This window comes from Molossus molossus, unplaced genomic scaffold, assembly GCF_014108415.1.
Source record: "Molossus molossus isolate mMolMol1 unplaced genomic scaffold, mMolMol1.p scaffold_m16_p_5, whole genome shotgun sequence".
NCBI lineage: Eukaryota > Metazoa > Chordata > Mammalia > Chiroptera > Molossidae > Molossus > Molossus molossus.
The window spans coordinates 98,152,453-98,224,541 of NW_023425388.1; the positions used below are offsets into that span (position 1 = coordinate 98,152,453).

General features: G+C 36.2%; 1 pseudogene; it reads right to left on the reverse strand.

Annotated features, from left to right (window-relative positions):
• Positions 1-21,448: 21,448 nt before the first annotated feature.
• On the reverse strand, positions 21,449-34,755 carry LOC118617023 (annotated as a pseudogene).
• Between the last annotated feature and the right edge of the window lie 37,334 nt (positions 34,756-72,089).

Consider the following 72,089-nt stretch of genomic DNA (forward strand, 5'->3'; position numbering starts at 1 on the left):
CCATCATAGGTTTTATTTTCTTTTCACAATTTAAACTTGAGATCAGAAATAAATTTACCTAGAGTTTTTCTTTCAATCCCCATTTCTCCAATTCTCCTCCTCTCCCTTTTATCTTCCTCCTCTTCTTTCTCTTTTCTCTTCTTCTCCTCCTTCCCCTCCTCCTCCCCACCCCCTCCTGCATATTCTCCTCCTCCTTATTTCCCTTTATCTCTTTCCTTCCTAGTCAATTTGCTAAACTTCTTCCTGATCCTTTGGATTTCTAGCTCATTTTTCTCTTTTTTATGCTGACATGCCTTTACTTATTTTATTAAATATATGTTTTTACAGTCCTGCGTTTGTCTTGGAGTTCCCCACAAATCCTGAGTTGGCTGAGTATCCAGTGGATATATATGTGAACATGTGTTCAAACTTTGGTTGTTTTTACTTCATACTGAAATGTTTGCTGTAAAATAGCATTATAAACTGATTATTTTTAATATGTAAATTTACTGAATTCTGTGTTTATATATGTATGTATATTCACAGAGATAAAGTCATATTGATATGCACATACATGTACACATGCTAGAAGCAATAACACTCGAGTATAAATCAGAATATCTAATGTTCTATTTTGCTTTCTAAACATGACTCTCTTATAAAAGGAACCGTGACCCTTAGATAAGTGAATGACATCAAGACAGAGGAGATACAGTAAGAGTTGGAACATCTTATGTTTTCAGAAGGTAAAAAACAAAACAAACAAAAAAGGAGCTTGTAGAAAGAACACCGAAGCCAGTTAGTCTGAAGAATATTCTAATGGCAAAAGCTAGGAAAACATTTTTAAACAACAAAAGAAATAATAATATTGTACTTTAATCCATAAAAATGTCATGTTTATATTGCTAAAAAAATTTACTAAATAAATATTGAGGGATGACAGGCTTCATTCTTACAATACAATTCATATTGATAAAGTAAGAAGAAATTAGAAAATTACCATTAGGCAAATTTCACAATAGTAAATCTTCAAGATAAGATCCATTGATAAATGCTAAAATTATTAGGCAGATGTATGAGGACACTCAGTATGTTATAATCTCAAAGTACAAGGAGAAAGATAGTAACTTTACTGAAGAGAAACTTGGAAAGACACAATCTTCAAGTGATTAAGTTTAACAACATCTTTAGTAAAATATATTAATATTATAAACCACGTGATATAATTCACTGAAAAGAAATTTTCATTCTATGGTATTCTTTCAAAACATGCCTAGATGGTGGCTCGTTGGTTGAGTATCAATCTATGCACCAAAAGGTTGTTGGTTTGATTCCCAAGCAGGGCACATGCCCAGGTTGTGAGCCAAATCCCCAGTGGAGGGCATGCAGAAGGCAGCCAATTGATGTTCTTTCTCATCGATGTTTCTATCTCTCTCCTCCCTTCTTCTCTCTCTCTAAAAATCAATTTTAAAAAAACTGTTTTTTAAATGCATAGCATCAATTGCTATGATAAAAAATCATCAGACAAACCCAAAGTAAGGGACATTCTACAAAATAACTGATAAGAACTCAAGTGTCAACAAGATGAAAGACAAAAAAAGCTAAGAAACTCGTAAACTTGGAAGATATTAGAGAGAGAAAAATAGCTATAGGTATTGTGAATCCTGGATAGAAGAAAACCTAAAACAATTGTATTAGATCTGTAATATAATTAATAATATTGTACCAATGTTAATGTCCTGATTTTGACAATTGTACTATGGTTAAATAAATTGCTAGCATAGAGAAAGCAGAATAAAGGAATAAGAAAAAACTTGGTATTATGTTGGCAACTTTTATGTATGCCTTAAAGTAATGTAAAATAAACAGCTTAAAAAAACATGTAATCTAGTAATTACTATTAGAACTATATATGCACAGGCACAAACTAATACCCAGCAGGTGTTAATAACAACGAAAATATTAAGCACATACAATTGAGACAGTAATTTTAATATTTTCACATATTACACTAATAACCACAGCATGCAGTAAGTACTATGGTAACTAATCACGTTACATTTGAGGAAACTGAGGCCAGGAGAGAGTGAATATTTTACTCAGTATTTTACTCGGAAACCAGGTGAAGTCCAGTCTTTTATCCCTTATTCTGCATGGCCTCTCTCCTGTAGCAATATATGTAAGCTTAATAAAGATTTCATTAAGCCAATATTTGGACTGAAAGTTATGCAATTTAAATTACTAAACTTTGAGAAATAGAATTAAGAAATAAGTAAGCAGCCCTGGCCAGTTTGGCTCAGCGGTTACAGCGTCGGCCTGCGGTCCGGAGAGACCTGGGTTCGGTTCCCACTAAGGGCACGTACTTCGGTTGCAGTTTGTCCCCGGCCCTGGTTGGTCGTGCGGGTGGCAGCCACTCGATGTGTCCCTTCATGTCGATGTTTCTCTCTCTCTCTCCCTTCCTCTCTCTCCCTCCCACTCTATCTGTACAAAAAATGGAAAAATATCCTTGGGTGAGGATAAAAAAAAAAGAAAAAGAAATAAGTAAGCAGAATTTCTAAACAAACAATGCATGCTAAACTTAAAATATATTTTGAATAATGTATAATAAAACGGAAGAAGTTAGTGAGAATATTTGCATGTCAGTTTTTATTTTATTCTTATTCCTTCAATTGTGGTCTTTCCTGTCTTTCTATACTTTTGTTTCCCTACATTTTCTTAAAGACTACAGATTTATGTTTTGTTTGTCACACCCCCTCATTTCCTCTAGTCCTTTTCCACCTCACATCACTGGTTCTTTCTGGCTGGGAGGACAATGTGCCTCAACACTGCACCTGTCCTCATGTCACAGCAGCTAATAGAATAAGCATTAATTTTCATGTTACGTAACAATATCTCACTTTAATATAATTCTAAAATGTTTTAGTCAAATCCGTATTATTCCAACAGGTCTCTTTCAGAGCCCTTTCTCCATGATGCATTGAGACTATGACAGACAGCAAACTGTGGAACTCGGTAGTGGCTCTCTACTCCTTCCCATTTCTTCCCTTTGTCAGCCTCTCTAGAATAAAAATGTCAAAATTTACCACTGAGAACCTTATAAAATTTACATTGCACTTTCAAATGTAGAATAATAGTCCTCGTGGATGAGGGAAAAAAGTAAGATTTGCTTTCATTTTACTAGTTCAGAGACCGTATTATGCATTGTTGAGCTGTCATACTAATGAATAGAGTTGTTACCAAGCCTGAACACCAAAAGTGCTGGCCTTGTTACAAAAACAATAGGTAAGACTACACACCACACTACTCCAATAACCCCTTCTTCACTTCTTTATTCAAGTGTTTTTATGTGAAAAACAGATTTCTCTTTAATGGGAAAACTAATTTCTTTCCTTTTTCATCTGCACAGATCAATGGCATATTTTTTTTCCAGCTTCAGTGTGGTATAATTGGCAAATAATATGGAATATATTTAAGATGTACAACTTGATGTTTTGATATAAGTATAAATTGTGAAATAATCACCACAATTAAGTTAATTAACATACCCATCACCTCTCATAGTTACCATGTTTTGTTGTGTGTGTTTTGTAGTGAGAACATTTTAAATCTATCCTTGTGGCAAATCTCATATATAAAACACAGTATTAATTATAGTCACCATGCTATACATTAGAGCTCCAGAACTTATTCATCCTGCATAACTAAAATTTTGCATACTTTGAGCAACATCTCTTATTTTCCCCACTCTAGCCCCTGGCAAACACCATTCTACTCTCTGCTTCTATGATTAGGATTATTTCAGATTCCTCACATAAGTGATATGCTATATTTTTTTATATGTTTGGTTTATTTCTCTTAGCACAATGTCCTTCAGATTTATCCATCTTGTTGCAAATGGCAAGATGTTCTTTTTTAAGGCTGAATAATGTTTCAGATCAATGAATATATTAAAAAATTCAGTGTCTTTGCTATTTCAGTCTTAAGGGCATCTCCATAGTATTCCAGCATCCTTCAATGACTCTCTTGATTGCCCAAACATTTGTAAATAAGCTTTTTATTAAAACTCCCTTAATTTGCCTCTTTTGACTATGCTCTTTGTATACTCCTGGGTCCTTCCTCAAAGCAGTGCACTTTTTTTTTTTTTTGTATAAAATTTTAATGCCTTAAACAAATTGCTAGCAATATTTTTTTTTTCCTCACCCAAGGACATTTTTCTATGTTTTGTACAGATAGAGTGGGAGGGAGAGAGAGAGAAAGAGAAACATCAACGTGAAAGGGACACATCAAGTGGCTGCCACCCGCATGACCAACCAGGACCGGGAACAAACTGCAACCAAAGTACGTGCCCCTGGCGGGAACTGAACCAGGGTCTCTGGACCGCAGGCTGATGCTCTAACCACTGAGAAAGCCGGCCAGGGCTCTAGCAATAATTCTTACCTTTTGCAACAGCATGGATAGACCTGGAAAGTATTATGCTAAGTGGCATAAGCCAGTCAGAGAAAGATGCACCATATGATTTCACTTATATGTGGAATCTAATGAACAAAATAAAGTGGCAAACTAAATAGAAAGAGACTTAGAGATACAGAGAACAAACAGCTATCAGAAAGAAAGGAGGTTGGGGGGTGGGTGAAAAAAGTGAAGGGATTAAGCAAAGAAAAAAACTTTCATAAACATAGACAACCATATGGTGACTAAAAGAGGGAAAGGGGAGTGGGGAAGTAGAAGAGGATAAAGGGGAAACAAATGGTGATGGAAGGAGACTTGACTTGGGGTGGTGAATATATGATATAATATACAAATGATATATTATAGAATTGTGCCTCTGCAATTTATATAATTGTATTACCCAGTATAATCCCAATGAATTCAATTTAAAAAACTCTATAGCTAATTTGCACTACAAAAAAGTAATTTAATTTTATTGTATGCTAATGATTTTGTTTTGATATTTATTAAACACCTTTTTTTTTTTTTTTTTTTAATCCTCACCCGAGGACATTTTTCCATTTTTTGTTCAGATAGAGTGGGAGGGAGAGAGAGGTAGAGAGAGAGAGCAACATCTATGTGAAGGGACACATCGAGTGGCTGCCACCCACACGACCAACCAGGGCCGGGGACAAACTGCATCTGAGGTATGTGCCCTTAGCGGAAACTGAACCCGGGTCTCTCTGTACTGCAGGCAGAGGCTCCAACCGCTGAGCCAAACTGGCCAGGGCTAAACAGCTTTTATTGTAACATCTGTGAATAAGAGAAAGTACAATATATATTGCTTAGGATATGTTCAATTTTCCGAAGAAGAAAAGTGCATTAAGTGGCTAATATCATATATCTTTGTAATTCAACTGATCAAGGGAAACATGGCTATTTGCATGAAGTTGAAAAACTTGTAAAATATTGATATTTATATGTGTAATTCCTTAATATTTAAAGTTTATATGAGGAGTAGTTGCCCTAAATGCACTAGATTCTCATGTGTTCCCTTCTAACTAGAAGGGTGTAGGTTCATACTGGCTTTGGGCTTTTTCTCAATAAAAAAATAAAGATTTTTCTAGGGGAGGGAAATTTAAGACATGAAAATTGGCAAGTGTCCCTACTGAAAGTAAAATGAGAACACAAGGAATATATACAGGGAGTCAAAAACATATATATCTTGGAAAGTTGCATATGAGGGTAAAAAGTATCTCATAATTGAATAATTAAAGAATGGAGAGAAATATTGCAGTCATGTTTTCTCCCTCTAGTTGTTGATTAAAAAAAGAAAAATTGGTTGGTATGTGGCCAGCAAAAGTAGGGTAAAATTTCAACAACACAGTACACATTGTTAATTCTGCCTCAACCCTTATTAGTTTTCTGAACTTAAACAAATTATATGTCTTTATATGATTTTCAATATATAAGAAAATGAAACAACTGGCTCATAAGTTCTATGTATTTGTTATTATTATTATTACTATCCTTAAACATGCATATTTTTTAAAAGTTATGATCTCCTACCTTGAATCTGACCACCAATGCTTCCTGTCAGTCTTATAGTGAATCTTATTAATTGCTTCCTCACCACAATTGCTAATTTTAAAGTTTTCTAATATTCCACCAGTTTCTCCCCACCAAACATTTCCACATTTTATCAGATGAAATTATTTTCTCAATAACAGGTTAATATAAACCATTCAACTGAAATATCTGTAAATTCTATCTATTCATTTATGCCTTGACTTTTGTTTTAACAGAGGAAGCATCTCTTATTAAAGTTCAGTATTTTCACCTATGCTTTGGATTTCATACCTCCCACCTTCTTAAGAATGTTAGATTATTGCCTTGGCTTGTGTGGCTCAGTTGGTTGGGTATTGTCCCATGCACCCAAAAATTGCTGGTTCCATTCTCAAAAAGGGCACATGTCCAGATTTTAGTCTTAATCTCCAGTAGGGGCTATGCAGGAGGCAGCCAATCAATATTTTGCTCTTACATCAATGTTTCTCTTTCTTCCCCTTTTCTAACTCTCTCTTCAAAAATTACTAAAAGAAATCTTTAAAAAAATATTAAATAATTAATTTTCTATTTTTAATCCATTTTCTTCTAAATATTACATAACATTTAACAATTATTTTTTCTTCCATCTTAAAATATTCCTGGGCTCCACATTCCTCTCATACTACCTTCTTTTTATAACAATCTTGTTGAAAGAACCACAGAATATCATCATTACCCACCTCTGCATTTTCCACTCACCCCAATCTATCATCTCTCTCCCACTTTCCACATAAAATAATATTATATCCAAAGACGCAATGACAACCATATTGCTAAACACAATGTAGATTTCCAATTTTTAGATCATTTTATCTCCCCAAAAACTGATTAGGGATGGTGTTTCCTCTTTGTTAGAAATTTCTCTCATTTTCTTGACATTATCTTCTGATACATTTTTCTCTACATGTCTATTTATTTTGGTCTCATTTATTTTTGTTTGCTTGTCTTGTTTTTAAATAATAGAATCCTTTAGCCAGCCATTAAAAGTTGGGTTTTCTTAAGTCTAGATTGTAGACTGAATCACATACTTTGATTATTACTCAATTTTCCCCCTACTCACAGGAATTTGTTTTATATTCAAATAATTCCAACTTGTATGCTTTCAGTAATGACTTACTTTCTATTCTATCTTCTATATCTATTAGTTATTTTTAATTGTGTATCCATCTGTCCACCCCTGACTCAAAATGTCCTAAACCATATTTATTACTTTCCCTCTCCTTCACTCCACACTTGGTTATCTCCAGGTGTTCCCCAAATTAATAAATTACATCAACCATCCATGCATTCATCTGTCCATCCCAGTTTCAGGAACTGTAAACCTGCAAGTTATTTTGACTCCTATCTTTCTCTTGCTTCCAAATTTAGTCTTCCATTTAATAAATATTTATTGCATATATGTTCTTGCATAGGCACTGATTGAAGTTCTAGGAACATAGCAGGGTAAAAGTAATAAAGTTGTGGCAATCATGGCACATCATTTCAAAGAGAGAGTGGGTCAAGTGGGAAAGAAAGGCAGCCGAGAAATAATGAAAGAAGCTGTCAGTTCATGATAGCTGCTATGTAGAAAAGTAAAGCAGGTTGCATTTGATAGTGAATAATGATTAGCTATATTATACTGAATATTCAAGGATGGTCATTCTGATAAGGTGAGTTTTGAACAGCTTTTTAAATTCTTTATGTTTAATTTCTCTTAAATCCATTTAACTATCTTCATCTCTATTACTGTTATCCTTATCCAAAGAATGACATTCCTTTCTTGCACTCCAGCATTAACTCACATATTTCTTTTTGTTTACTTTAAACCTCTCTTATCTTATACTTTAAACAGCAGTGAAAGTTATCTCTCTAAAAAGATCAAATGCAAACCAGCTCAGATCTCTGAGTTTTCACACACAATTTTCTCTACCAGAAACACTTTTTGTAGTTCTAATTCAAATATTTAACTTCTAATTTTTATATTAAAACTTACATGATACTTTTAATATTTTTATAATCATTATCAAAGTTGAAAATTTACTTTTGCTTTTTGATAATTTGAACATCTTTGTCTTTTTTATTAGAATATAACTTCCAAAGGTAGACCACATTTAGCTCGCTATGATATAGAATGTCCATCCTCTAATGCAATACTTTATTACATATTAGACTTGCAATAGATGTTCATTGACAAAATGACATTTATATTTTTGAGAGGGGACAAAATTTTTAATTTAAAAAATTAAGATCAATAATAATACCTACCTATAATCCTCCCCAAGATTTCTTTTGATTTACTGTGTTGCATTAACTATTGAACGTTGTTCACTTCTACAATGTTTTTTAAGATGCTAGTATGTGTATACCCTACACTATTTAAAGGACAAAGTGGAAAATGTTCATGCCCTCACCAAGCTCATATGCTACATTGGTGTAGAGAAAGCCATCTAGAACACGTGGTTAAGTTTTTGCCCGGCTAGTGTGGTTTAGTGGATTGAGTATTGTCCCATGGACTGAGAGGTCCCAGTTCAATTTCTAATCAGGGCACATGCCTGGGTTGTGGGCTCGATTTCTAGTAAGGAGTGTGCAGGAGGCAGCTGATCGATGTTTCTCTCATATTGATGTTTCTATCTCTCCCTTCCTCTCTCTCTCTAAAAAAATCAATAAAAATAAATAATAAATAAATAAATAAAATGCTAATATTAAAAATTTTAGTAGAAAAGTTATAAAGTGCAATTGAGTATGTGGGAGAGCAGTCATGGGATAAGGGAAAAACCAAACCCAGAATATCTGTTACCAAGGATGGTGTACAAAATTAGAACATTGCTGATAAGCCAAATGCAAGAAAATTAATATCCAAAAATTTGCAAGTGACAAAATTTTCTCACTGCGATAGTTAACTTTGTGCAATTGAGCTTATGACTGAGTTCCCTTAACTTCTGTTACCTTTCATCATTATAAACAGTCTGTAACCTCATTTGATTATTTGGAACTCATTCCCTGCCCATCTCTTGCCAATCTTTCTATAGAGAAGCTCATTTTTAATCTTTGTGTTGAGAGTCTCACTGTTGAGAGACAAATAATTTAGATCCCTGATGTTAAAGTAGTTTCTGAATTAGAAGATTTCCACCAGCACTGAATCCTAGATTCCTGAACACCAAATCTGTGTCTTTTAGGGCAATGCTTACATTTGCAAGGTGGTATAGAAATTATATTGGCCTTTCCTTTTAACACAAATTTCTACAAACCTCATTGATAATTCATTTTGCTAAAGAGTTCATTGATCATTCACAACAAAGCTTATTTCTTCCATTATACAGACTGGGTTTTGGGTAGATTAAATGAAAACTCTGTTTATTGCTTTAAAATTATGCACTATAGATACACTAGCCCACAATTGTAGGTTTTCTAATATATTATTTTAAGGATATGTGCTTCAGCTACTTTCTGTCATTTTTCTCCTAATAGATTTATCTTTTTAAATATATTCAAGTCAAGGAAACAGTATCATAGAAACATGTATTGTCTGAAATTGCATTGATTGGATCCGTCTCAACATCAATACATCTCAACCTTTACTTTGTAAAATGACATTTGGTTTTTCAGTGGATTAATCCTGTCAAGTAAATTAATTAACTATAATTCATGTAGATACATTTATAATCTATCAGAAAAGTATACCAAAATGGACAAATGCTACAGGATCAACAACACTGATTGACAAGTTTCTAGATAAAGAAGGTTACAGAGAATATTTAAAATGAAAGCAAGCAGAATCCAAGGTCAACATTACTTCAACATTGCTTCCTAGAAAAGTTTATTTTTAGAAAGTCATGTTTTCAAATCTCGATTATTGTTACAATTTAAAATATAATTAAATATATTATAACACAGACAAAGGACAGTGTTTACTAAAATAGAGATTTGCTTTGAAGATAATTATTTACCAAAAAAATCAATATTATCTAAGTATAATATATTATTTGAATGTCCCTCATATGTTATTGAATACTTGACCTATAACAAAACCAAAGAGCTGGAAAATATATTGGCAACTTATAATAATATATTTATTAGAAAATAGACTGATTTTAATTACATATATCTTTCAACAGAAATTGCATCATCACAGGTAAAAATAATGTAGTTGCTTAGTACAATTTTTCTGCTTGATGTGTGGGTAGTGTTTATATGATTTATAATTCAAAAGAATTATTAAAATCAAACCAAAATTAAATTATAAACCTTAGCAAAGATCACTGTGGACAAGTTCTAAAATAGGCGAAGTTGTGATTAAAATGTATTGAATTTCAATTATTTGCCATGTGCTGTGCATTTATAGCACACTGTTTCATTTCTGATTTAGTAGAGAAAAATCTACTTATAAAAATCTATTATAAAATTTCAAGGGAGGAATGATGGGAGAATTGAAGATATAGGCATGGACACTTTTGCTGGGGCAGTGGCCTTAAATAATCCGGTGACACAGAAGGAAGTTTCCTCCACCCAAGTGCCTACATTGGAAAATAATTACCAATTAGTTTCTATGTACCAGGCATGTTGCTAGGTACTGAGATGTACTGGTGAGAAAGAGAGACATGGTTCCTCTTCTCATTAATCATGCAAGAGGCAAACACAAAGTAAAGATTAAAACTCATACATTGGGAAAGTGGTTAACATGAATTTATATTCTCTGCAATATGGTAGCTTGTATACTCTGATGGTTCTTCCAATAAAACAACTAAAAGGATAGGAAGAAATGCACAAACCCAGATATGTTTATAAACAATGCTGAAGTGTACTGAAAGAAACCCACAAATGAAGTGAAAACAAGAATCCTGTTTTTTGTTTTTAAAAGTATGAGTTGAAAGTGGCTTTCACCCTGGGGTTGTTTACTGTACTCTGGGACCAAGGGCTTTAGAACTGACCTTTGAACACAGGCAGCAGGGACAAGGTACAGGAAACCGTTATAAAACAGCATTCAAAAGGGTGTTCCTCCAGGGTAAGACTCAACAAGAAATAAGATGCACTGAGCTGACACAGAAGGAAAGCTTGACTACCTCAACTTCAGCAGAATAAACAAAAATCTCTTAAAAATTCTAAATCCTAAAATGGCTCCAGCACTGACTTTTTTTTTTAAATTCAAATATCAAAGAGGGATTAAAAATTAAAGTGATCTTGAATATTATGGGTCCCAGGCAGGAAACAGCAGCAATGCAAATCTTGTCTGGAAAAACTCAAATCAAGGGATGCCTAACAATGATCAGATTAAATTGCATAAAAGCAGGTAGCTCACAGGCAAAAATCACACAAGTAAACACATGTAACAGAAGCAGCATAAAAAATACACAGCAGACAAGATACAAAAGTGTTTTAAATATTAGAACTATCAGACACAGACTTTAAAATTATACATATAATTTATTAATTGTGCTTCATACATTTAAAAGAAAAATACTAAATATACTTTTAGGAAACAGAAACAAGGAAAATATTAAAAGTGTGTTTTACATAATCAAATGGATAGTTTAGAAATAGTCATTAATATCACAACTAAATAACATCATAGTAATTAAAATGCAAAATTTAATGAGTAGGTTTAAAGATGAAGATAAGTTAGAAGAAAATTTCCAGAGCATAGCTTAGTGAGGCAATGGATATTACATCTGAAAGATAGGTTAAGACTCGTATAGAATACTTAGAAAAAAATCCTAGAGTCTCTTCATGGATGTTGTAGGAGAGGAGAAAGAGAATGGCCCAGAGAAAAAGATAATTGTGAGAATTCTCTAGAATAACAAAAGACAAGAAGCTATATTCAAGGAATTCAACAAATCCCAATAACATTAATTTATTTTTTATTTTTTAATTAATATACTTATTTTTGTTATAGATGTTTCTCCTTTTCCCCCCACTCATTCGCCCCTCCTCCCTCCACGCCCTGTCCCCACCTTTGTTGTCCATGTCCATTGTTCATGCATACATGCATATAAGTTCTGTGGTTTATTATTCTGGGGATTGTCAGTCTGTACCCCACTTTCACATTTCTGGGACTACCCCATTCCTCAGAATGTTATGTGCATTATATACCACAATTAAATGAAATAATATGATACTTGTCTCTGTCTGTTTGGCTTGTTTCATTAGGATAATACTTTTCAGGTCCCTCCATGTCGTCTCAAAGGATAAGAGATCTTTCTTTCTTACACCTGCATAGTATTCCATTGTGTATATGTAACAACAGCTTTTTTATACATTAGTCTATTGATGGACATTTGGGCTGTTTCCAGATCTTAGCAATTGTAAATAGTGCTGCTACAAATTTGGGGTACATATATTCTTTCTGGTTGCAGTTTCAGATTTCTTAGCCTATGTTCCTAAAAGTGGGATCACTGGATCAAATGGCAGTTCAATTTTTAATTTTTGGAGGTAACACCATATTGTTTTCCATAGTGGCTGCACCAGTCTGCATTCCCACCAGCAGTGTACTAGAGTCCCCTTTTCTCCACACCCTCGCCAACACTTGTTGTTTGATGATTTGTTGATGGTGGCCATTCTGACAGGTGTGAGGTTTTTAATTTGTTGTTTTAATTGCATCTCTCTGATGATTAGTGATATTGAGCATTTCTTCATATGTCTCTTAGCCATTTGTATGTCCTGTTTTGAGAAGGGTCTATTTAGTACTTCTGCCCATTTTTTATAGGGTTCTTTGTCTTCCTTATATTGAGTTGTATGAGCACTCTATATATATTGAAAATTAACTCCTTAATCTGATATATCATTGGCAATGATGCTCTCCCATACAGTGGGTTGCCTTTCCATTTTGATGATTGTGTCTTTTGCTGTGCAGAAGCTTTTACATTTGATGTAGTACCATGTGTTCATTTTCTCCTTTGTTTCTGTTGCCTTAGATGATGTATCAGTAAAAATTCTGCTGCATATGATGCCTGAAATGTTGTTGACTACATTTTCGTCTAGGATTTTTATGGATTCATGAGTCACATTTAAGTCTTTTATCCATTTTGAGTTTATTCTTGTGTATGGTGTAAGTTGATGGTCTAGTTTCATATTTTTGCATGTAGCTGTTCAATTTTCCCAACACCATTTATTAAAGAGGCTGCTTTTACTCCACTGTATGTTCTTGCCACCTTTGTCAAATATTAATTGAGCATATTGCCTTGAGTCCATTTCTGGGTTCTCTGTTCTGTTTACTGGTCTATATGCCTGTTCTTGTGCCAGTATGAAGCTGTTTTGATTACAGTGGCTTTGCAGTATAACCTGAAATCTGATAATGTAATCCCTCCAACTTTGTTCTCCTTTTTCAAGATTACTGAGGCTATTTGAGGTCTGTTTTGGTTCCATATGAACTTATGAAGTATTTGTTCTAGTTCTGTAACTATGTCATTAGTATTTTGATGGGGATTGCATTGAATCTATAGATTGATTTGGGTAGTATGGACATTTTAATGATGTTAATTCTTCCAATCCATGAACAGTGTAAGTAATTCCACTTTTTTATATCTTCCTCTTTTTTTTTTTGCCAATGACCTGTAGTTTTTTGCAAATAGGTCCTTTATTTCTTTGGTTAAGTTTATTCCTAGGTATATTATTTTTTTTTTTTTTTTTGCTGCGATGGTAATTTGGATTGTTTTTTAGTTTCTCTTTTTGAGTTCATCATTGGTGTATAAGAATGCCATGGATTTCTTGATGTTAATTTTGTATCCTGCTAATTTGCCAAATTTATTTATTATGTTTAGTAAATTTTTGAGGGAGTTTATGGGGTTTTCTACGTATAGGATTATGTAATCTGCAAATAATGACAGTTTCACTTCCTCCTTTCCAATTTGGATCTCTTTTAATTTTTCTTCCTCTCTGATTGCTGTGGCTAAGACTTTCAGGACTATGTTAAATAAGAGTGGCAAAAGCGGGCATCCTTGTCTTTTTCCTGTTCTTAAGAAAAATGCTTTTAGTTTTTGCCCATTGTGTATGATGTTGGCTATAGGTCTTCTATATATGGCCTTTATTATGTCAAGATACAATCCCTCTATTCACAGATTTCTGACCATTTGTATTAGAAATGGGTGCTGGATATTGTTAAATGCTTTTTCAGCATCTATTGATTTTTATCTTTCATTTTGTTTATGTGGTGTACCACATTTATTGATATGCAAGTACTGTACCAGCCTTGCATTCCTGGGATGAATCCCCCTTGGTCATGGTGAATGATTTTTTTGATGTATTGGTGGATCTGATTTGCTAGTATTTTGTTCAGGATTTTGGCATCTATGTTCATCAGGGATATTGGCCTGTAGTTTTCTTTCCTTGTGGTGTCTTTTTCTGTTTTTGAATTAGAATTATGCTGGCCTCATAAAACAAGTTTGGAAATCTTCCTTCTTCTTGAATTTTTTGAAATACTTTGACGAGAACGGGTATTAGTTCTTCTTTGATGGTTTCATAAAATTCCCTCGTGAAGCCATCCGGGCCTGGGCTTTTGTTTGCTGGAAGAGTCTTGATTACATCTTTAATTTCTTCTGTTGTTATTGGTCTGTTCAAGTTTTCTATACAGTTCTGGTTCAGTTTTGGGAGACTATGTGTTTCTAGACATTGGTCCATTTTGCTTAGATTGTCGAATTTGTTGCCATATAATTGTTCATAATATTTGTTAACAATCTTTTGTATTTCTGTGGTGTCAATTATTATTTCTCCTCTTTCATTTCTGATTTTGTGTATTTGGGTTCTCTCTTTTTGTTTATAGGTGAGTCTAGCTAAAAGTCCATCAATCTTGTTTATCTTTTCTAAGAACTAGGTCTTTGTTTCATTGATCCTTTGAATTGTTTTTTGTTGTTGTTGTTGGTCTCCATGTCATTTATTTCTGCTCTGATGTTTACTATTTTGTTCCTTCTACTTGCTCTGGGTTTTTTGTCGTTGTTGTTGTTGGCTTTCTAGTTCCTTAAGTTGTGAGGATAGATATCTATTAGAAACTTTTTCTCTTCTTGAGGTGGGCCTGTAGTGCTATGAATTTTCCTGTCAGAACTGCTTTTGCTGCATCCCATAGATTTTGTGTTGTGTGTTCATTTTCATTGGTTTCCAGGAAGTTTTTAATTTCTTTCTTGATCTCCATGGTAACCCATTCATTGCTCAATAACATGCTATTTAGCCTCCATGTGTTCAAATGTCTTTGCATGTTCTTATTGCAATTGATTTTTAGTTTCATGCAACAGTGATTAAAAAGATGCTTGATATGATTTTAATCATTTGGAACTTGTACAGACTTAGTTTGTGCCCTAACATGTGGTCTATCTTTGGGAATGTCCCATGTGCACTTGAGAAGAATGTGAACTCTGTAGTTTTGGGGTGTATTTCTCTGTAGATATCTATGAAATCCATTTGGTCTAGTGCTTTATTTGGAGTCTCTGTTTCCTTGCTAATGTTTTGTCTAGAAGATCTATCTAGTGATGTCAGTGGTGTATTGAAGTTTACTGATATGATGGTATTCTTTTGATTTCCCCTTGAATTCCTCAAAAAATTTTTCATGTATGTTGGTGCTCTTATATGGGTGTATATGTGTTTACCAAGGTTATATCTTCCTGTTGGTTAGATCCTTTCAATATTATTTAGTGGTCTTCATTGTCTCTAGTTATGGCCTTCATTTTGAAATCTCTTTATCAGATTTGAGTATTGATACCCCAGTTTTTTTTTTTTCTTTTTCATTTTCTTAAAATATTTTTTTACATCCCTTCACTTTCAACCTATGTGAGTCTTTTGTTGTGAGGTGGGCTCTTGTAAACAACATATATGTGAATCATGCTTTCTTATACAGTCAGCTACTCTCTGTCTTTTGATCAAAGCATTCAAATCATTCACATTTAAGGTGATAATTTATATGTACTTATTGCCATTTTTGTTTAGTGTGGTTCTATTTTTCTTTCTATTTCTTCTAATTACAGCAATCTTTTTAGCATATTATGCAGTGCTGGTTTGGTGTCAATATATTCCCTTAGCCTTTTTTTTGTCTAGAAACTCTTTATTTGACCTTCTATTTTGAATGATAACCTTGCTGGATAGAGTAGTCTTGAAGTGAGATCCTTGTTTTTCATGACCTTGATTACTTCATGCCACTCTCTTCTGTTCTGTAGTGTTTCTGTTGAGAAGTCTGCTGAGAGTCTTATGGGGTTCCTTTTGTAGGTAATCTGTTGTTTATCTCTTGCTGCCTTTGGGATTCTCTCTTTGTTTTCAATTTTTGGCATTTTAATTACTGTGTCTTGGTGTGGGCCTGGTTGGGTTCTTCTTACTTGGGGCTCTCTGTGCTTCTTGAACTTAAATGCCTTCTTCCTTCACCAAGTTAGGAAAGTTCGGTCACTATTTTTTCAAATATATTCTCTAACGTTGCCCACTTCCTTCCTCTTTGGGGACACCTGTGATGTGAATGTAATTATGTTTCCAGTTGTGCCACAGTACTCTTAAGCTATTTTACTGTTTTTTAATTTCTTTTTCTTTTGGTTTTCTGATAGGTTGATTTTTTTCTACCCTTTCATCTAATTCACTGTTCCTGAGCTTCCTCTACTCTGCTGTTTAGTCCTTCCAATGTGTTCTTAATTTCTGCTATGTCATACTTTATTTCCCCTTGGTTGCTTTTTAATGTTTCTATATCTTTGCTCATGGTGCTGATGTCCTTACTCATGTTGTTGAGCTTCCTCAAAATCATGACTCTGAAGTTTACCTCTGATAATTTGCTTAGCTGCATTTCATTTATCTCATCTTTGATAGAGTTTTTTTGTTCTTGCATTTGGGATTTGTTTCTTTGTTTCATAGTTTTGGTTATTTCGATGGGTTTTAGAGCCTGCCAAATTTTTCCTGTGGGTGTTGGTGTTCTGCTGTTTGTGACTCCCTCTATTGGGTTTGGATGTGCCTGTGTGGGCCCACGTTAAACACCACTGTGAAGTCTTATTTTTCTGGGTAGATTTCCAAGCCCAGGAAAGGTTCAATTATCCTCTAGCTTTTTTCTGGTGGCTAGTAGTCTCAGTTACTCAGTGCCTTGGAATGTAGCCCTGGTGTTCTGCATAAGAGGATTTCCAGAGGGTGGGATAGATGCTGGTTGTTAATGAGCCTCAATTTGCATTTCTTTGCCTCCCCTGGGAATGGCTGATCTCTGAGAGGGGGGCTGCTGCTTTTTTCTATAGCTTTGGGAAGGAGCACATTGGCCACCATCTTTTGTGGCCAAAACAGAGCGTTGGAAGGCAAAAACTCTGAGTGCCCTCCAGATCTAGGGTGTCTCCACAGAGTTCCAGCCCAGCCTGCCCTCCTTCTGTCGTAGCCCCCAGGTGCATGGTTGTGGCTATTTTAGCACTCTGTCCTGGTTCTCTGTGCTGTGGAGCTGGTTTGGCCTTTATTTTCCAAGGGCGTTGCTCACAGTTAAGACTGCTGCTGTCCGTGGCTCCCAGCCCACCACCCTCTTGCCCCTCTGCAGATCCTAGCAGTGTTTCTGGTTATATGGTCCTGTTTTGATGCGTTTCTGTTTCTTTTTTTCTGAGGCTTTGTCTTTATTTTACTTGTTATTCCAGTTTGGTCCTGAGAGATTGTCTGAGTAGCTTCTATTCACTTAGCCTCCATTTTCACATTCTCTATGCCTATCTTGTGCACAGCTGGATCACACAGGCCTTTTTGATGCCCCTGCAGGTCTTGCGGGTAACTGGATCACACAGTCCTTTTGAGGACCTGGCTCTATGTCTATGTTATGGGCTGCTGGGCCTCTCTGATGCTTTAGCACCCCGCAGGTCCCATGGGTAAGTAGATCGTTCAGTCTCTGCTGGGTCTCACCGGCCTCTCTGGGTCTTCAGCACACCACAGGTCCCCTGGGTAACTAGATGGCACAGTCTCTGATGGGTCCCCCAGGTTTCTCTGGTGCTTCAGCACTCTGCAGGTCCCAAGGATAACTGGATCTCACGGTCCTTGCTGGGTTGCACAGGTCTCTCTGGTGCCCCTGCACCCTGCAGGTCCCGAGGGTGTTCAGCTGGATTGCACCAGTCTCTTTTGGGCTCTGACTTCCCACTGTTCTTGTAGGCTACTGGACTGCAAAGGCATCTCTGGAGCCCCAGGTCCCGCCACTGGCGGTTGGGGAGTGCTGCTACCCTGTGGGGCTCAACTTCTGCTCAGTTTTTGCTGTAGTTTTTGGGGATGGGTCTCAGCTGCTGGTTTGTGCGTCTGTTGCCTGAGGATGGATGTGTGCTCCCCAGCCTCTGTTGCTTGGGGTATATCTCAACTCTGATCAGGCTGCTACTGTGGAGGATGGTGCTGGGCTCCGGGCTGTCTGCAGCTTCCATGACCAGCACCGTAGGAGCTCCAGTATTGTGCACCAATTTGTGTTGACACAGAGTGTCCACTGTTCCTATTGTGCCAGGTGTGCTGGTGAGCTCAGGTTACTGGGCCCTAGCCACTCCCACTGCCTCCTCCCAGGAAAGACTTGAGATCTTCCAAAATGGTTTGACCTCCCTGTGGCTCAGGGAGAAGCTCCCTGAAGTGCCACTTACCATGGTAGCCAGCTGCTCCCGTCCACAGCACAGGAATTTTCTTCTCTGTGGCTCTGAACTGCTCGGGTTTGGTCATCCACCTTCACGTCCACGCACACTCTCTCACACACTTGCTTACTCACTCATATACTCACCCTCCCTTTGATCCTGCCCGCTGCCATCTTCTCCAATAAGATTAATTTAAATTAAGTACATTTTTATGAAGAATGCTGGATCTCAACAGCAGCTTAAAATGAAAAAGAGAGTAAGCTTTAAAGTAAAAACTTTAGATTTAAAGTTCTCAATTTCAATAAGCAATGAAAATTACAGTGGAATAAGTCTGTTAATAGAATGAAAGACTATATCTGTTTACGTTAATTAGAATAAATTAGAATATGCTGTCATTTAAACAAATAAGTTACCTGCACTTTTGAGTCCCCACTTACATGTAATATAATATGGACCAGCAGGAAAAATAATTACTTCCATTCATAAGAGAGAATAATGGAAGGCATACAAAGCCACAGGTAAAATATCTGTCTTGTAATCTCCTTGCACATCCATGGCCCTCCTAAGAAACTATTACCAGGTCCTATTTCTACTTCTTGGAAAGTGAGACAGGTTAGTAAGAAACAAGAAAAATTCCTTGGCAAGTGGAATGGGGAAACTGAGACAGAGCTGAACAAACTGGCAGAGCAATTTATAGCCACAGACAGAAGGTCACCACCCTAGGGAAAACATCAAGGCCTCAGTTATATTTCAGCTCTAAGTGATGCCTTGGCACTGACCAATCAGGCGGGAACATGACCTTGAAAGAACCCTCATGGAAAGCTGATGAATATTCTACTGAGATCCTCCCCTGAGACCTCTAAAATTTCTACCCTTAAAAAACTTGGAGGGTAAGAATCTGTGCTCTCCTCATCCCAGAAGACTGTCCATGCCTTTCTCTTGCCCCATTTTTCTTTCTCCACATTGTGGCAGAAATTTGATTGGTGGGAAGAGAGACTACATGCACTCAGAGGATTAGTAAATGACTGTTTAATGCACATCAGTGCTGGCCAAACGGAGTCACCTCCAAAGGCTGAGCCCTGAGCCCGGGTTGCAGCCACCTTTTATACATGATAAGCTTCTGGATATTTGAGGGCTTTCTAGTTCTGCTGCAGTGTAAGCAGTCAGTGGAGTAATGGGATTACAAAAGCCAGGGGCGGGGCCTCTGCGCTGCTTAAGGGGCTGCACCTCACTTGCCTTCTCATTCCCCCCTCTGGATTTTCAAGATGCTCCTGGAAGACTTAGAAAACATCTTGAACAGGGAGTTCCCTTAGTGCTGCATGAAGAAGAGGGGCTACAATCTCTCTGACTGCTTCCTGCTGAAAAGGGGTGTTGAAGGGGAGGGACGCAGCAACTAGAGTTCTTCACCATCCAGAGGAGAGTAGTTGGGAGTTCTTATTAAAAACATCATTTACAGCTTTATTTTTTCTAAGTGAGAGGAAATGAAACAGATTTAGCACTTTGAGAATACAAGGGCCATACAAGAGTGCTATAAAAAGCATTAAGAGAGGACCAACTAATGGGAGTACCCAAGATGCCTAGTTGTATATGTTACTCCAGGAACTACTTTGTTTCTTTAACTGCTGGGCTATCTCTCTAACTATAGCTAATTGATTAACATAAAAGCAACATTCCTCATTTAAAAAGAGGCAATCAGTAGATCTAAACCCCTTCTATTTTGTAATACTACTGCTGCTATGGAGTCTATTTGATCCTATAAGGCTACTAATGATACAGAGTTCAGTGCTGGAATCAGTCCAGCAGGTGATGACCATCCGTTCTACTGGCAGAGTCCCCAGGTGCTTGTGGTAGACCAACAAGCAGGTTTCACTGTCCCTTTAAGGGTGATCTGCAGAGGATTTTTCTGGCTGGTGGTCACTTTCCAGGCAGGATGCTTGTCATGTGGCAGGTGAGCTGCCTTCACCTATAAGCGGTGTATCCAGGCATATAGACCTGCAACCTTGAGAGCTTTGAGAGTGGTTAGCATCACTAAGTAGGGCTCTTTTCAGGTTGGTTTGAGAGGTTGCCTTTTCCAGTCTTTTATCTAGACTTGATCCCCTGGTCTGTAGGGGTGTACAGTTATTCCCAGGGAATATTCTATCGTTACCCACTTATGTACCTCAAGAATGATTTTTCCTAGTCCTTATAGTTGTTTTTGAATTTCCAAATTTTCCAGTTTTTTTAATATCCCCTTTGAATTTGATCACTGGGGGAGGTGTCCCATATAGGATTTCAAAAGGGGAAAACCCTACCTTTGCCCGAGGGGTACAATGTACTCACAGAAGAGCTAGGGGCAGTATATCAGTCCAGGGCAGGTTGGTTTCTTAACATAGTTTTGCCATGGTCTGCTTAAGGGTCTGATGCATGTGTTTTGCTTTCCTTGAGCTCTGGGGCTGTAGGCAGTGTGTGAATTCCACTGGATGCCTAGACTTTTAGTTACATGCCATAATATTTCTGCTACGAAGGTGGAGCCATTGTCTGATCCTATAATCAGTGGCATTCCATAGCTCGAGATGATGTCTCAGTAGAGCTTCGGTTACTTTTTGTGCCTTTTCCCTACATGTGGGGTAAGCTTCAACCCAGCCCAAGAAAGTACAGGTACATTCTACTGGGACCTATTTCTGAGAAGTCTACCTCTAGATCTTCAAAAGGTGCTTGGCCATGGTGCTGGACCTTGGCAGGCCCAGGGGGGCCTTGTCTGGCACTGTTTTGAGCACAGAGGAGCAGAGTTGAAAGACCGAGGCACAGAGGGATGGAACTCGAGCAGTCAGGTAGTACCGGCTTAATAAGGCTTCCAGAGCGGTTTTTCCCAGATGGGTGAGTCATGTTATTGGAGGACTAACCAACAGGCTAATTGTTCTTGAACATAGATTCTGTGGTCTGGGAGTATATGCCACCCTTCTTCCTTATATCCTCCCTTTCCCTGTTATGCCCATTCTTCTTCCTGGGCTGGGCCATGTGCAGTCTCAGGAGGAGAAATGGACACCACCCCCACAGCTCTGAGAACAACTGCCCCAGGATTGTCAAGGAGCTCAGTCACCAGCCTGTGGGGTCTTAAAGTCCTAGAGCTGGTCCACATGGAGGCAGCGGCCACCAATGCAGGCTGTGAGGGCACATAGGGGGTGCCATCAGCCCACAGTAAATGCTTGGTCTGGCATGTGACATGACCATTGGGATGCCCAAAGCACCAGAGGGCAGCATAGGGTGGTGACAGCTGTGATCTGCATCATAGTCTTTGCCAGGGAAAGTCACAGGCAGGTGCAGGGGAGCCTCTAACTTGTACCAGGGCTCCCCGGGATCCACATAAATCATCACAGGAGCCATAACATGGCAAGAGGTGCTCCCAGGACTGTTCAGACTGACACAGGCTTTGAGTTCCAGTTCATGAGCAGCAGTGAAAGCCAATTGGAGCCCATCATCCTCCACAATAGCACAGCTCTGAGCCGGGTCACACACAGTGACCACGTCAGCCATGTCCAGGGTGTCACAGGTAGAGACCTCACACAGATCCTAATGGGTCCAGGCACAGAAGCTGTGCAGGGTCTGGGTGGTGCTGGGCCCACCTGGGATCCTTCATCTCCTGGCCCTAGAGCAACTAGCTGAGTCACCACAAAGCTGACAGAGATTCAAATACTCAGATGCTTGGAGGCCTTGGCTGTGGCCACCATGACTATGAGCAGGTAGCACTTCAGCCCTGCACCGTGAAATGCTACCATCTTGTCATCTGCCACCACAAGTGTCTCCAGGAATCTACTCAGGGAAGCAAAGTGCTTGGCTCTTCATGGGCTGGGCCTGAGGTTCCCAGGAGGAGTCTTGATGCTGCACATGGGACCCTGGCTGCTGATGTAAACCCCAGGCCCCCCTGCAGAGTTAAGGGTGCTTCCCTCCAGGGGCTGGATGTGGTGGTCCCCTGATACTGCAGCACCCCTAACAGGGCTCCCTTATCCCAATGCAGAGATGCCACCAACTCTGGATCTCTATTGTTGGTGCCAGTGAGGTAGATGCCCGGCTCCACCCCTCAGCAGCTCAAGTGTCTGGCCTAGGTACTGCACTGTCAGCCCCTCAACCCACACATCCAGGTCTTGTTCCAGCTCTAGCAGCAATGTCTCCCCAAAGGCAGGCAAATGGTACCACAGCCTAGCAAGGATGTCCAAACCAGGCAGGATGCTGTGGCTGAGTTTCTTAGGAAACATGATTTTCTCCTCCCAGGTGAGGGGGGCCAGCAGCAGAAGCAACCCACCAGCCCAGGGAAGGTCACAGTGGGGAGCAGAAGATATAGTTGGGCTCCCCACAACCAGCTGCCTGTCGTGGGAAGCTGGGAGGGGTTGAGGCCATCTGGGCACCAAGTTTTTCACACTCTGGCTTTGTGGAAAGCACCTGGGTCAGAGGCAGAGATTCGGAGGGCCTTGGGACCTTCATAGGAGATGCAGAAAACTTGCCCCTTGGTTTGGGAGAGGTGCCTAGTGGCTTGGCTCCTGCAAACACTCCTCTCCTGTGTCTTTGTCTCTTCTTGCCTCTGTCTTCCACACCTGCTCTGGCCTCTCTCTGTCTGCCCCAAACTCTGGCTTTGCCTCTGTGCTTTGTCTGTCTTTCTCCTGCCCTTTTTTGGCTCTGTGTCTGCAGGTCTCCCTGAGGGTTCCTCATCAGGTAGCAGAGTGTATGGCGGTGGCAGTGGAGGGGCTTCCTCCAAATCCCCTTGTCATATAGAAGGCAGCTAAATTCACCATGAAATCATGCTTTCACCTCGTGCCATGAGAACCTTACACTGTCTCTGACGAGTAACACAGAATTGCACCCAAGGAAACCTGATTTGGGCTATTTCAAACCACTGGTCTCTGTAGAAAAATTGATCAGATGGCCGGAGTCTCTGGTGACTACCCTATACATGGCCTGGACTGTGAGGACATCAAGGGTGCCTTCAGAGGGCCATTCCACATCAAAGGTGGGCCATTCTAATTCACAAAGTGTGTGCAATTTTTTGGGGATCAATCTGACCTCATAATCTCCTGACAACCACTTTATAAAATTTTTTATCATACATTCCAGAACAGTGGGTTCAGCGGTTCTCAACCTGTGGGTTGTGACCCCTTTGGGGGTCAAACAACCCTTTCACAGGGGTCGACTAAGACATAACAATAGCAAAATTACAGTTATGAAGTAGCAACAAAAATAATTTTATGATTGGGGGGTCACCACAACATGAGGAACTTTATAGGAACCCCCCCCATAATAATATCTAAGATGGTTAAGCAAACCTCCCAGTGAACATTGTTGTGAGACAAACAGGATAAAACTTGTTTTGTCTGCCTGGCTTCTCCCTTCATGGGGACTTAGGTGCCTTTTGGCATTGGCAGGTCAGTATAAGCCCCAGACTCAGATCGGGCATGCTTGGGAGTCCCCAAGAAGCTAATACTGCCCTTAGCCGAATGAGGTCACCACGGATGATCAGGGACTCACACAAGCTCCATAACAGGCACTGTGGAGCATGGTCACTCACACACACAATCACACAGAATTTAAACTTCCACCCAGGAATTTTCTATCCTGTGCAGTGCCTATGCCGCTTGGGAGGTGATCAAGCTCTCCTTCCACCTTAGAGATGGGCCTGAATTCCGTCCTGGGTCCCCGAAGACACTTGCAGATCTGATGTCCTGGCAGGCTTCTCTATCCTCCCCAGAGTCTGTTTGAGCACAGCAGCGGCCAGCTACAGTTGGGCCCAACAAGGGTCAGAGTCCAGTAAAATCACCAGTGGCATGCCTTCTTTTTCGTCACGGGGCCCAAAATTAGTGGCTCCTTTCCATCGGCTTCCAACAACAGTAGCTCAAGGGACTAGCACAGCTGTTGGCTCCCCAGCCAATGCACCAAAATGTTGTGGCACAAATTTTGTCGGTGGGAAGAGACAGATGGCATGCACTCAGAGGAAACAACTGTTTAATGCATACCAGTGCTAGCCAAGCAGAGCCACCTCCAAAGGCTGAGCACCCCATGCCCAGGTTCCAGCTGCCTTTTATATATAACAAGTTTCTGGGTACCTGGGGGCTTTCTAGTTCTGCTGTAGGTTAGGTGGTTGGTGGATATAAGGGGATTACAAAAGCCAGGGGCTAGGTCTCTGCCCTGCCTGAGGGGATTGTCTGCACTTGGCTTACCTTCTCACCCACAGGTGATGAAAAGGGGTCGCATGCTAACCTAAAGGCTCAGGGGAGGCCTGCATGATGGCCTTGCAAACTCAGAGACCTAAAGTAACCACAAAGGATGCTCTGACATTTAAGAAGCCTTTTTAACTAAAGCAGTTTAGTGCAGGTAGTTATGTCCTAGGCTAGAATCTTCCCTAACAAACCTTAACTAAGCCTGTTTATTATCTTTTGCATCTATGATAACATTCCTTTAAAATGTCAGGGTAACTCCTCTTTTTTCCAGACTGCTCAGGGCACAGCCAATGCACCAGAGTGAAGACCATAAATTCTCTCATTGTTATTGTTATCATGTTAATTGTTCACTGTTATTGTTCTGTACCCACCTATGTAAGAGATGTATTGTGTCTATCATTTTATTTTTTCTCTAATCCTAGAGGTTTTCCCACTTTGCTTTCTCCCACCTCCCTCATTTATCACCAATGAATTTCATGTAACTTGCTTGCATCTTCTTTCTAGATTCTAATGTATAAAATAAGGTAAAAGATGCCATTCTCTGTAGCATTATCTCAATCCACTGAGATTTTACTTTCCTGCAATTGCAGACAGTTTGGCTCAAATAAACTCACAAAAATTCTCTGAGGGTTTAAATGTTTTCTATGTTGACATAGGACACTAAGACACAGGGTTATGTGAAAACTTAAATAGTCCCAGGATTTTTTATTCTAGACTCAAAGGATCTGTAGTAGGACAACTATGTATTTAAAAGTTTTATTTTTAGGAGAAAACTTTTACATCTGCTAAATAAGTAGGGGACACAAAGTCTAACAACCGGAAAAGTGAGATAAATCAAAGCTAAACCACCATGTTAAAGAAAGGGGTGTGGAAACAATGGGGGCTTATATAAATTAAAATTTATTCTTGCCCATAGGTAATTTATACAACTGAAGGTATTACCAGAAAGGGGACCTGATCCTGAGCGGGTCTGCCTAGGGCCAAGCAGGTAGTGTGTGGGTTCTTAACTTCATGCAGGAAGTTTCACAATACAAGTCCAGGTGAGTTTTAGAGGACATTTATTAAAACTGGGGACAGTGAAACAAGAAGGGTTGAGGAAATGAGCCCAGGCTGGGCTGCTTTGGCTCACTAAGAAGTCAGAAAAAAGGATACCTTGGGGACAGGTTCAGGGGTTTGCCTGTGATAAACTGCCACTGCCCATTGCTGCCCTGGTTGCAAGATTCCTTAGGCCCCTTAGAGTATAAGGGATGCATGCCTGTGGGGGAAAGGTGAGGTATAGGCACAGGAGTGCTCCTGGGAGAAAGGGCTTGGGCTGGATCTTCATTTTGTGGGGGTTCAAAGGCTGGGAGTTTAAGGGAGATCTTTGGGGGAGAATCTCAATAGAATAGTCATCAGCTTTATGTTGATGTACCAAAATGAGATTTATTCTCTTAACTTCATCTGTTCTTGGGTGTGGTTGGCAAATGGTACTAATTCGATTTTTGATATCTGCCTCCTTGAGTAGGGTGATTTAAGCTATTTACTCTTTGGTTGGGGAGAAGTGAAAACCATTTACCATTCCCTGGTTTAGGGAAGAGAGGATTTACTGGATGGCTGCAAACTACTATATAAGTATCTATCGCAGTTTTCCTACTCTACTTTTCCTTACTTACTGTTCTGTCTCAGATGGACTTACTGGATGCCTTTTATTCAAAAGAATTTTCAGTTTTCTGCAGCAGTTGATTCTTCCATACCTAACAAGGCATGGTAACTCAATATTACCTTTTCTTTTATGTACAAAATTATCTACTTTTCCTTTTTTAAAAAATTGATTTTAGAGAGAGAGGAAGGGAAAGGGAGGGAGAGATACAAACATCAGTGAGAGAGAACATTGATTGACCACCTCATGCATGCCCCTCACTGAGGATTTGGCCCACAACCTGGACATGTGCCCTGACCAGGAATCAAACCGGCGACCTCTTGGTGTATGGGCTGATGCTCAACCACTGAGCCACACTGGCCAGACATACTTTTTCAAAGGTCCTTACTTTCTTACAATGCATTGCTAAAAGCAGTAAATAAAATGCAAATACACACCAGTCATACTTTGTTATTCAAACATTATTTACTGTTTTACTCAATATTTTACCACTGAAAAAATGTATCATGATCTTTCCTGTCTTAAAACAAGTTGTTGTTGTTGTTTTTACTGTTCACAACCCAAATCCCTTTCAGTTTCTCTTACACACAGTGATACCAACCACTTTTACTCATATTTTTTTATCCAGAGGCACAGTTAATATGTCCCCGCCCAACTCTAAGAGTAGGTGAGTAAATTTTCTATATCCCTGGAGGAGAAAATAAGCAAATATTGGTGAGAATCATTAAAGTTTATCACAATCTAAAAAGTTATATTCAAAGGCAAAAAGTAATGTGCTCACCAAAATTTTTTTTAAAAAAAAAGTGTATTTACAGAAAGAAAAATTTTAAAGTAAAAGAAATGAAGAGAGTTTTAAGCTTGAATGAGGAGGCTGAAGTTTGAAGTAATAGAAATTTTAAAGAATATATTTCAAACAAATAGTATATAACTCCAGAGTAAACATCTGAGATGAAAGAGAAAATGAAGACCAAAAAAAAGAGGTGAAAAAAAAAGATTAAATCTAAACATAGTTAGACTGTATAAATCAATAATAAATTTCTTATGAAGTTCAAGTGACAACAACCAGATAACAGGCCACATAACAATATAATGTATGTCAGATTGCCAGAGTTAATATTGTTGTAGGATTTTATATTACCTTATAGGAGTATACATATATTCAGTAAATTTAAACTTTGTGAAATGTTAGTTATGTGTGCATTGATTTCTATTTTAACTAGCATAATAATAGAAATAAAAAATGTAACTTTAAAGTAGTTCAAGGGAAAGTGGATAAAAAGAGAAAAAAAGACATATAGAAATAAAAATTGAATGGGATACCTCCTTTGTATTTACCCACATATTTATTATTTCCAGAATTTTAGCATTCTTTTAATTATTTGTGATTACTTAAGTAAGAAAAAGTATAACTATATACTTGTTTATCTATCTGTCTGTCATCTATCATCTATTTAACTATATAACCAAATGATGTGGAGTAAGAAATTTATTGTTTTATGGAACCAGCATTTTACTTAAATTCACTAAATTGATTAGATGTACAACATTAAAAAATATTTAAGTATCACAAAAAAAATCACAAGAAAGATGGAAAGAAAAATACAAATAAATAAGGCAAATAGAAAATAAATATCAAAAGAGCAGACCTAAATTGGAAAAAAAAATGTTTACTGTTATGTAATGAATGTTTTTGTCTTCCCCAAATTCCCCCAGTGTAGTTGTGTTTGGAGAGAGGATCTCAAAGGAAGTAATCAGGTTATATTAAGTCTTAAGGGTGGGGTCCCAAGCATAAAAAATTAGTGTGCTTTTAAGAAAAGACACAAGAGAGCTTCCCTTCTCTCCCTCCTTCCACTTGAACTCTAATTGAGAAAAAGCCCTGTGAGAACACAGCGAGAATTTAGCCATCTACAAGTCAGGAAGAGAATTCTGACTAGAAATTAAATCTTCCAGAACCTTGAGCTTGGGTGTCTTTGTTAATATCAGGATTACAGTCTCCAAAACAAGGACTAAAGGGGGCAATACATCAAGGAGATATTATAACAGCATATATTTGTACATATCTATGTTCATATAATCATATATTGTGCAATAATAGGGTTTCCAAACATATGAATACTGTCAGAATGAAATGGAGAAATCCACAGTAATAGTTGGATGCTTTGATGAACTGCTCTCAGTAATAAAATAAAAGACTCTGAACTACATTATGGGTTTCTTTAACATAAGTGATATTTATGGAACCCTACCTCCTTAATCTGCATAATACCTATTCCTTTTATATTTATATGGATTGTTCACAAAGATAAAAGCTATATGGAGCTACAAAACAAATTTTAATACGTGTATAAATAAAATCTTACTGCATAGTTTTTCTGAATGAAAATTGTAATTATAAATCAGCAACAATAAATCACCTAGAAAAGCTCCAGGTACTTGAAAATAAAACTACACACCTTCAAAACACATTAGTCAAAGGAGAAAGGAAACTAGAAATTAGAAAACATTTCATATTAAATCATGTTGAAACAAAACATAAAATGTATTAAATACAAGTAGCAATGTTTTGAGGGAAATTGTTCCTTTAACTTTTTATGTTAGAAAATACAAATTATCTAAATGTAATGCTATAAACTTTAAAATTTAAGAGCTCAAAGGAGAAGTGTCACCAACAAAATAAGACAAAAAATATCTTAATGGGCAGAAGATTTGAGCAGAAATTTCAAAAAAAAATGGTGAATATACAAATAAAAATGCAAAACATTTTTAGTTATTACTACACATAATTATTAGAAAAGTATAAATTAAAATACTACTAAAAGCACTGCAAATATATATTTTTTATTTTCCTTTATTTATTTTAGAGAGAGAGGAAGAGAAAGGGAGAGAGAGATAGAAACGACTGGCTGCCTCCTGCATGTCCCCACTGGGGATCAGGCCCACAACCTGGGCATGTGCCCTGACCTGGAATTGAACCAGCAACCTCTTGGTGCATGGGTCGATGCTCAACCACTAAGCCACAGGTTGAGCCACACTCAACCAGCCGGGGCAAATAAAATTTTAAAAAAGATCACAAGTGTTGATGATGTGAAGCAACTGCACATCACACATTATTAGTGAGAAAAAATGGTAAAATCACTTTAGAGTTCAATTTGGGCATTTCATAAAAGTCCAAGCTTACAGCTACCATACAACTAAACCATGTCATTTCTAGATAGCTTCCCAAATAAAATGAAAATCTATGTCCAAAAGACTTGCACACAAATGTTCATAGAACCTTTATTTATAATGGTTCAAAACTGGAAATCCCCAAAATATTGTTTGATAGGGGCATGATTAAACACATGGCTGTATGAGCATGCACTGGAAAACTACATAGCAATACAAAAATACAAAAATGTAAAATATTGAGACTCATAAAAACATGGAGAAATCTGAAATTTATTCTGAGTGACAAATGTTAAATAAAAAAGAAAACATACTCTGATTGTATCTACATAAAATTCTGAAAAATGCAAACAAATTTATAGTAATAAAAACTGGTTGCTTGAAAAATACTATAAAAAAGGATGGACTGTAAAATGTTATGAAGATACTTTAAGGAATATAGCAAATGTTCTCTATCTTGATTATAGGCATGCTTTCACAGGTTTACACATATGTCAGGTTTAATTGAACTATGTGTACCATTTAAATGGATTCAGGTTATTTTTCTCAAATCATTATTTATTAAATTTTGTTTTAAAATAATGGCAATATTATTTTCTAGTGATTAAAAGTATAAGTACTTACTGTCAAATGTTCAATTGAGTACATATATTAAATTTTAATTTTGGTCAATTATTAACTTAGTATATCTAAAGCTTAATTTACAGAATAGAAGACATAAAATAGTCCATAATCAAAATTTTACACGGAACGATTGCGGAAGCTATGAGTAGCATAATTAACTAACTTTAATAAACGTATAGAAAGCACTACATTTACAATGCTAGAACACACTTGTTAAAACCTGAAAAAAAAATTGACAAAATTAACAATATCCTCAACAATAAAACAACTGTCATTAAACTCAATAATGAGATCATAAAGAATATCTTTCTGATTCCAATGAAAATATTATAATAAATATTATTGCAAAGTTAAAAATGAAATACCCATATTTGCAAGTTATAAATCACATGTTCACATAATCTATAAAAGATAATCAATAGAAGAAAGAACTTCAGACTATCATAAGCATGACTCTAACAGAGTAAAATTGGTTTGAAAAAGAAGCATGCACCTGTTCATGAGAAAAATTTTGGTAAACTAGAAAATGAGAGAAACTTCCTGAACTTAATAAAGTATACTTAGAAAAAAACTTACAGGTAACATCCTACCTAATGGTGAGTTATTTGAAACTTTCCCAATTAGATCAATAACAAGAGAAGGATATCGCCTCTCACCACTAATTTTCACATTTTATTGGAAGTCTTAGTTAATAAAGTAATACAAGAACAAAGTATATAGATTGTAAGTAAAGATATAAAATGGACTTTATTCACAGGTGATATGACTTCCTATGTAGAAAATGCAGGCTTCTTAGGTATAGTACTAGAAGTGGGATCACTGGGTCAAATGGAAGTTCAATTTGTAATTTTTTGAGGTAACACCATATTGTTTTCCATAGTGGCTGCACCAGTCTGCATTCCCACCAGCAGTGCACTAGAGTCCCCTTTTCTCCACACCCTCGCCAACACTTGTTTGATGATTTGTTGATGGCGGCCATTCTGACAGGTGTGAGGTGATACCTCATTGTTGTTTTAATTTGCATCTCTCTGATGATTAATGATGATGAGCATTTTTTCATATGTTTCTTAGCCATTTGTATGTCCTGTATGGAGAGGTGTCTATGGAAAACAATATGGTGTTACCTCAAAAAGTTAAAAATTGAACTTCCATTTGACCCAGTGATACCACTTCTAGGAATATACCCTAAGAAGCCTGAAACACCAATCAGAAAGAATATATGTACCCCCATGTTTGTAGCAGCACTACTTACAATAGCTAAGATCTGGAAACAGCCCAAGTGTTCATCAGTAGACGAATGGATAAAAAAGCAGTGGTACATATACACAATGGAGTACTACGCAGCTGTAAGAAAGAAAGATCTCTTATCCTTTGAGACTACATGGAGGGACCTGGAAAGTATCATCCTAAGCTAAACAAGCCAAACAAAGACAAGTATCATATGATCTCAGTTATTTGTGGAATATAATGAAGATAACAGTCTGAGGAATGAGGTAGTCCCAGGGACGTGGAAGTGGGGTACAGACTGACAATCCCCTAAAGAGGGGGGTGGTGGGGGAGAGATAAACCACAGAACTTATATGCATGTATGCATGAACAGTGGACATGGACAACAAACTGGGGACAGGGCAGGGAGGGAGGGGGAGGGGGGAATCAGTGGGGGGAAAAGGAGAAACATCTGTAACAAAAATTAATTAATAAAAAAATTAAAATAAAATATACCATTAAAAAAAATAATAATAATTCACAAGAAAACTCCTGAAATATGCAAATATAGCAAGGTTGCAGGTTAAAAGATTGGTCTTCAAAAGTCAACTGCTTTCAGGTATACCAACAATGAACAAATAAAATTTGAAAATAAAAATACATTACCATAATGACTGCCCAAAATAAAATGCTTAGATATAAATCGAAATAAATAAGTACAATAACTAAATGAGGAAAACTAAAAATGCCAATGAGTGAAATTAAAGAACTAAATAAATGGTCTATTTTCATGGATAGAAAAACTCAATATTGTCAAGATATCATCTATTGTTAACCTGCTCTTCAAATTTAATACTATCTTAGTAAAAATTGCAGTGTTTGTGTGTGTGTGTGTGTATCTTGACAAAGTGATTACAGAAAATACAAAATTGAATGAGAAAGACAAAGTTGGAAGACTCACACTAACCTACTTTAAGACTTTCTATAAAGCTACAATGATCCAGATAGTAAATGTTGGCAATACATGTTGACAGATTTATGAATAATGATAGGTTAGTGCTATTAGGTGTCATTTTTTTCCCCCCTTTTTGATCAGCAGTGTCTATGGCTGCTGTTCTGTATGATCTCCTGATAGTATATTAAATATAGAAGATAATAAATTGTGTCTTCAAAAAATTTAATTACAGTTTACATTCAATATAACTTTTTATTAGTTTCAGGTATATAGCATAGTGGTTAGACAATCATATATTTTACCAAGTGTTTCCCCAAACATTTCCAGTACCTACCTTGAACCATACAGTTATTACAACATTATTGACTATATTCTGTATGCTGTACTTTACATTCCCATGACTATTTTATAACTACCAATTAGTACTTCTTAATCTCTTCAACTGTTTTTATCCAGTCCCTCAACCCTCCTCCTGTCTGGCAACTATCAATCTGTTCTCTGTATCTATAAGTCTGTTTCAATTTTGTTTATTTTTGTTCTTTAGATTTCACATAGGAAATCATATGGTATTTGTCTTTGACTGACTTATTTCACTTAGCATAATGGTGTAGATCCATCCATGCTGCAGAAAATGTAAGGTTTCATTTTTTATGGCTGAGTAATATTCCATAGTACATATGTATGTAACAACTCTTTGTTATCTACTTGTCTAAGATAGGCACTGGAGTTGTTTACGCATCTTGACTACTGTAAATAACCTTGCAATACACATAAAGGTGCATATATTCTTTCCTATTAGTGTTTTGAGGTTTTCTTTGGATATATAAGCAGATATAGAATCACTGAGTCATTTTTTATTTTTTGAAGACCCTCTATAGTGGCTGTACCAATCTGCATTCCCACCAACAGTGCACAAGGGCACCCTTTTCTCTATATCTTCACCAACAATTATTGTTTGTTGATTTAATTGATGATAGCCATTCTGACAGGCGTGAGGAGATAGCTCATTGTGGTTTTAATTTGCATTTTTCTAATGATAAGTGACACTGAGCATTTTTGGTATGTCTATTTTTCCATCCATTTTGGAAAAATATTTATTCAGGTCTTCTGTCCATTTTTTAAATAAATTCTTTGTGGGGGACGGTTTGGTGATATTGTATGAGTTCTTTACGAATACTGGATATTAACCTCTTATTGAATATGTTATTGATGAACATGTTCTCCCAGTCAGTAGATTGTCTTTTTGTTATGTTAATAGGGTCTTTTCTTTTCATCTCTTTGAATATTTTGTTCCATTCTGGCCTGAAATGTTTTTGTTGAAAAATCAGCTCACAGTCTATGGGAGATCTTTTGTAGATAACTGTTTTTCTCTTGTTGCTTTTAATATTTCTTCTTTGTCTTTAACTTTTGTCATTTCAATTAAGATATGTGTTGGTGTGGGCCTCTTTGAGTTTATTTTGTTTAGGACTTTCTGCTCTTCCTGGACTTCTGTGTCTTTTTCCTTTAATAGATTAGAAAAGATTGCAATCATTATTTTTTCAAATATATTCTTGATCCCTTCTCTCTCTCTTCTCTTTTTGGTACCCCTATGATGAGAATATTGTTATGCTTTATGTTAACCCAGAGATCCCTTAAACTCTCCTAATTTTCTTGGATTATTTGTTTTCCTGCTTTAAGTGTTTTCTGCTATCTTGACTTCCAAATCATTGATTGTATCAATCATCTGGTTTATCTAATCTTGTGTTCACTCCTAGTATATTCTTTATTTTAGATGTTACATATTTCATTTCTGACTAGTTAATTTGTGTGGTGTTTGTGTCCTTTTTTTTTTTTTATCCTCCCCCGAGGACATTTTTTTTTTTCATTTTTTGTTCAGATAGAGTGGAAGGGAGAGAGAGAAATATCCACGTAAAAGGGACATATCAAGTGGTTGCTATCCGCACAACCCAACCTTGCCTGGGGAAAAATGAAAAAAGACAAACAGCAACCAAGGTATGTGCCCTTTGTGGCAACCAAACCAGGGTCTCTCTGGACTGCAGGTCGACACTCTAACCACTGAGAAAAACCAGCCAGGGTCTGTGCTTTTTTAATGCTTACTGTCTCTTTGATTATTGGTATTATTCATTCTTTCTCTAAGTGTCTTGAGCACACTTCTAACCATTGTTTTGAAATCTGTATCAGGTAGATTGTTTACTTCTGTTTTACTCAGTTCTTTTTCTGGGGTTTTCTCATGTTCTTTTATTTGACATATGCTATTCTGTCTTTCCAGTCTGGCTGCTTCTTTGTATTTCTTTCTGTGCATTAGGTAGCTCGGCTACGTCTCCCTGTCATTGTAGGGTGGCCTTATATAGTAGGTGTACTATACGGCTCAATAGTGTAGTCTCCCTCATCACCTGAGTTTCTTGCTCCAGTAATGTCCCCTGAGTTAGTTATGTGCATCTTCTTGTTGCAGTTGACTTTTGATTGCGGTCGGTCCATTATGGGTGGACTAACTGTGAGGATTGATACAAACCACACAGTGCATAAGTTGCTGTGTAAGGCTGACCCCGTAAAATGCAATGACTCCAGCAGGGTCTGGTGCCTACCAAAATCTCCTTTTGGCAGTGCCACTTGTGGAACTAATTGTGTCATGCTCTGATGTGGTCTGAAGCCCACCACTTGGTGTGTTTGTTCTGAGGCTTCTTTAAAGGATTCCAGTTCAGATCAATGTCAGATGCCATTTGTGACCAGCCCTAGGCTATTTGTTGAGAGCCATAAAGTGATCCATAGTTTTTGGTTGCCTCTTGTTGGCCTTGGTGCACATGAGAAGGGCCAAGTTGTCTGTGAACCTAAAATGACCTCCACCAGCACCAAGCCTGGAGGCAGATCAGCAAAAGCCCAAGGCACCCTGAGATCCAGTTCCACATGCTGACTGCCTGTTAAGTTCTGTCACCAAAAGAGCCTCTGGAGGTACGAGTTGTGTGACATGGGTTTTCAGAGGGTCACCAGATAGGTGTTAGTGATATTCATCAGGTTGATAAAAATTAAGTTAGTGCAAGTGCTGGGTCTGAGACCACTTAGCAATATTATCAGAGTATACCAGGATAAGCTGCAAACCACCTCTGGATGGGAACCTTTGTGGTGAGGCTGGGTTCCAACAAGTCATCAGGGTGAGACCAGTAGAGTTCATTCTGGAGATAGGGTTCTACACATGAGCAGTGACATCTGTTGGTGTGTCCAGGTCGGAAAATGGACCTCTTTGAGGTCCTTTCAAGAAAGTCTTCAGCACTAGGCTGGTCACAGCCAGCATACTCCTCCACAGCATAGAAGCTTCACAGGGTGGGTCCACATGGAGTCAAGAGGTCTAAGCTAGTCCATGCCCCTAAGCTAATGTGGTATGGAGGGGAATGCTTGACCTAAGAAAGATGGCATCTTTGGGTGGCTTGGGAGAAGGATTCAGCACAGAAAAAATGGTGACTGTTTTTCTCACCCTCTCCTCAAAGCCACATAACCTAATGTTTTCCTGTATATCTCCAGTTGGCTCTGAGCTGCTGTCCCTCTCTAGGAGCCCAGGGTGAGGGTTCAAGAATGTGATTTTGTGTGCTGGCCCTTTATAAAAATGCCTGGGTTCTAGCCCATTCCCATTTGGAGAAAAAAAAATCAGAATCCCCTCTGATTTTCACAGGCAGATGTTATGTGAGCAACTCTTTCTGGCACTGATACCCCAGGCTGGGGAGTCCAGCATGGAATTGAGACAACATACTTGGCAAAAGGTAGGTTTGCAACTGAGATGCCCCTTCTGCTTCTCAACTGCTGCTCGTGGGAGTGAGGCCAGCTCTTTTAAGTTTCCACCCTTCCTTTCTTGATGTGACTTCTTCTGTAAATTCTTGGTTGTAAGACTTCTGCTCAGTTGATATTTAGTTATTGATTTACATTGATTGTTCTATAATTTAGTTGTTCTGGTTTGATTCTGGGAGAAGGTGAGTATAACTTCCACATACTCCTCTGCTACCATGGATCTCCCCTCAATAAATCGTCTCATTAAATCACAGATCTCTCAATTAAGAGAAGCTGCATCCTAACATCTACAACCAGACTTTATGTACATAAAGAGAACAAGGACTTCGAGTTTGATGCTGTAATTGGAAAAAACTTTTAAGGATCCTACCACATTTTTAAACACTGTAAAGGTGAGAATTAATTTGAATAGTTTGTGGCTTAAAATTCTTTATAACTCCTCATCAGAATATGGAGTCCATTTGCCTATTTCCTAAATCTGGGATAGAACTGTTACTTGTTTGACTAATAGATTTCTATGGACACTGTGCTCTGTACATTCCAAGCCTAGCCCTTGGGAATATTGACAGCTTTTGCTTTTGCCCTCTTGCAGTGTTGCCACTATGTGGAAAAGTATGAACTTCACACCTTGTGAGTATGAGGTCAAGTGAAGAAAAAATTTTATCCATCCCAGCAGAAACCCCAGAAGACACCATGTGAAACAAACATGAATTGTTCCCAGTTAAGCCCAATCAAAATTTCAGACATAAAGAATCATGACTAAATAATTAGTATTAATTTTAGCCATCAAGTTATGGGATGATTTGTTATACAGCAATAAATGATGATATGTTTATAGCAGCATTGTTCAAAGTACAAAAAAACCCAAAATATATACTATAGTAAAAAACTAAAGATAAAAACAAAACAAAAAAAAAACTGGTTTGCTACTAAATGAGAGTAATGGCTTGGATGTTTGTGTCCTCCCCTGAATTCATATATTAAAAAACTAATGCCCAATATGATTGTTTGAAGAGGTACGAACTTTGAGAGGTGCCTACATCAGGAGGGTAGAGCCTCATTTTTGTATTTTCTGTATTTTATTACAGCATCCAAATGAAGTAATACAGGTAAGAAGAAGTATCTTTGGAGTGTGTGGTCGACCTCTTGGTACTATACTACCTTGTAATGAACTGTTAAATTACAAGAACCCAGTGTAGGCCTCTGATAGTGTACCATACACTTCACAGATAAAATTTTAGGTTAGCCCACTGCATAAGAAACCAAACAAACCAAGACATTTGCAGAAAACAAGTTAAATATACACACACACACACACGAGCATTTATATATATATATATATATATATATAATATATATTATATATTTTATATATATGTAAATTTATATATAAAAACATTTAAAATCATTTATATAAGATGTGAAAATGGAGTTGGAGTGAATAGAAGCTACGCAGACAAACTCCCAGGACCAAAGGGTAATTAAAACTGAAATAAAGACAAATCTTTGAAAAAAAACTACAGAAAAGCAGCAGGACAGGAACATATAACCAGGGACACTGGTAGAATCTGCAGAGGGGCAAGAGGGTGGCGGGCTGGGAACCCACAGACAACAGCAGTCTTACCTGTGAGCAGAGTGCCCTTGGGGAATAAAAACCAAGCCTTCTCCACAGCACAGAGAGCTGAAACAGAGTGCTAAAATAGCCACAGCCACTCACCTGGGGGCTACGAAAGAGGGAGGGCAGGCTGGGCTAGAACTCTGTGGGGACACCCGGGATTTGGAGGGCGCTCAGAGTTTTTGCTGAGTTGCGGCCACAAAGGACAATGGCCAGTGTGCTCCTTCACAGAGCTGTGGGAAAAAGCAGCAGCCTTCCCCCCCCCCAGAGATTGAGCCATTCCTAGGTGAGGCAAAGAAATAAAAATTGAGGCTCATTAACAACCAGCATCTATCCCACCCTCTGTAAATTCTCTTAGGCAGAACACCAGGGCTACGTTCCAAGGCATTGTGTAACTGAGAATACTAGCCACCAGGAAAAACATAGAGGAACACTGAACCATTCCTCGGCTTGCAAATCTACCCAGGAAAGTAAGACTTTACAATAGTGCTTAACAAGGGCCCACCCAAGCTCATCCAAACCCAGTAGAGGGAGCCACAGACAACAGAACACCAAAACCCACAGGGAAAATTTGGCAGGCTCCAAATCCACTAAGATAGCCAAAATGATAAAACAAAGAAACAAATCCCAAATGAAAAAATTAAAGAACAATATTGAAAATGAGATAAATAAAAATCCAGTTAAGCAAATTATCAGAGCTAGAGTTCAGAGCCATGATCATGAGGAAGCTCAACAGCATGAGTAAGGACATCAGCACCGTGACTAAAGATGTAGAAATATTGAAAACTAACCAAGTGGGAATGAAGACTGACATAGCAGAAATAAAGAACACACTGAAATGATTAATCAGCAGAGTAGAGGAAACTAAGTACTAGATCAGTGAATTAAAAGACAGGGTAGAAAAAATTAACCAATCAGAAAAACAAAAGAAAAAAACAATGGAAAAACAGGAAAACCGCTTAAGAGAACTGTGGCACAACTGGAAACATAACATTTGCATCATAGGAGTCCCCAAAGAGAAAGAAAATGGGCAAGGGTTAGAGAATATACTTGAAGAAAGAGTGACAGAAAACTTTCCTAACTTGGTGAAGAAAAAAGGCATTCAAGTTCAAGAAGCACAGAGAGCCCCAAGTAAGAAGAACCCAACCAGGCCCACACCAAGACACAGTAATTAAAATGCCAAAAATTTAAAACAAAGAGAGAATCCCAAAGGCAGCAAGAGATAAGCAACAGGTTACCTACAAAGGGAACCCCATAAGGCTCTCAACTGACTTCTCTACAAAAACACTGCAGAACAGCAGGGAGTGGCATAAAGTAATCAAGGTCATGAAAAGAAAGGATCACACTTCAAGACTACTCTATCCAGCAAGGCTATCATTCAAAATAGAAGGTCAAATAAAGAGTTTTCTAGACAAAAAAGAAAAAAAAAGGCTAAGGGAATATATTAACACCAATCCAGCACTGCAAGATATGCTAAAAAATAAACAAAACAACAACAACAAAAAAAAAAACACTGCTGTAATAAGTAGAAGAAATAGGAAGAAAAATATAACCACATAAACAAAAATGGCAATAAATAAGTGCATATCAATTATGACCTTAAATGTGAATGGTTTGAATGCTCTGATAAAAAGACACAGAGTAGTTGCCTGGATAAGAAAGCATGACTCACATATATGTTGTTTACAAGAGACCAACCTGACAACAAAAGACTCACATAGGTTGAAAGTGAAGGGATGGAAAAAAAAAATCTTCCAACCGAACGGAAAGGAAAATAAAGCTGGGCTAGCAATACTCATATCTGATAAAATAGATTTCAAAATGAAGGCCATAACTAGAGACAAAGAAGGCCACTACATAATATTGAAAGGATCTATCCAACAGAAAGATATAACCTTGGTAAACATATATGTACCCAATACAGGAGCACCAACATATATTAAAAAATTTTTGGAGGACTTCAAAGAAGAAATCAAGAGCAATACAATCATAGCAGGGGACTTCAATACCCCGTTGACATCACTGTATAGATCTTCTAGACAAAAATTAAGAAGGAAATACAGGCTCTAAATAAAGTGCTAGATGAAATGGATTTCATAGATATCTACAGAGAATTACACTTGAAAACTGCAGAATTCACATTCTTCTCAAGTGCACATGGGGCATTCACAAAGACAGACCACATGTTAGGACACAAACTGAGTCTCTACAAATTCAAGAAGATTGAAATCATGTCAAGCATCTTCTCAGATCACAATGGCATGAAACTAGAAATCAATTGCAACAAGTACTGCAAAGATATTTGAAAACATGGAGGTTAAAGCATGCTATTGAACAACGAATGGGTTACAAGGAGCTCAAGGAAAAAATTAAAAACTTCCTGGAAACCAATGAAAATGAACACACAACAACACAAAATTTATGGAATGCAGCGAAAGCAGTTCTGAGAGGGAAATTCATAGCACTACATGCCCACTTTAATAAGCAAGAAAAGTTTCTAATAGACTATTTAACCTCACAACTTAAAGAACTAGAAAGCAAACACACACACACACACACACACACACACACACACACATACACAAAAGAGCAAGTAGGAGTAAGAAATAGTAAAGATCAGATCAGAAATAAATGTCATGGAGAACGAAGTAACAATCCAAAGCATCAATGAAACAAAGAGCTAGTTCTTTGAAAAGATAAGCAAGATTGATGGGCCCTAAGCTAGATGCACAAAGAAACAAAGAGAACCCAAATACACAAAATCAGAAATAAAAGAGTAATGATAATAATTGACACCACAGAAATACAAAGGATTGTTAACAAATATTATGAACAATTATACGGCAACAAATTTGACAATCTAAGCGAAATGGACAAATTTCTAGAAACACAGAGTGTCCCAAAATTGAACCGGAACATATAAAAAACTTGAACACACCAATAACAACAAAAGAAATTGAAGATGTAATCAAGACTCTCCCAGCAAACAAAAGCCCAGGCTCGGACGGCTTCATGGGGTAATTTTACTTAACATTCAAAGAAGAACTAATACCCATTCTCCTCAAACTATTTCAAAAAATTCAAGAAGAAGGAAGACTTCCAAACTTGTTTTATGAGGCCAGCATAATTCTGATTCCAAAACCAGAAAAAAAGACACTACAAAGAAGAAAAACTACAGTCCAGTATTTCTGATGAACATAAATGTCAAAATCCTGAACAAAATACTAGCAAATCGAATCCAGCAATACAAAAATATATTATTCACCATGACCAAGGGGGATTCATCCCAGGGATGCAAGGGTGGTACAATATTCGCAAATCAATAAATGTGATACACCACATAAACAAAATGAAGAATAAAAACCACATGATCATATCAATAGATGCTGAAAAAGCATTAGACAAAATCCAGCACCCATTTCTGTTAAAAACGCTCAGCAATCTGGGGATAGAGGGATCATATCTTAACATCATAAAGGCCATATATGAAAGACCTACAGCCAACATCATACTCAATGGGCAAAAATTAAAAGCATTTTTCTTAAGAACAAGAACAAGACAAAGATGCCCACTTTCTTCACTCTTATTTAACATAGTACTGGAAGTCTTAGCCGCAGCATTCAGACAGGAAGAAAAAATAAAAATAATCCAAATTGGAAAGGAGGAAGTGAAACTGACATTATTTGCAGATGACATGATTCTATACATAGAAAACTCCAAAGCCTCCATCAAAAATCTACTAGCCTTAAATAAATTTGGCAAAGTAGCAGGATACAAAATTAACGTCAAGAAATCCATGGCATTCTTATACACCAATGATGAACTCACAGAAAGAGAAACTAAAAAAAATCCCATTTACCATCGTGGCAAAAAAATTAAGATACCTAGGAATAAACTTAACCAAAGAAATAAAGGACCTATTCTCAGAAAATTATGTCATTTTAAAAAAAAAAATGAAAAGTGGAAGCACATACCTTGTTCAAGGATTACAAGAATTAACATCATTAAAATGTCCATACTACCTAAAGTCATCTGTAGATTCAATGCAATCCCCATCAAAATATCAATGACATACTTAACAGAACTAGAACAAATACTTTAAAAGTTCATATGGAACCAAAAAAAGATCTCAAATAGCCACAAAAATCTTGAAAAAGAAGAACAAACTAGGAGGGATCACATTATCAGATTTCAGGTTATACTACAAAGCCACTGTAATCGAAACAACCTTGTACTGGCACCAGATCAGGCAGATAGACCAGCGGAACAGAACAGAGAACTCAGAAATGGACCCAAGGCAATATGCTCAATTAATATTTTACAAAGGTGGCAAAAGCATACAGTGGAGTAAAGACAGCCCCTTTAATAAATGGTGTTGGGAATATTGGACAGCTACATGCAAAAAAATGAAACTAGACCATCAACATATACCATACACAAGAATAAACTCTAAATGGATAAAAAACTTAAATGTGACTCATAAATCCATAAAAATACTGGAAGAAAATGTAGGCAACAAAATTTCAGACATCATTCAAAACAGAATTTTCACTGATACATCACCTAAGGCAACAGAAACAAAGGAGAAAATGAACACATGGTACTACATCAAACTCAAAGCTTCTGCACAGCAAAGAAACAATCATCAAAATGGAAAGGCAACCCACTCTATGGGAGAGCCTAATTGCCAATGATATATCATATAAGGGGTTGATTTCCAATATATATAGAGTGCTCATACAACTCAACGAAAGAAAGACACAGAACCCAATTAAAAAACGGACAGAGGACCTAAATAGCCACATATGTAGTTTAAAGTTTGGTGAAACATGTGGAACCTCTAGCAGTTTCACATAGCTGCTTAATCAGTTTTTGTAATTGGTTAAATTTAAATTTCTAGTACCTACTTCTTATTTTATGTATGAATATACATCATGGTACATTCATATGTAGATAGAATATATACACAATATAAATAATACAAAAGGTAAAGAAAAATCTTTTTTATAGATTTATATATTAAAAGGAGAAAGATGTATATATACAGCAAATAATCACATGCTTGAAACTGGTATCTATAACTACTTTCTTCTTCTCATAGGGAACTCTAGCCTCAAAAAGCATCTTGGCTTGTTTCGTTTATTTGGGGTGGGCCAACCCAAAACTTCATCCCTAAAGTTTGTGGGCCACTATCAGATGCCTGTTTGGGTTATTGTGATTTTACTTTGTTCATCACAGGGAAGAGCAGTACTAAGAGGTGTCCCAGAGGATGTTCTGCACTCCAGAGACATTTCTCACTTCCACTGTGTAGTAGCAATCAAACTTTTTCTTGAACATCAAGATCATTTATCCCAGCAAATATAGCAACCTATTTTGTTGGTTGGTGATTCACTGGCATCCGCAGCCACCTGTTGAAAAGTGAATAACTCTTAACAAAATAAAAATGTAACTATTGTAAACTGAACAGAAACAATACACATTAAAAGCAGAAAGGATATTGGTAGCAGGTGGGATCCACATTTCCTTGACTACTGGGATGTTCGGTTATCAAAACCGCCACACTGCCAAAGTTAGTTCTCTCTCCTCTGTGGTTCCATAGCACCCTGTATTACAATGATGGTTTACTTCTTTGTATGCCTATGAGACTGTTCTTTGTTCCTGTATTATTTATTGTCCACTGTACCCTCATCAGCCACCATAATGGTTGTAGCATATTACACAGTAGATATTTGAAGAATAAATAAACAAATAATTTTATGGTGACAGGAGAATTAACAGGGAGAGTAAGAAGACACTGGACTCCTGAAGAGGGAAAATATGCCACATAGGAGGTCAAGACAAAAAAATAAACTGCAGACAGAGAGCATCATTTTGCATAAGATTGATTCCTCTTACCCTATTTGATGCCAGGAAATATTTATTTAAGATTGAAAAAAGTATATCTGCTTTATATGATTTATATTGTGTGTTTTATGGCTGTTTTGTTGCATTGTTGTTATTGTTGTTGGTGATTAACATGATTGACATCATTTAGAGCAACTGTTACCTATGGGGTTTCTATTACATAAAGTCACTTTATCTTCAATATTTCTACAAGTAGGTAAATTTAACAAGATGCCTTTTGATTAAATATTCTTTTTATTTTCTTTTGAATTGGAATTGCTAAAATATCTAAAGATGATTAAATATCTAAAAGATTTAATGTTCTTAAAAATTCCATTTAAAATATTATTTAAATCCTTTATGCTTCAACTTATTTTCAGTTCTCCTAGGCATATTTAGGGGAATTAGAGAACACAGTTTAGCTTTCTCCACATAATTGTCTGTCATATCCTTAACAGATAATTCTAACTTATCTCTCGGTGTCCTAGTCTTCAGGTTAAATAATTACAGTCCCATTAACCTTTTTTTGAAGTCAGATTTTTAATCCATTAATTATTTATGGAATTCTCTTTTAATCCTTTGTAAATTCTCGTTTCAGTTGTTGTGCAAAAGTAATGTGGTACCCATGAAAGGTTTTTAACCATGCTGAAATGCTGACTATAATGGGAGATTTATCTCATGGTATCAACACATTCTTCTTCTCACCATGAATACCAGTACTGTACTGTTTTTATAACTGAGGAATAACATTGTGCACTCACTTTCATCTTGTTAATTCATCTTGTTACCCACTATTAATGAATAGCTCCCATTGGGATTATAAACCAGATAACCAAAGATGTCACTTCATAGGATCAAATGTGAATCACACATTCACAATAAAAGAATAATCATGCAAATCCAGTGACCTTTCTCAGTAATAAAATATCTATTAATTATAGCTTACCCTTGACATATTATCTACAAATGTCAGGAGTTTGTGATTCATTTTATCTTCCATCACTGTAATGAAAGGTCTGGGTAGTCCAGTATGGAGCAGAAAAAGATGGTGGATTAATTTTAAATTATTCAGTATATCTCTAGCATATGCCTGATAGGGATTCTGTGTTATTCAAGCACTCAAACTAAAATCACATTTATTTAATGGCAGTATTATAACATTTTTACCATGTTGTGAAAATTATATTTTTTAATCTTATATTTTCTAAGAGAAACCAATATTTTTTTCACTTATATTTATGGCAAACAGTTAATAAATTATACATTTGAATGACCTAACAAATTTGTATAGGAAAAGTGAGAAAAATCTTATAATCAATCAAGATATTACATTAATATATTATAATTTATTATATTTAAAATATGATACTTTTGCAGTTTTATGTCTATGTTGTTAATAATACATCAGTATTAACCTTGATGTTTTATAAGTAATAAAATATTTTTAAGTATATAGGTAAAATATGACAGAAGTTAAAAAGAGAGAGTATATTTTGCCTTAATTATTAGGGAATGATTGATAAAGAAGGTGCAACTGGGAATGTGTTACAAAGAATAGAAAGAGATTTGAAGTTTAAAAATGGGAGCAAATATATGAACATAAACAAAGATTATGGGCAGGCTTATAGGGCTCATGATAAAAGGTAGGGAAAGTAAAATTAAAAAAAGGTGATTTGGAGTCAGATTACGGAGATCCTGATTTAAAAAAAATGTCAATTTATTTTTGTCATCATTTTGGAGACAATGGTAAGTCGGCAGAGATATTCTATGTATTACTACTTTTTTAATTTTTTATTTATTTTATTTTTTTTTATTTTTAACTCATCTTTACTGTTGAATGTATTACAAATGTTTTTCTCTTTTCCCCATTGACCCCCCTCCTCCCCAATCCTGCCCGCCTCCTGCCTTCCCCACACTATTATCAGTGTCCATTGGTTATGCATATATGCATAGAAGTTCTTTGATTTATCTTATCCCACCCTCCCTACCCCCTTCTTTTTGAGGTTCCCTACCCCCTTTTTTTTTTAGGTTTGTCACTCTAACAACCAATTTGAACTTCTCTTTTTTTCCTTTTTTTTAATCCTCACCCAAGGACACTTTTACATTTATCTTCAGATGGAGCGGGAGGAAGAAAGGGAAAAAGAGGGAGAGAGAAACATAAATGCGAGAGAGACACATTGAGTGGTTGCCACCCAAATGACATCAACTGGAGCTGGGGACAAACCTCAACAGAGGTAGGTACGTGCCCTTAGTGGGAACCATACCCAGGCCAAGGCTCCAACTGCTAAGGCAAACTGGCCAGGGCAATTTATACTTCTTAATTCCTTCATCTTTTTCACCCATCCCCCCAGCACCCACCCCTCTGGCAAGCAACAAAATATTCTCTGTATCTATGAGTCTGTTTCTGTTCTGCTTGCTCATTTTGTTTGCAGATTCAATTGTTGATAGATATGTATTAATTGACATTTTATTGTTAATATTTTTGGGTTTTTTGCCTTCAAGAAGACCCTTCAACATATCATATAATACTGGTTTGGTGGTGATGAATTCCTTTAGCTTTTTCTTGTCTGGGAAACTCTCTCTGTGTCTATTGATTCTAAATGATAGCTTTGCAGAATAGAGTAATCTTGGTTGTAGGTCATTGCTTTTCATCACCTTGAATATCTCTTGCCATCAAGAGTCCTAAACAAGTTGAACCCAAAGAGGTCCACACCAAGACACATCATCATCAAACTGCCAAAGGTTAAATACATTTTGCCTAATCCATGGAATCAAGCACAAGGAAGCAGCCAAAATGAGGAGACAAAGAAACATGTCCCAAATGAAAGAAAAGAGCAATACTCCAGGAAAAGAACTAAAAAAAAAAAAAAAAAAATGAATATAAGCAATCTAACAGATGCAGAGTTTAAAACACAGGTTATAAATTTGCTCACAGAACTTAGTAAGACATTCAACAGACTTAGTGAGATGTTCAAGGAACTTAAGGAGACCTCCAAGGAACATAGAACATCAACAACATAAAAAATTATGTCGGAATTTAAGGATGCACTAATTAAAATGAAGAATAATTTAAAGGGAATCAATAGTAGAGTAGGTAAAGCCAAGAAGCAAACCATCAATTTGGAAAATAAAGAAGCAGAAACACCAAACTAGAACAGCAAAAGGAAAAAAGAATACAAAAAAGTGAGAACTTTGTAAGGAGCCTCTGGGACAACTTAGGTGTGCCAACACTTGCATTATAGGGGTGCCTGAATTAGAACAGAGAAAGCAAGAAATTGAAAACCTATTTGAAACAATAATGACAAAAACCTTACCTAACTTGGTGAAGGAAACAGACATACAAGTCCAGGAAGCACAGAGAGTCCCAAACAAGTTTATCCCAAAGAGGTCCACACCCAGACACATCATCATCAAAATGCCAAAGGTTAAATACAAAGAGAGGATCTTAAAAGCATCAAGAGAAAAGCAGTCCATGACCTACAAAGGAGCTCCCATAAGACTGTCAGCTGATTTTGTATTACTACTTTATAGATAAATGTTTCAGAAAGATTCTTTAGTAATTCTGTGCATGATGAATTAGAATACGTATAGATTAAGAACATCTCAATAATTAGAAAGCAATTTTGATCATGCAGATGTAAGGATTGAAGATTTAAACTAAGATGTCAGATATAATGATAAAGGTGAATAAAAAAAAATAAAGAGCTATGGCATAGGAAAGAATGAAAAATGATTGCACTTTTTTAAATTACTTTTCTTATTTTATTTTTTAAGTACAAGAGAGTAGAAAATCTCTGGTATTTTGAATTTCTGTCCCATTAAGAGCAGCTAAAAATACAGGATAAGAATGCAAAGCATTATTATAGAAGAATAAAAATAAAATGAGTGTATAATGATGAAATGGAAGCAGTAAATATAGATTGATCCTTCAAGAAATTTAATGATTAAACATGAATGAATGGTTGCAGAGTTGACTAAAAGATTTTGTCAGGATAGTAGAGACATAAATCAGTTAGAAAATTAAGTAAAAAATCTGATGAAAATGGAGGGAATGAAATACCAAGGAGGAAATGATATAAACATCAAAAAACCTTAAGAAGGCAGATAGTGTCCAAGACACAGCAGAGTGATTTGCCTTGAAGAAAAAAATGATAAATATTCTACTGAAATTATGGCAAAGGATGAAAGAAAGTGACCATGTAAGTTATTACATAACACCCTTGAGAGAAAGAATGGAAAGTGAGATCCTACCACATTGTGTGACTATTATCAACCAGGTGTGGAATTAGTTTGTCTGACAAAACTGCAGATGTGCAAATGTAAAGTGAGAGTTCAAAGATAGAAAATATTTAAAATAAGTGCTCTGGGGAAAAAACTACAAAAGTATATATATAAATAAATATATATATAAATATATATATATATATATGCTTCAGAATTAAATATAATGTATTCAAGTGCTGATACCATGTTTTTATTTGTTTTATAACTCCTGAGAGACCAACATATTGTAAAGAATATATGATAGATTTAAAATGTAATGGGTAAAATAAAATTATATTTTTAATTTTTTATCCCATTTTTTAAATACAATTCATATGTAAAGTCCCACTGAAGGATCAACAGTTAGGAAATCAAACTTTTGAATCCTACTTGGACCTCATTTATGGTGCACATTTCCAGTAAATATAGCATTTAAAGAGTCCATGAGAAGGTGTTATCTCTGCATAATTTCTGAGGAATCAATGCTATCCGGTGAAACTCCTCTCCGTCCTGATTTTTGAGAAGTCTCAGTGAACTCCTTGGTGACCCTGGAAGCAAATGCTAAGAGCTTTCCCACATATATTGAATTTGATTTCATATCAATTTCCCTACAGATCTTTTGTAATTCAATATAGATGGACTTTCTCTGGCCAAATTGCAGGTTCCTATTGTGCCACTGATAAAGCATTTGTATATTATTTCATTTTGGTTTACCCTCATAAGTAACCTTGCCATCTCTGCACTTCCAAATTAGAGAACTAGCCATAAAAGTACATTAGTTATACTGCTTTGTTGTTTTTCATTTTCTCAGATAGTCTCCACAAGTATTAGTTTATGTGTTTTTACTTAGAAAAAGGTAGAAATGCCATGAAAGTATAGATATACTGAAATAAAATTTGTAAAAATAATAGGTAAATTGAAAAACCTAATCTGTTGACACATTTCCCATTGTTCTATAGAGTTCTATCCACTGTCTTAGCAAAATGAATATCATTTGTCAAATACGTGCTTTTTATTAAGCAAAGACATTTCTCAAGACTGAAAAGTTTAAATCAGTTAACATAGTCTGCCAGTATTTCATCCAAAGGGAAACAGACTGTTAGACAAATTACATGACTAAGTACGATAATATGTGAAAGAAAATATTTGTATTCTCTTTCAGTCATTAAACAAATAAAACATATTTGATAACATTCGGTTATTTTTACAGCCACATTAGTCTCAGTTTACAAGTACCTATTTATTTTTACATATGTTGTCATAAAAATTTACTGTAAATTTTCTTTCTTGTAATTCTTGTTATATTTTAGTATTGGTTTTATACTGGCTTCATAAAATTCAATGGAAAATCATTTTCCATTCTCTTGAAAAATTTTTAAAACACTGCAACTATTTCATAATTGTTTAGTTTTATTCACTTTAGGCCCAACTAGGCCTGAAGTTTACCTTGTGAGTTTTTATAATATAAATTTTATTTTCTAAATAGTTATAATTTTCAACTTCTGTGACAATTTTGTTCATCAAATTTAGTTACATATTTTATAATATTATTTCAGTGATAAACCTAATGATTAGCATCTGCTATTTAAACTCTGGTATTATAATTCCTATTATCTTATTTTTTATTAATGTGATATAACTTTTAGTTTTTTATTGAATTCTGTACTTATATATGAAAAGTGGTAGGATAAATTAGAAGAAATAAGAGGTGACATTAATTAGAAATAAATGAAAAACAAAGTAGGTTTTAGAGAGTGACTTTATTGAACTGAGTACTCAGAATATTCATTTTAAAAATGACTATGTACCCGGTTGGTGTGACTCAGTGGTTGAGCATCGATCCATACACCAAGAGGTTGCCAGCTCAATTCCTGGCCAGGGCACAGGCCCAGGTTGTGGGACATGCAGGAGGCAGCCAATTGATGTTCTCTCTCATCAGTATTTCTATCCTCTTTCCCTCTTCCTTCCTCTCTAAAATCAATAAAGAAAAAAAATTTTTAATCAATAAGAAAATTAAAAAATAAAAATAAAATACGAAGGACTATATAATATTCTTCTAAGGAAAATAAATGTACTCTGAGACAAAGTAAAAGGATAACGAATAAGAAGATATTAGTTTTTAAGCATGAATAATAAAAAGTATAAGAAAATTTAAATAAAAACAGAAACCTCAATGTTTTGGGGAAAAAAATATAACAAAATTTTATTGTTAGATACATTTTGAACCAAGAATGAAGATAGAATAAGCATATTTTTAGGCATGCCATCTGTCAAAAAAACTGTCTTGTATCCTTTCTTAAGAAGGTGCTTTTCTAAAAGTAGAAACTGTAATAAAAAGCAACAAATAATAATTAGAGATCAAATTCAAGCACAAGACAAATGAAAATTCTAAGAGAATGAATAAATACATATTCTGAAAAATAGTTTGTAGAACAGGCTTTAAACAAACTAGAAAGATGAAGAAATCTAGGAAAACAATATCTTTAGGGAAGTAGAGAACTAGAAAGTACCTGTCGTGCCTCATCAAAATTCCAAGTTATTAAAATTCATAAAATATTCACACGAATTTCTTATCATTAAAATTACAAACCCTAAATCTGAAAGCATGAATATGCTATATTAAATTGTCTCCTATGTTGTTTAAAACAAATTAAACATTGCAAATAGAAGATACCTATAGGGGGAAAAAACACAATTTTAGAACTAGATTGAGAAAAAAATAGAAAGTAGTATAACCGAAATCAAGCATGAGCAAAATTTCAAAATGAAATGAGGAGTAAATATTGACTCACAACATCAGACTGTCAGTGGTGATGGAATGTTGAAGATTGGCCACTGGTCCACTGTTGGGAACTAAGATCCTGGAATGTTCTTTCTAATAAGAGCATTTTAGCATGCCTGAAATCTGGAACCACAGTGTGCCAGTTTGTCCAGGTAGTATAGAATAACATGTAGTTTATAGTGAGCAAATACCTTCTGTCCAGGAGTCTAGAGTTTGAACTAAGGTCAGTCGTTTAATCCCTATATGACTGAATGACTCTCTCAAACAACAAAAACAACTAACTTTTGAACACGTTATCTCATGTATTTTCCTAGTTGGCAGTATTTTGTACATTTGACACACATCGCCCCACATCATCACAGGGGAGTTAAGCATGTCTTATATGAGTTCACTGGAAGGACACTTGGAAGCTTTGCCTGGCTTCCTCTGGATTTTGCCCAATGGGTCTTTTCTCTTTGTATATTTTGTCTGTATCTTTTAGCTTTTAGAAATAAACCATAACCATGAAGATAACCTTAGTGAATCACAGAGTTTGGGGATGGTTTGGCGGTACAGTCGTCCCTCGTTTATCACGGTTAAGCCATTCCAGACTCTAGCGGTTGCACCTGGTGTTGAAGGATTTCTGGGGTTCTCGAATACATAGGTCTACAGTCCATAAGTACAGTAATTTTAACTGTAATTGTAATACAGGGATGTATAATTGACTCAGACAATCAAATATGTGCTGTATCATTTTTACTGTCTCGATCAACTTTTTAATGAATATATTTGAAAAAAAGCGATAGAGAGAAGCTGCAAATGTCAAAGTACAAAGCGGCGAGGGACGACTGTACCTAATCACAGGTACCTATTAGTAGGGTGTTTCCAAAGCCAGAACCTGAAATATGTGGCTTTGGCCGAGAGGCTAGTTACTAAATACAATTTTATAAGAGGCTGGAAGAATGGTAATACAAGTTGGACTGTGTAGGCATATTTGATTGATTTTTCTATAATATTGATGACAAATGATTTTTCTAATGTACTTGTAGCTCTTGGGGAAATGTCTTACAATAGAATTATAATAGCACATGAGGTTATTTGCTGCTTTTAAAAAATGTTATAAAATACAAGTTCTTCAGATTTGGCCAGTGTGCAAGAGAGAATAAAAATTCAGGAACTAGTAAATTAGGAATAGGCAACTAAACTGCCCTTTAACCATAAACAGGGAAAATTCAAGTTAAAGAATTGTTAAGTAAACAAAACATAACTAAAACTCAGCTTTATAGAAAGAATGAATCAAAAAGTATTGTAAAATTAATAATTGGTGAATTTAATTGGTTAAAATGACACCAATATATCTATTTATTTTAACATAAGTGGCTCAGCCCTGGCTAGTTTGGCTCAGCGGTTAGAGTTATGGCCTGTGGACGTACCTCAGTTGCAATTTGTTCCCGGCCCGGTTGGGGTTGTGTGGGTGACAATCACTCGATGTGTCTCTCTCACATTGATGTTTTTCTCTCTCTCTTCTCCCCTCTCTCCTTCCCACTCTATATAAAGATAAATGCAAAAATGTCCTCAGGTGAGGATAGATAAATAAATAAATAAATAAATAAATAAATAAATAAATAAATAGCTCAGGGACAAGATTAACATGACACTATTCCATTAAAGCCAGTACGGTAGCATTTAGTCTAAGAGAAAAAGAGGCATGTAAACAAGAACACAAATAAATTTTACTAAAAAAAATTATGGAATTATCTATGTCAGAATTATAAATATGGAATTATAAATAACTGTCAGAGAACTAAACATTAAAAAAGAAAGAAAGCAACTTTACAAGACCATGGACCTGAACTCCAAATAGAAAATGATTCTTTAGGATTTAAAATGACTTGAGGGCCTCTCCAAACTTCTATTGGCTATAAACAAGATGAGAAATGAGAGTGGAATTAATTTCTTCGATGATCACTTTGGATGGGCCATAGGGCATAATGGAATGATGACCCAGATATGTTACCTTTTCCTGAATGTGAGTACTTTTATAATTATCTTGCTTCTATTCCATCATTATATATTCGTTTCATTTACTTCAGGAAAAATTGCATCTTTTGTACATAAGGATCTAGATCAACAGGATCCATATCAGCCAGTTGGGACAGAGAAGAAAGTTTAGGAGAAGCACATAGAATGTGCTAAAACAGCACATCACAAAAATCAACATAAAGAGACTCTTCTTGGCCAAAAATTAGAAATAATTTTTCAGGTACTATACCTATGTGAAAAAAACACCCCAAAACTCAGTAATAAAACTAATGCAATACAATATGGGTTATTAAGTTGGATCCTGGACCTGAAAAAGGACAGTAGTAAAAAATTGGGGAAGTTAGTTAAATAATATCCTTTGTATAACACAATTTTAGTAACTCTAAAGTTATTTCTAAGTAAAAAGAAAAGTGTTATAGCAACAATAATAATGGAAATGTATCATTATCTTTCACAGGTTTAAGAGTAGGCTGTACCTAACTAAGCAGTTCTTACTTGAGGTCTCTCATGCAGTTTTAGTCAAAGGATATTGGTAGGAGCTAGAGTCATCTGGAAGCTAAGTTGTTGCTTGCTCTGAAAACACAAAATGGCCGAGGACATTTTGCTCCATCTTTATTTGTTCGCTCCATAAACTGTCTCCAACATGGCAGCTTCAGAGTAACTAGACTACTTATATTGTGGCTCAGGGTTCCCAAGGTATATATCCTGAGAGAAAGTTAGGAGAAAAACACATCGTTTCATATGATCTAGATTCAAAACTCATAAAGCAGCACTTCTACAATAATCCTACGTGCCCCCTACTGGGGATCAAGTCTGAAAGTGGACATATGCCCTAACTAGGAACTCAACTTCTTGGACCATGGGTCCACTGATACTCAACCACTCAGCCACACCAGCTGAGCTATATTTTAAAAATAGTGTATGTCTTCATTATTTCCACTTAATAAACAATAGATAACCAGGGCTATGATTTGAACTGTATTCCCTCCAAATTCATATGTTGAGGCCCTAACCCCCAGTATCTTAGAATGTAACTATATTAGGAGCTAAGACCATTAAAGAGGTAATTAAGGTTAAATGAAGTCTTATCGGTGGACCTTAATATAATCTGACCCATGTCCTACAAAAAGAGGAAATTTGGACCCACCAAGAGACACCAGAGGCTCTCTTGCAGAGAGATGATTATGGGAGAAGGCATTAAGAGGTGGGCCATTTGCAAAGAGAAACCATCGCTACCAGCCCCTTGATCTTGTACTTACAGTCTTCAACACTGTGAAAAAATAGTTCTCTGTTGTTGAAGCCACCCAGTTTATGGTATTTTGTTATGGCAGCCCTAACAAATTATACAGCCAGTAACAATGATAAGTCAGTGCTCAGATTATGATCACAGAATCCTATCTTCCCCTAGAAAATGAACAAGGATTCTTTGGGAAAACAACTAATTCAAAGTCTACAAAGCAAAATTACAAGATAGGCCTCATATAACTTGTCACAAAAATTAAAGGCCTGTCAAAATCTACTGAAGTCATGTTAAAAATACTTAGTGTCTGTCAAAAGATGTTAATGTAAGCATCACTAAGAAAGAAAAACAAAGAAAAAAATCTTCAATAAATTGAAAAAAATCATACATGTTTAAACCCATAAATTCCTAATGATTAGAAGTTTTAAAAAATATCCTCTTTGGTTACTATTGGATGATACTGAGAAATGAACTCTTCATTTAGACTTTTTAAATTAAATAAAAGAAACAAACAAAATTACTCTTCTTTGCTTAATAAAAACCGTATCACTCTGTAAGCAAACAGTTGAAGAAGAAATGTTTTCCCTTTATAAGTATAATCTCTATAGGTGTAACCCACCTAGTGAAAAAGACAATATAAAATTAGAATATTACCATTTTGTCTCTTGATGAAATATAAGGTTTAGGCTGGTAGCTAAAGAAGCAAACAAACAAAATCAGGGATTTTTTGTTTTCTAATAAGAGAACATAATATAATTCATAAAGTTTCCTTGCCAAAATTAAAAATCAAATAACAATAACAATAAAATTAATTCCAAATCTGTTCAAGCCCATAAATTTGCTTACCAGGAAAGCAAGGATCAGAAGAACATGATAGCCCTGATATGTATGACTCAGCAGTTAGAACATTGGCTCTTGGACCAAAGGGTCTGGGTTTGATTCCCAGTCAAAGACATGTACCTGGGTTGCAGATTTGTCCTCAGCCCCAATGGATGTGTCTCTCTCACTTGGATGTTCTGTCTCCCCCTCCCTCCCACCCTTCCATTCTGTCTAAAAATCAATGGAAAAATATTCTCAGGTGAGGAGTAACAAAAAAAAAAAAAGAACATGGTAGAATACAATGTGACAATGAATACACTCTAAATTTTAGGTAGGATAAGTAAGCTAGCTTCTCAACAAATAAATTGCAAGGTCAAAAAAAAAAAAAGAGACAGAGAAATGGTGTAGATTAGATGTAAATTGAAAACAAGATTAAGAAATATACAAAGCAATTTCACTATGATATAGTGTGGTCTTTATCCGGAACTTGCATTGACCCAACAAAATATAATTTTAAACACTGACTAGATATTGTTAACAGTAAGAAATTGTTTTATATATAGTATAGTATTTTGGTTATATTTTTAAAATATCTTTGCCTTTTAGAGATATAAAAAGCAATATTTACAAATGAAAGTCAAAAGTGTTCTTTGGTTTTTCTGCTGTCTCTCACTAATTATAGCTTTGTTTCCTCTGTGTTTGGTAATTTTACTGTGACAATATTAGCTATTTTTTCTAACATAATAGAAGCTTGGATTTAGATTTTTTTCAGATGATAATTGTATATTTGCTTCCAGATAAAAAGGGTATACCAATTCTGATACCTCATTCATTTGTTTGACCTAGATTTCTGTTGTTATTGCTGTTATGAAGTACTCAATTACTGTAGTAGAGTGTTGGCATGCTTATAACTTCCCACAGAATATAATTGGTATTATAAATGTTTTTTCCTCCTAGAACTGAGTCAGACACTTTCTTTGCCACCACTCCACTCTCTTTGCCACCTGCTAGACTTTTCAAAGTTTACTTTATGGTTATTTTGTGTCCAAATATTATTTGTGATCTAGGATTGATCTCTACAATTTCTGTAAATCCAAGGTCTGATTTCTTATTCCCCCAGGAATGGAAATATAATCCAAAATTCTCTGTAAACAGATTTGGGACAGGCAATGATTATTATTGAAGAAAGACATGTAGCAGTACTGAAAATTCAAATCCATGACCTTCGCCTTCAATGAGCATTTGTGATGATCCATAATACTTTTCTTTGTTCTTAGCTATTAATCTTCACTCACTTCCCTCAGTAATTAGATATAATCATCAAAAATCTTTATAATATTCCTTTCCAATTTCCAATTTTAATTTCACTCATTGTTATCATCCTTTATTTTCTTTATACCTTTAAGAAGTTTGTGCATGAAGACTCTCAATCCAAATTATAGTTTCTATAAACGTATTTCTATCTCATTGATGTTCTCATTTCCCTCAATCTTAAAATAAAGGTCAAGGTTAATCTCTCTATCTATGCCTTGATTCAATGCACTATTTTTTAATATTTATTTTAGAATAGTATAAAATTTGAGCATGAACCTCATCTACTTTGTCTTTGCTGCCTCTCCATGTTATAAATTGTTTCCTGCTTCTTTTTATTCTTCAATCTTCTCTTATCTCTTGGAATTCTATTCTATCAGTTCCTTTTTCTGCTAAATCTTAACTTTGACACCTTAAATTTCCCTTTTTATGGACATTTTATCCTATGAATATGAATAACCTCCCACCCAAATCTCTCTCTCTCAATACCTCACCACTAATTTCAATCTTAGTTTCAATTTTTTTCATATTTCTTCTACTTCACTGTAGACTTTGCCAAAGATAGTATGTCTTTACTGATGTCTGTTCTTCATGAAATACTTCAAATTCCAGTGCAATATGGCACAGATTCATACATCACTGCTAAACTTGGTTTTGAACAATCACCAGTGTAATCTTATATACTAAACCAAATAGACCAATATTTATGATCTAAACTTATTTAAATATAGTATTTGACACTGTTGTTATATTTTCTTTAAATGCTTCCTTCTCCTTTTCCCCCTAGTGGTACTATTCTTTTCTTGTTCTCCCTTTGAATTTGATCAGTTTAGGTGACTTTTTTCACCAATAAAGTGCTAGAAGATAATTCTCTATGATTTTCTCATGTTTTTGCATGTCATGTGAACAGAGGCACTAATAGATTTTCTTCAGGGTTATCTTTGCATGGTAGGCAGAATAATGGTCTCTCTAAGCAGTTCCACAAGCCACCCAAATCCTGAGAACCTACGAATATATTCTGTTACATGACAAACAGTTTTATGGCTTACTGTAACTTTATACAAACTTACACAGACATACAAATAGACACATATCACACAGCTGAGAAGATCCTTTGATTATGAGAAATCTGTTTAATTAAAATTTAAGACACTCTGGATATATGTAGAGGTAATAAGAGTTAGCACAATAAAAGAGGAACTCAACACTTGAGCATCCTACATTTTTAAGATTTTTAACACACTTCAAAATGTTGTCAAATTATATCCTGGGCTTTGAACTGCAAGGTTTTTAGCTTTGGAATGACTTTAATGGGAAGAATCAACCATCATTCACCGAAACAGATAAAACTATGAAGCTAAAGTTAAAAAGTAAAATTGATTTTTAAAGAGCATGAAGAAAATACTCTATCCATGTAAGAATTTTCAGAATGAGAAATATGCTTCAGAAATAACCAAATGCCTAAAAAGACATGGGCATTTCAGAGCAAGAAGGAGGAAATGGTTGAAAGCTCTAGAATTGAATGCCACAAAAAAAAAACATTAAACTTGTAATTCTATGCAAATAAATTTTAGCTTTCCCTCTTTTAGCAGACACTAAAAAGACAAATTTTTTTCAAATATTTTTAAAGTAAAATATCAAGGTTAATTTTCTCCAAATTTATCAACTGTAAAAACACTAATGGTAGCTGTTTCAAAAGAAATAAATACTTTTTTAAACATATTTTATTTACATATGTTTTTTGAAAGATCACAATTAAATTTTCCAGCCTGATAATCATTTATTCATTTAATCAAAATATATTAAGGACCTATGATATACCTAATATTTTTCTAGTTCCTAGGAATACATAAATATATTACCACTCAAAGAGCTTATATTTTATTGGACAAAGACTGAAACAAAACACAAATAAATACATCACATTACAGATGGTGATCAGTGTATGTGTTAGGGGTAATCTGGGCTCTTGGTTCTTGACTTCTCATGGGGAAGATATCCCAACATGAGTCCAGGTGATTTTGAGAGTATATTTATTAAAGTTGGGGACAGTGAAACAAAGTAAGGACTTAAGATAGAAGAGGTAATATCATAGCAACAGGAATGAGCCTGAGTGGAGTTGCCTTAGACCTTTGGAAATATGAAAAAGAGTCGAACCTAGGAGTGGTTGCCTTGGCCCTAAGGCAGAAGAAGCAGAAGAGGCAGAAGAAGTGAGCAAGTTGAGCTATATGAAATCAAGAAATAAGTTATCAAAGCAAAAGAAGGGCCTTTGGAGAAAAAAAGCAAAGATACACGCCTTAGGAAAGAAAGGGGAAGGTGCAGTTGTGTTCCAGAGAGAGCACACATTGGGTCCTTTACCTTAAGGATTTTTTTGTTTTCTAAAGGCAGAAATTGTAGGGGAGGCTCTCAATAGATTATTCACTAGCTTTCCAGGTGTGTTCTTTCCCTGTCATGGTTTCTACTGATTGATTTGTGCTAGAGTAGAGGGTCATTAGTCATTGCACCTGGGCTTGATATCAGCCATGGCATCTCTTCATTGAATGTTGCTGCTTTTCTGGGCCTGGAGCTGAAACACAACTGAGGCCTAGATGTTATCTCTAGTTTGACCAAAACTTTCTCTGTGGTCAACTGACCTGAAGATTTGTTCCTAAGATTATTTGATGCTAATCAGAATCTCATTGTCCTGGGGGTTTAAGAGAGTGCTGCTGGGCAAGGAAAAAGAAGGCAAGTGAGTCTCAGTGCTGAATGAGGCCAGTTTAAATCAACTGTCTCAGTTTCCCCATTTCCACTTGCCAAGGAATATTCCTGGCTTTTTTACTATCCTACCTCATGTGAAGCAAAATAAAAAATTATAAAACAATAGAGAATTAGTTGGTTACAACAAGTTAAGGAAACTACATACCCTAGCAACAAATGACTGGTTATATATTTCAGTAGTTCAAAAATAAAGCTTTTTCGCAAATAAATTCTAGATACATAATACCATCATGCCCATTCCTATGAGATAATAAATGTTTTGTTTCAAGTCACTAAGTTTATGGTAATACTGTTACTGTCAAAGTGAAATTGTAACAGATGCTCTATAAAAATAACAAGGACAATGTTATTTAAGACAATTGCCATAGGGGAGACAATAATACACTAGGGAAGAGAGATGGAACTCAACTTTGCTAAAATAAAGACAAGAGGATATTTAAATTCTGAAGTCAGCTGATAAAAATATATGGAAAAACATTAAAGGGAAGGTTGGTCAAAGTGTTGTCAGCCTCAACAAAGATTAGGAGATTGAGGTACCATCTCTTTTAATGATTACACTTCAAGGGGATGGCTTCCAGAGTCTTCAGAAATACATTCCTGGGTTGTAGAAGATTTATATTTAAAGGGATACTTTTTAAAAGTAAATGCTCTCAGAAAAGGGAAGTCAAGAGCCTCTAGCCAGGAAGAAACTGGTCTAATTTTGGTAAAGTTGAAGGGAACATTAAGGCCATCTTCATCATTACTCAACAATAGATTACCAATATATTCTGTAACATAGCCCATCTACTCATAAGGAATACTTCCTGTAACAGTTCTTTTATTTGTCCTATCCCTCACAAGTCATAACACATAAGAAAAAAAGTATCTTTCTACTTATGTTTTCTAGGTCATCAGAAATGATGATCAAATCATGAGTCAAGTGGGACCTTATCATAACTTATGCCATAATCTTATGATAATTAAGATTATAATGACGGCACCTCTCTAACTTGGTCTTCTAGAACTCCTGGACACTGATCTTAAAACACATCAGATTTCACAATGATTGAATTATCTAGCAGTCTTTCAGTGAGAGTTTAAGCTCTCACTCAGCACTGTTACTGTATTAGTACTATTAGTTATAACTTTATTTTCTTATAAATTTGAATTTTTCTAAAGTTACCTAGCAGAGAACTTCTATTAGAAGCTTTATTTTGGTTCAGTAAATTCTTTACATGATTATAAGGAGCCTTTAGGAATATTTTATATTGACTAAAACCCCTAGACCAGCTCCTAAAACTCTCTCAGAAGATAGCATATCATGGCACTGGCATAGCAGACCCAGCGCTTATCTAGTCATCATATATGTTGTTGTCCTCAAATATTACCTCAAAATATTCTGTGTCTCATGAGCTTATTATAGGATATATTCTGTCATAAATGCAACTCCATCCACAAAGTTTTCTGTAATCTTTTTTTGCCAAAACTTATTAGGGGTGATTTTTGTAATGTATAGCAACTAAATAATATCAAAGTCTTATTTCAATGCTATTCTAATTTAATTTCCATTTTCCTTAAATGCTTTTTATCTAAATTCATATTTGATATAATCAGAGGAGGAAACCACTTTGGCATTATTCATATGGCAGCAATCATTTACCTACCACAACAAGGTATCATTGTGTATGATGACTCCAAACAAGTGTACTGGTCAGAATTATCTGCCCTGTATTTTTCATTGGTAATACTTCTCTCAACTTATTTGAAAATTAATCTAATGTAGTCTATTATAAAGCACAACCTGATGGTTACCTGTTTTTGGCTACCAGGAATTTGAGTCATCAGGACACACAATATAATTTTATTGCCTCACATTATCCAAGTGTGATAGGCACACCTCATAAACCGGTAGGATTTTCCTTCTGTGGAAATCACAAGTCACCACAACCTTTTCTTCTTAGCATCAGCAATTAGGCAGTACCAAACATGAAATAAATAGTGGACAAGGTAGTTCTCTAGATCTTTGATACTCTGAAGAAAATGACATGATTGACTTCATTCCTGGTGTTCTGATCTACTCATGAGCATTCCTGCTCTTTACAGAACTCCTTTGTTTCCATGTATCATCTTTTTGACACACACCCCTCTCCTCTTCTCGGACTTTCTCCCCTGGCTCAGCTGTACTCCTTAACTGTAGGTGAGATAAAACAGAAAACTGACTAACACTTTTTATCAGACTTACTTCAGGTGGATGCCAGTGGAGATGACTGAAAAAAAATCACAGGACTACTTGTTTTTGGTGAGAGAGTTGCCGTTACAGTTACCCACAATTTGTATAGGAGGTGAAGTGATGATTCCTTGTACAGTACATTTAGCGATAAGAGCTGTCAAATATAGTGATAAAAATAGTGTGTCTTGTGTATTTATATTAACTTGTTTGAATATACATAAGTCCACACCTGGGTCTGGGGCTACGGAATCAAACTCAAAGAAAAAACAATTGATGTTGAAGAGATAGAAAGTCCTGTACTTTTATTCTCCACCAGTCATCACTCTCATCTTTGGATTCTGAAACCTTTCCAGGCAAGTTCCTGGTTTGCTTCCTTTCATATGCAGCATGAGGACATGATTATTTAAATAATTCATCCATACTTTTAAGCATTTTTATCACATATTTGGAGTAACAGGTGCTTCAATTATTCATTTTAATTTTAAATGAGATCAGTGCTCTGAGGGTGTGGTAGCAATATGGTATGTGCTTGTACTATTTTTTTGCCCTTTTTGTTTTATTTTGTTTTTGGTACATTGGTAGCAGTGGAGTATGTGATATGATTAGAAGAAATAGATTCATGTAGTATGAATTGATAGACAATTTACCCTCTCAAACTTTAAATTGTATTGTTCAAAGCAGCTTCTGTTATAAGTAAAGCACAAAGTAAAATAAATGTCAATCTCAGTTAATAATTTGTAGCACCCTGCAGTTAATGGGTAAGTCTGATACAATCAACTTGTTAGATATGGTGGGGCTCGTCTGTAAAGTATTTTTCTGCAAACCATTTTCAAGTGAGTTCTCTCCTTTTAAAGGTACAATTTATTTTCTTTATATCACTTTCATAGGGCACCAGAGTGTTCTCTCTGTCCATATGTATCTGCTTTGAGTACCTGCATTTTTGTATGTTTCATAAACCTAGGGTGGAACACGTAGAGGTCTGAAAAAGGCATCTGCCTTAGCATCCCAATCCCTTTCTGAGTTGGCAACTATTTTTGTTTTTGATTGTGTGTTTGTTGTGTAGTTGTGTGTGTGTGTGTTTAGACACACACACAGTTGTCTACATGAATCACTTTATTTCTTTTTATAAATTCCCACAGTATGTTCCACCACTGAGAACATCATAGGACAATATTTTTATTGTCTAGTCATCTAGAATTCCATTTGCCTGTCCATATTACAAGGCCACTAGCTACTGCCCAACAGTCTGTAAATATTCAAAATAGTGCCCTAAGCACCCAAGCCCAACTTCTCTTCTGCAAAATAAACATCTCTCACGTCTGACCTTCTGTCACTAAGATTTTACCATCTGCAGGGTACATCGTAGATAATTTCCAACAATAAAATCTTCAATTGCGAACCAGGAAGTCTGTTTTGCCTCAGTTGGGGAGAATCATATTATTCAGGTTAGGTAGCAATGGGAGCAGAAACATCCTTGCAGTCTTCTAAGACCAGTCCTATGGGCAGTGGATTAATCTGCTCATGAACAAGGTGGGTGCATTTGAATTTTCCTGCTTAGTATGCCCAGGAATATACTACTTCCAATTTATGAGTAATCTTTGCTGGGCTTCTTCTTCTCTATTTGAGTATCACTTATTTTACCTCAGCCATGTTCAGTATTTCTGGTTCCTGAATTATCTGATGTTCTTTTATGGTTACGGCAGTTTTTGCCAACATCCTATAACAAGGTAGTGCGTGTCTATTTAATGGGCTGTGAAAAGCAGCTGCACAGGCAGCCTTTGAGTACAGAACTCACAGGGATTTTACAGGCTGGACAGACATTTGAATTTTAGTTGAATTTATCAGTTAGTCTCTATTTGTAGTACTAGTGACTACAGTCTTTAACTCTTCCTGTGCTTCTTCCTCGGAGACAAATCATGTTTCATCAACGCAGCGCATTAGCACACCTTAAATTGTTATGGCACTTCAGATATCCCTGAAGCAGAACAATAATTGTATACTAATTCCAATCCAGAATAATGTCACATAGTGCTGCCAGGTAAAGTACATTTTTTATACCATGCAATATCTATAACATACCTATACTAAAAAAATACTTTTTTTAAGTTGAAGTTTAAATTTAACTGAACTCCTGTTTTATTTGCTAAATCTGACAACCCTAACTTTGTGCTAGATGGACTCTGAATTTGTATGGAACTGAAAGCTTTAGCCTTGGGACCTGCTGTTCACCTTGGCTTTTTGCACTTCCTATGGAGCCTTCCCCGTATCAAGTGAATCAATATATGGAATTACCTTAATTTTCAGTTTAATTCTGTTGGTCAGTTGTTAATCTCCAGGAATGATCTGTTTTGCATACTGGCCAAACAAAACTAATAAAAAAGACTTTAAAGGGAATTACCCCTCTCTCCAACCTTCAATGATCCCTTTAATCCAGTGGTTCTCAACCTGTGGGTCACGAGCCCTTTGGGGGTCAATCCTTTTACAGGGGTTGCATAAGTATCAAAATTACAGTTGAGGGTCACCACAACATGAGGAACTGTATTAAAGGGTCGCTGCATTAGAAAGGTTGAGGACCACTGCTAATCAGGATAGTGATCTCTCATTGCCTTCCTGGAATACCCTACTCTCTAATGGTTACTGCAGAGGTGAGAAAGGACAAGCCCAATATTTAGCTTACCCAGTTAACTGGTTGAAGAACAGATTTAGCCTATCGAAAGGGTAAAGGAAACATGTCCCATTAACACACAATATCCATCCAAATTATCACCAAGGGAAAGTCTAAAATCTATGTGACCTCACACTAATATTTCCAGTCCAACTTCATAATTTTCATTCAAGCTTCATCTTAATTTCCTCTACCACAAATCTCTGTAAACTCCCAGTATAACCTTCAAGCCTATCAGTATCCATCTGAGGGGTTTTATTGAACTCCAGTATCTAGAAAATCTAAAATATGTTGCATACCACCCTCTGGATACAGCACCCAATTCTTTGTATATATCTTAAGATCCCTATCCAGGGGCTGGATGAACAAAACTAGGCCTTTTACTTGTGTGTTTTTTATTAATATATGCTAATTTCTTGGAAAGTCATTGATATTTGCTTTTTCTGTCACCTTACCTCCATTCATACTCTATTTTATTTTAAAAATTAAATAATTAATTTGATAATATTAAATAATCAACTAGCTCTTTAAATTTTTTATTATGAAAATTCTCAACAATATAAAAAATAGAGAAAATTATATAATAAACTAGTACATATATGTCACTCAGCTTCTTTGATTATTGACTCAGAATATTATTTTATCTATATCCTCACTCTCTTTCTTCACTTTTAATTATTTTAAAGCAATTTCCAGATATAATTATCCATAAGCATTCCAAGATGTTTGCCTAAAAGATAAAGACTTAAAAAAAAAATTCCACATTTCAAACAAAAAAATTACTTCCTTAATAATAGTAAAAGGTCAATCTGTAGTCAGGTTCCTTGTATTTATCACAAATGTATTTTCTTCCAGTTTGATTGAATCAATATTCAAAAATTAATCCCTTGTAATTAATTGTACATTTTATCTCTATATTTTAATAAGTTCTGCCTTTAGCATACTTTGTTTTTTCTTTTCCTCTGTTTATTTTCAAAATCTGTTTTTTTAATTTGTTTTTTTTGTTTGTTTGTTTGTTTTTTTACATAGTAATCCTATAATGTTTCTTGACACTTTCAAGATTGAAGTTTGAATTTTTGCAGACGGTGTTGTGAACATGTGTTATGTGGTCCATAGTCTGTGACAGGATCTTTTTGTAATATCAACAAAATGATGATCACTGCTTGGTTTTATTAATTCATTATTCATTCTTTCCTTTTTTAATTTTACACCAATTTTGTTTTTGACCCTGTAACTAAATAAAAACTCCTCCTGCTAATCACCAAAGACCTTTAATATTAAGCACAATGGTAAATTTCCTGTGTAGAACTTACTTTGACCAATTAGCATCATTTAACTCAGCTGATGAATACTTATGCTTAATATACTTTTTCATCAATGGCCTTTCAGGAAACCAGTCTCCCCTGGTTTTCCTATATGATACAGCCCTCTCATTAAATTTCTCCCTGGCTTCTTTTCTGCTTTAAAAGTGTTATTGCTGATGTATCTCAGTACTTGGATCTCTCTCATTTTTAAGAATTAACTATGGTTGATATCTCATCTAGTCTCATGTGTTTTAAACACATGCATGCCTTTGTTTCTGTTGACTTAGGTGATGTATCAGTGAAAAATATGCTGCGTATGATGTCTGAAGTTTTATTGCCTCCATTTTCTGATAGGATTTTTATGGATTCATGAGTCACATTTAAGTCTTTTAAGTGTATTCTTGTGTATGGTGTAAATTGATGATCTAGTTTTATTTCTTTGCATGCAGCTGTCCAATTTTTTCAACACCGTTTATTAAATTGGCTGTCTTTACTCCACTGTATGCTCTTACAACCTTTGTCAAATATTAATTGAGCATATTGCCTTGGGTCCATTTCTGAGCTTGGGTCCATTTCTGAGTTCTCTGTTCTGTTCCACTGGTCTATATGCCTGTTCTTGTGGCAGTACCTGGCTGTTCTGATTACAGTGAAACAGAACTGAAAACCCAGAAATGGACCAAAGGCAATACGCTCAATTAATATTTGACAAAGGTGGCAAGAGCATACAGTGGAGTAAAGACAGCCTCTTTAATAAATGGTGTTGGGAAAATTGGACAGCTACATGCAAAAAAATGAAACTAGACCATCAACTTACACCATACACAAAAATAAACTCAAAATGGATAAAAGACTTAAATGTGACCCGTGAATCCATAAAAATTCTAGAAGAAAATGTTGGCAACAAAATTTCAGACATCATACGGAGCAGAATTTTCACTGATACATCGCCTAAGGCAACAGAAACAAAGGAGAAAATGAACACATGGGACTACATCAAACTAAAAAGCTTCTGCACAGCAAAAGAAACAATCATCAAAATGGAAAGGCAACCCACTGTATGGGAGAATATCATTGCCAATGATGTATCAGATAAGGGGTTAATTTCCAATATATATAGAGTGCTCATACAACTCCACAAAAGGAAGACAAAGAACCCAATTAAAAAATGGGCAGAGGAGTGGCTTTGTAGTATAACCTGAAATCTGGTATTGTGATCTCTCCTACTTTTGTTCTTCTTTTTCAAGATTGCTGTGGCTATTCAAGGTCTTTCTTTGGTTCCATATGAACTTTTGAAGTATTTGTTCTAGTTCTGTGAAGTATGTGGTTGGTATTTTGATGGGGATTGCATTGAATCTATAGATGGCTTTGGGTAGTATGGACATTTTAATGATGTTAATTCTTCTAATCCATGAACAAGATATGTGCTTCCACTTTTTTATAACTTCCTCTATTTCTTTTGATTCAATGACCTATAGTTTTCTGTGAATAGGTCCTTTATTTCTTTGGTTAAGTTTATTTCTAGGTATCTTAATTTTTTTGCCAGGATTGTTTTTTTAGTTTCTTTTTCTGTGAGTTCATCATTGGTGTATAAGAATGTCATTGATTTCTTGACCTTAATTTTGTATTCTGCTACATTGTCAAATTCATTTATTTAACTCTAGTAAATTTTTGATGGAGTCTTTGGGGTTTTCTATGTATAGTATCATGTCATCTGCAAGAAATGACAGTTTCATTTCCTCCTTTCCAATTAGGATCTTTTTTATTTTTTCTTCACCTCTCGTTGTTGTGGCTAAGACTTACAGTTCTATGTTAAGAGTGGCGAAAGTGGGCATCCTTGTCTTGTTCCTGTTCTTAATGGAAATGCATTTAGTTTTTGCCCATTGAGTATGACGTTGGCTGTAAGTCTTGTATATATGGCCTTTATTATGTCGAGATATGATCCCTCTATTCCCACATTGCTGAGTGTTTTTATCAGAAATGGATGCTGGGTTTTGTCAAATGCTTTTTCAGCATCTATTGATATGATCATATGATTTTTATTTTTCATTTTGTTTATGCAGTGTATCACATTTATTGATTTGAAAATATTGTACCAGTCTTGCATCCCTGGGCTGAATCCCACTTGGTCATGTTGAATAATTTTTTTGATGTATTGATGGATTTGATTTGCTAGTATTTTGTTCAGGATTTTGGTATCTATGTTCATCAAGAATATTAGATTGTAGTTTTCTTTCTTTGTAGTGTCTTTTTCTGGTTTTGAAATTAGAATTGTGCTGACCTCATAAAACGAGTTTGGAAGTCTTCCTTCTTCTTTAATTTTTTGAAATAATTTGAGGAGAATGGGTATTAGTTCTTCTTTGAATGTTGGGTAAAATTCCTCCATAAAGCCGTCCGGGCCCGGGCTTTTGTTTGCTGGAAGAGTCTTGATTACATCTTCAATTTCTTTTGTTGTTATTGGTCTGTTCAAGTTCTACCTCTTCCTGGTTCAGTTTTGGGAAACTATGTGTTTCTAGAAATTTGTCCATTTTGCTTAGATTGTCGAATGTGTTGCCATATAACTGTTCATAATATGTACACATGAGACTACAACAAACTAAAACGCTTCTGCACAGCAAAAGATACAATCATCAGAATGGAAAGGCATCTCACTGTATGGGAGAGCATAATTGCCAATGGTATATCAGATAAGGGGTTAATTTTCAATATATATAGAGTGTACAAACAACTCAACAAAAGGAAGACAAAGAACCCAATTAAAAAATAGGCAATGGAACTAAACAGACACCTCTCCAAATAGGACATACAAATGCCTAAGAGACATATGAAGAAATGTTCAACATCACTGATCATCAGAGAGATGCAAATTAAAACAAAATGAGGTATCACCTCACACCTGTCAGAATGGCCACCGTCAAACAACAAGTTGTGGCGAGGGTATGGAGAAAATGAGACTTTAGTACACTGTTGGTGGTAATGCAGACTGGTGCAACCACTATGAAAAACAATATGGTGTTACCTCAAAAAATTACAAAATGAACTGCCATTTGACCCAGTTTTCCCACTTCTAGGAATATACCCTAAGAAGCCTGAAATACCAATCAGAAAGAATATATGTACCCCCATGTTTGTAGCAGCTCTCTTTAGAATAGCTAAGATCTGGAAACAACCCAAATGCCCATCAGTAGACGAATGGATAAAAAAGCTGTGGTACATATACACAATGGAATAGTATGCAGTTGTAAGAAAGAAAGATTTTTTATCCTTTGAGAGGACATGGAGAGACCTGGAAAGTATTATCCTAAGCGAAACAAGCCAGAGAAAGACAAGTATCGTGTGATTTCACTTATTTGTGGAATATAATGAACATAGCAGTCTGAGGAATAGGGTAGTCCCAGAGAAGTGGAAGTGGGGTAAACACTGACAATCCTCAGAAGAGGAAGTGGTGCAGGAGAAATAAACCACAGAACTTATAAGCATGTATGCATGAACAATGGACATGGACAACAAAGCTGGGGACAGGGCGGGGAGTGAGGGGAACGGAGGAATCAGTGGGGGGGGGGAAGAAACACCTGTAACAAAAATAAATTAATTAATTAAAATTAATTAATTAATATAAATAAATAAATATAAACACATGCATATCTCATTTTATTGTGTTTCACTTTATTGCATAAAGTGCTTCTCTTTTTGTTTTTTATAAACTGAAGACAAGACCCTTCACTAGCAAAATGATTATGACTTACTTTATTGCCATACTAACTTTATTGCAGTGGTCTGATACCAAACTTGCAATATTCTGAAGAATGGACTGTATATTCTATACGGACAACTCTAAAATCTAGATTTCCAGGATAAATCTTTTTCTGAACTTCTTCATGTTTAGCCTTTTCATTTGAATGAAAATTGCCATCTCTTATTCGGCAAATTCACAATAAATAATGAATCCAGAGTATATGAAAGATTTCTAAATCTCAAAAATACAAATGACTGTACAAATAATATGTACATACAATTTTAAAAAGATATATAAATGGCCAATAAGAATAGGAAAATTTATAAAATATTACCAGTCATTGCAAATAAAAATTACATGAGGGTTTTCTATTCTCCACATCCTCACAAACATTTGTTATTTGTTGATTTATTGATGAAAATCATTCTGACAGGTATGAGGTGATATGTCACTGTGGTTTTAATTTGCATTTCTCTGATGATTAGTGACATTGATCATTTTTTCATATATTTATTGATTTTCTGTATGTTCTTTTTGGAAAAGTGTCTGCCTAGGCTCTCTGCTCATTTTCAACTGGATTGTTTGTTTTTTTGGTGTTGAGTTGTATGAGTTCATTATAACTTTTAGATATTAATCAATTATCAGTTAGATCATTGGCAAATACATTCTCCAACTTAGTAGGTTATCTCTTCATTTTGTTGTTGGTTTTCTTTGCTGTGCAAAACATTTTAGTTTGACGTAGTCCCATTTGTTTATTTTTGATTTTGTGTCTCTTGCCTGAAGAAATGTCAGATATTTTACTGTCTATGTTTTCATCTTGGATTTTTATGGCTTCAAGTCCTATATTTAAGTCTTTAATCCATTTTGAGTTTTTTTCTTGCATATGGTATAAAATGCTGATCTAGTTTTATTTTTTTCATGTACCTAATTTTTCCAACACCATTTATTGAATAGTCCATTTTTACTCCATTATATGCTCTTATCTACTCTGTCAAATATTAATTGATAATATAGATGTGGGTTTATTTCTAAACTCTTTATTCTGTTCCATTGACCTTTAAGTTTCTTTTTATGCCAGTACCATGTTGTTTTGATTAGCCTTGTATTATAGTTTGATATCAGGTAGCATAATACTTCCACCTTTGGAGAACAATTTCTTCTTTCTCAGTATTCTGGACCTATTCAAGCTTTTTCTGAGGTTCCATGTAAATTGTTGGATTACTTGCTCTAGTTCTTCAAATGTGCCATTGATGTTTTGATAGGAATTGTATTGAACCTATAGATTGCTCTGGGTAGTATGGACATATACTTGATGTTAATTCTTCTTTTCCATAAATAGAGTATATGCTTTCATTTATTTGTATCTTCTTAAATTTTTTTCTCCAGTATTTAATAATTTTCATAGTGCAGGTATTTTATCTTTTTTCTTGCAATTGTATAAGAGATTGTTTTCTTAGTTTCCATTTCCTATCATTCATTATCAGTGTATAAAAATGCAACCAATTTCTACTAATTTATTTTATATCCTGATATGTTACTGAATTCATTTACCAGTAGTAGCAATGTTTCCATGTATCATGTTGGTAGGAGGTTGATACAGCCAATATGAAAAAGAATATGGAGTTTGATCAAAAAATTTTAAAAATAGATCTGCTCTATGAACCAACAATTCTACTTCTGGAAATTTATCCAAAGAAATCCAAAACATGAATCTAAATAATATATACACACATATGTTCACTGTAGTATTATTTATAATCACCAAGATGCAAAAACAACTCAATTGTCCATTGATAAAAGAGATTAAAAAGTTGTGAAATGAATACAATGGAATATTACTCACCCATAAAAATGATGATAACATCTTACCATTTGCAACAGCATAAATGGACATAGAGTGTCAGTCAAAGACCAATACTATATGAGTATTGTAGAATCTAAAGAAAAAATATGTAGAATCTAAAGAAAAAATAAACAAACTAAATTGAAACAGACTCATAAACACAGAAAGAGAACTGGTAGTTGCCAGAGGGAAGGGAGATTGGGGCACTAGATGACAAAAGTGAAAGATTAAAAAGTAAAAATTGCCAGAGAAGAAAAAATGGCGGCGAAGTGAATGGAGGGACCCAGACCGTCTCCCAACACCAAACTGGATTTACAACGAAAACAAAGGCAAACCGTCAGGAAAGGGCAGCTGAAGGACACCTTGGAGGACCACTTAACCAGAAACACCCACTCAGTCCTGGTAGGCTTGCGAGGACCGGAGAGGGGACCAAGAGCCCAGGGTCCGCAGCGGCCTGGGCAGGGGCCAGGGAACTAGAGGGGAAGTTAACTCTACCGTCTTTCTTCCCACCGTGCACGGCCTGGAAACCCTGTAGCCGGCTAGGCTAGGCTCTCTGCTGAAGCCGCACAGACTCGCGGACCCCAGGCAACTCGGTGGGACCGGGGAACGCGGTGGAAAGTTAACTCTACCGCCTCCCTCACTGCCGTGCACGGCCTTGGAAACTCTGTAGCCGGATAGGCTAGGCTCTCCGCTGGAGCCGCACAGACTCCTGGCCCCCAAGGAACTGGGCGGGACCAGGGAACTCGGAGGGACCAGGGAACTAGGCGGAAAATTAATTCTACTGCCTCCCCTCCTGCCGTGCAAGGCCCTGTAGCCGCTGAAGCCGCACAGACTCCTGGCCCCCAGGCAACTCGGTGGGACCGGGGAACGCGGCGGAAAATTAAGTCTACCGCCTCCCTCCCCGCCGTGCACGGCCTGGAAACCCTGTAGCCGGCTAGGCTAGGCTCTCTGCTGAAGCCACACAGACTCGCGGACCCCAGGCAACTCGGTGGGACCGGGGAACGCGGTGGAAAGTTAACTCTACCGCCTCCCTCCCTGCCGTGCACGGCCTTGGAAACTCTGTAGCCGGCTAGGCTAGGCTCTCCGCTGGAGCCGCACAGACTCCTGGCCCCCAAGGAACTGGGCGGGACCAGGGAACTCGGAGGGACCGGGGAACTAGGCGGAAAATTAATTCTACTGCCTCCCCTCCTGCCGTGCAAGGCCCTGTAGCCGCTGAAGCCACACAGACTCCTGGCCCCCAGGCAACTCGGTGGGACCTGGGAACGCGGTGGAAAATTAATTCTACCGCCTCCCTCCCCGCCGTGCACGGCCCTGGAAACTCTGCAGCCGCTGAAGCCCCACAGACTCACGGCCCCCAGGGAACTGGGCGGGACCAGGGAACTCGGCTGGAAATTATTCCCACCGCCTCCCTTGCCACCCTGCATGGGCCCTCCTAACGCTATAGCCTGCTAAACTCTCCGCTGGAGCCACACAGACTCCCGGAGAACAGGGGACTTGGCGGGATTAAAGTGGGTCCTCCCTGGTGCATCCAAACCCAAGAGAGGGAGCCACAAACAGCAAAACACCAACACCCACTGGGAAAACTCGGC